General features: G+C 43.7%; 3 protein-coding genes across 8 annotated transcripts; all 3 read left to right on the top strand.

Moving 5' to 3' along the window:
• Nucleotides 1-693: 693 nt before the first annotated feature.
• KLHL12 (kelch like family member 12) lies at nucleotides 694-19,512 on the top strand. Of its 6 annotated transcripts, none has more exons than XM_082227489.1 (13): nucleotides 750-1,072; nucleotides 2,622-2,861; nucleotides 3,464-3,520; nucleotides 4,169-4,322; nucleotides 5,752-5,969; nucleotides 7,691-7,840; nucleotides 9,714-9,828; nucleotides 13,267-13,373; nucleotides 14,744-14,939; nucleotides 15,110-15,268; nucleotides 16,245-16,343; nucleotides 17,127-17,313; nucleotides 17,831-19,512. In XM_082227489.1, the coding sequence occupies exons 2-13, from the start codon at nucleotides 2,679-2,681 to the stop codon at nucleotides 17,955-17,957; spliced, it is 1,752 nt and encodes a 583-aa protein (XP_082083615.1). In that variant the 5' UTR covers nucleotides 750-1,072; nucleotides 2,622-2,678; the 3' UTR covers nucleotides 17,958-19,512. The 6 variants fall into 6 exon arrangements, with proteins under 6 accessions (XP_082083618.1, XP_082083615.1, XP_082083616.1 ...); XM_082227490.1 differs by having other exon boundaries at nucleotides 750-843; XM_082227491.1 differs by lacking the exon at nucleotides 3,464-3,520.
• A 1,444-nt stretch (nucleotides 19,513-20,956) lies between these two features.
• On the top strand, nucleotides 20,957-22,920 carry RABIF (RAB interacting factor). The gene is made up of 2 exons (XM_082228551.1): nucleotides 20,957-21,125; nucleotides 22,355-22,920. The coding sequence occupies exons 1-2, from the start codon at nucleotides 20,973-20,975 to the stop codon at nucleotides 22,598-22,600; spliced, it is 399 nt and encodes a 132-aa protein (XP_082084677.1). The 5' UTR covers nucleotides 20,957-20,972; the 3' UTR covers nucleotides 22,601-22,920.
• Nucleotides 22,921-39,434: 16,514 nt separating this feature from the next.
• LOC309535440 (tubulin alpha-1C chain-like) lies at nucleotides 39,435-48,544 on the top strand. The gene is made up of 5 exons (XM_082228508.1): nucleotides 39,435-39,583; nucleotides 43,776-43,998; nucleotides 45,020-45,168; nucleotides 46,359-47,039; nucleotides 48,028-48,544. Exons 1-5 carry the CDS (start codon nucleotides 39,581-39,583, stop codon nucleotides 48,319-48,321), a joined length of 1,350 nt encoding a protein of 449 aa, XP_082084634.1. The 5' UTR covers nucleotides 39,435-39,580; the 3' UTR covers nucleotides 48,322-48,544.
• Nucleotides 48,545-55,755: the final 7,211 nt, after the last annotated feature.

A 55,755-nucleotide genomic window follows, 5' to 3' on the forward strand; every position in this document is an offset into this window, starting at 1 on the left:
ACAACATTTGGAGGAAAGGGTGAAATCTCTATTATCCGAATCCTAAGTGGAATCCACACGGTTTGTTTTTTTAAAAGTGGTCTGAGAATATTGTTTTTAAACGCACACTTAGTATGCAGGTTAGGCCCTTAGCGGTTCACCAACAATGGCAACTGCACTCCCCATTACCTTCTCTCCTGCATGGTGAGAGTGTATCATACTGGGCTAGATTAATAGTTTCCCCTGCAACACCTGAAAGATTCATTTATTTAAAACAACAACAATAACAGTAATAATAATACAGTAGTCGTGGCTTTTACCATGCCTCTGCATGCAATCTGACCAGCCCGGAAACTGAGGCTGCTTTTTTTTGCAAAATCTCCCCCAAAATTAAGTTTTTTACCTATTTTTAGGAAAATCGCAAAATAATAATAATAAACACTTCTTATTTGGGCTGCCATACGCCCATGGATTTACCGGACATGTTAGTCGCTTTTCCAAAACTCCGCTCGACGATTACCGGTTATGTCCGGGAAATTCAGGCCGTATGGCAGTCCAACGACGGCAAGAAATGAACAGCCTTTTTTCTTTCTTTTTCTTTTGCAGCGTTCGGGCGGAGTTATCCAGCGGGCGGGAGCTGACATCGCGCGGTTCGTTGTGAATCCCTGTTGCCTAGCAACCGAGGTCGAGCAGAATCCATCCGCCGCCGCGCTTCTTCCTATTTAAAAGATGGTTCCCGAAGCCTGCGGCTTGGCGTCCACCATAGTGACGTCATCGTGGCGCGCCAGATGCGAAGGAGGAAGGAGACGTGTGGGCCTGAGGAGCCGAGCCGGGAATCTCTCCCCTCACGGGGAGGGTGCGGCGGTGAGTTTGGACGGGGGAGGAGGCCCCGAGGGCAGAAATGCTGCGCGGCCCGCCCCCTTCCATGTGCTGCTGAGCGGAGCTCCTGAGCCCCCGCTCCCTCCGAGAGCTTCCACGGGCCCAGGGGAAGAGGTCCATGAAGCCCTGGGGAAGAAGGGAGAAGGAGAGCTTCCCTTTTCGCTGAGCCACAGCTCCCTTCCCAGCCGCTGCTGCTGAATAGCCAAATATATAGGTACCAGTATTTCAAAATAGAGGTCTTGCCCTGCTGTGGGTTTTGGCGACTGCAGCGGGAATAGTACCAAATTGGGTAGCTAAATCTCCTCCTAAGCACTGATGGTTGTGGTAGGTCAGGAGTGGGAGCCCTTTGCAGTCGGAGGGCCATATTTATTGCCTTCTGGGCAACCTTCTGGGAGCCGCATGCCTGTGGTGGGTGGGGCCAAAGGGGGCAAAGTAGCAAATTTTAATTTTGCCTTTGTACTCTTAGGCTAGTTTATACACACACTCACACGGCTCTCTAACCTCCACCCGGAAAAGCGTGAGGCATGATCAGAGGTCAGGGATGAGTTCCAACTAGGATAAATACTTGGGTGTGAAGCAAGGGAATTGGCAGGTGGGGCATGGGGAGGCACCTGAAAGTCCAACAGAGAGAGCCCTGGGGAATTGCATTTGGCCTCTGGGCTGAGATTCCCCAATTATGTTCTAGGTAATGGGACCCATTGCTTGAGCTGAGGTCTATGTATCTCATTTAGGAATGCCCAAGAATTGCAATGTTATGAGGGAAGTTCTGTAGGTTCGTTGGAGAATTCAACTCCAGGAGAATATTATTCCCACACTGGAATGCCACTGGTATGGTCAACGAATCTCTTCAGTTAACAACTGTTTGTGGTAGGGAACAGAATTAGCTCTGAAATGGATGTTTTCTGCTCACATTATTTGCAAATGCGTTTGTCTTTGAACCATTACTTCAGTTGCTGCAACTAAACACCAAGTAAAACTTGTGCGTACAGTAAGTTACCTGTCATTACATTGATAAGCTAGGGGTGGCTAGGAGGTATAGCCTTAACAACCTGTGAAACAAGAAAGATTAGGCTACTATTCTGAGTTGTGCACCCTTGTTTTGGAGTGAGTTCCATCAATTCAGTGGTACTTGCTTCTAAGTAATTATTACAGCAGATAATGATTTTGAGTATCTGCTATAGTAAGTTCTTGAAGGTTTATTAACATACATTTATATACTTTATAAAACAAAGGCAGAGGCTTTGATTGTAGAAGTCTTGTTCTATTGATCTACATTAGGAAATATTCATATATTTGTCTCTTTTTAAACTTCCAAATAAAATTGAAGTAATTGACATGGGGGAAAGTTAAATAGGTGGCAATATATGGTTTAACTTTGCCCACACTGTTGTGCTTTCCTGGACAGGTGGTGCTCCACCATTGTCCTTGCACTTAATCTTGTCTTTGTCTTTATTAGTCTGTAGTTCTGAGATGCTTTGATGTTCTACAATTTGCCTAGCACACATCTCATTGCAAATAAATGTGTACTGTTCTGAGATTTTATTGCATTAAAACATAGAATTTCTATGTTTTATGATATGCCTATGCTTCTGTTAGGTAGGGATGGTGGGCATCTGAATGTAGTTGAGTAGCGCAATTAGAAGTGAGTCAAGGTAGATGACAGGCCCATGGGATACAAGAGAGAACCGGCAGAAACCAAGATCCTCATTCTCCACCTCTTTCAAGCTTGATTCCATTAGTGAAGCAGACTCTTCTCTTAACAGGTTACTCAAACTCTGAACCTACCTTCTCAACGCTATTGTTGACTGGAGTAATTCACTATGGCTCCTAAAGATATAATGACTAATTCTCATGCCAAGTCCATTCTCAATGCAATGAACTCTCTACGAAAAAGTAACACACTTTGTGATGTGACCCTTCGTGTGGAGCAGAAAGACTTTCCAGCCCATCGTATTGTGTTAGCTGCTTGCAGTGACTACTTCTGTGCTATGTTCACCAGTGAGGTAGGCAAGATGCAGAGTACACACATTTTTGTTTTTATTCATGCAAATAAGAAAGTAGCTTGTAATACAACTTAAAAGTGCAAAAATGCCATTAAGGTTGCTATTCCGTATGCATTTATAGCTTGCTCTTCACCAAGCAGCCCTAATGCACATTATGCACAAAGCCATGTACTGCTTTTCACTTACTCAGCAATTAAATCCATCTTAAAGTGCAATCAAGGTCAACAACAGCACTGCAGTAGGGAACATCAGGTTTTATCCTGTACCTCTAAAGATCTAGACACCTGCCATCAAAAAGCATACGAAGACACGGCCATTTGCCCCTTGGATGGGGGGCATTCCACAGCCTGGGGGCCACCATAGAATTGGCCCTCTCCTGCACTGCCACAAGAATCATATGGTGGCAGTCTTGTTAGCAGATCTCAACATCCCAGTACAGTATAAGAAAAGTTAAATTGTAGGCTTCCTAATGTTTCAACTTTATATACAATTTAGCTTTCTTGGATAACTAGGCTTAAAAAAATGTTATCTCTGTTGCAAATCACACTTTTAAATTGTTACGAAGCTGGCTGGCAAATGTATTTTGTCTTCTGGTCTATCAGGAAGGAAGCTTTACAAATGTTGGTGGTTCTTTTTTAATTTGGCTGCAAGTGACCCATGTAAGTACATAATGGGTAAACAAGCCATGCAGAATTTTTGTAGGATAGAAAGGCATTACTATGTTCTCCTCTCAACCCTGAACTCAGTGTAATAAGGACATTGCTGTAATTTATGTGTAGAGGTGCATGTTAATTACTTTTGGTGAATTAATTTGCCTGCCCCTTGACAGCATGTTATTAAAGCCTTTGTTTCTCTGATATTTAAAATAACACTTTTCAAAGTCGAAACAAAATATATAAATAAAAATTCCAGGAGCACCTTGGAGACCAGCTAAGTTTGTTATTGATACAAGCTTTCGTGTGCATGCACACTTCTTCAGATACATGCACATGAAAGCTCGTACCAGTAACAAACTTAGTTGGTCTCCAAGGTGCTACTGGAAGGAATTTTTATTTATTTATTTTGTTTCGACTACAGCAGACCAACACGGCTACCTACCTGTAACTAGAACTTTTCAAAGTATTATCCTTGCACCAAAAGGTCTGTAGGGTATTTGTTATATGTTCCATTTCCTAAAATATTCATGTAAGATTATTAATGCTTTGTATCTCTTCCCCATTGCCCCCACTGTAGTTTTCCAGGTTATGTTTTGGAACCCTGTAAAACCCAGGGAATAAAATAGTACTTCCCTTGTTTATAATTCGCAGCTTTCAGAGAAGGATAAACCCTATGTGGATATTCAGGGGCTAACAGCATCAACTATGGAAATATTGCTGGACTTCGTATACACGGAGACCGTTCATGTAACAGTGGAGAATGTTCAGGAGTTGCTTCCAGCAGCCTGTTTGCTTCAGCTGAAAGGTAATGACAAAAACATACAGTGTAGATCAGGAGCTTTTGAGAATCCTTGATCTGTATTGCCCATTTTTTAAGAGATTTATAAAGTGGTGAACACAATTAGAAAACAAATATATTTAGACTAATAAACAAATATAAAACCAGCAGCTTCTAATACAACATGAGCCTAATCTTGTCTAAAAGCCCACATGAACAAAAGCATTGTAGCTTGAGTGAACCTATTCAAATGAGTGTGTCAACCACTTGGGTAATATGATTGAAAATGCCACATTGCAGATACCAGTGGGTGATACTTTAGTGGGCTGGGGTCTGAAGAAATATCTTGAACCATGCTCTCAGCGGGCAGAAGGTGCTCCAAGGATTCACCAGAAGTGTAGCTTGATTAATAAGGAAAGCCAAGAACAATATAAAAGTCAAGGAGGGTTCCTTTTTAAAAGTAGAAATTTTGCCATAATGAATAAAAGGATCACAAACATCTCTGCTTGTTCTTATTCAAGCACAGTAAAACATTCTTCATCAGGTGATGTTGGTGGGGATGTGGTATTTCTGTGGTTTCATGCCTCATGCATTGATTTTGTAATTGGACAGCAAGTAGGAACTGTTCTCTAGTGCCACACTTTTTATAAAGAAACTGAAATTTATAAACTGCCTATCATAATGCATACAGAGGCAATGTACAGAAAATTATACTACCAGCACTACATATAAAATCATATTAAAACCCACATTACACCATAGTAAAAGGTATATACTTTTGCAAATTTTCATACTGGGGCTCTTTAGTGAGAGAGTCTCCCCATTTTAAGATTGTTAAACTTGAAATTATATGCATACTAGGAACTGCATCCCTGCTAGCACTTCTTGCCAGCCCCACTGCTCCTTACCAACCCCCTCCTTTTAAGCCTGGCCAAACCCCCCTCCCTTTTATGTCACAATTTGCATGGCTGCCCATTGGCCACACAGACTTTAGCTTACAATTTTATTATATACTAAGATACTGAACATTCAGTTATCTGAGTTCTGGGAGAAATGCAATCCTGAGAACAAATGAAAATATAAAATTGTAAAACTGTAAAAGCTGTTGATTAGTACAGTAGTTTGGGAGCGTTTTCTGGGTAGTAAAATATTTATGTCTTTGTGAAAGGGTAGATATTTTAGTAATATGGATAAAATACAATAGTTAATTAAGAATGTATTTTACTGATGTCACACCATTTTTAGAATTTATTACCACCAAAAAGAATCTCAATATTACTTACCAAGGAAAATGGCAGGCTGGTTAAGATAAAAAGAGGTGGCTTTTTATTTACCAGATTTAGTGTTTGTTAGGAAAATGGATGGATTTGTTAAGCGCAGTGTCCCCCCCCCCCTTAAACACTTTTCAGAACAGTGACTTAGCCCTCTGAAGTGCAAATCATGTCATTTCTCACAGGAGTGAAGCAGGCTTGCTGTGAGTTCCTGGAAAGCCAGCTGGATCCTTCCAACTGTTTGGGGATTCGAGATTTTGCTGAAACACACAATTGTGTGGACTTAATGCAGGCAGCCGAAGTTTTTAGCCAGAAGCACTTCCCAGATGTAGTTCAACATGAAGAATTTATTCTCCTAAATCAAGAAGAAGTGGAAAAGCTAATAAAATGTGATGAGATTCAGGTAAAATATTCCTTCTTGTTGTCCAAAGCAATGCTATTAAGTTCTAGTATTTGATACAGGAACCAAACACAACCTAGGAATTAACCAGTAAAATACTGTGGAGCTGACCGATGGAATTCATACTTTGGAGGTTAGCAATTTACAATTCATGAGCACTTGTAAGATCTCACTAGAATTCTGAGAATCCTAGTTTTCATTTCAATATAAAAGCAAGTTGGTAGCCTTTACAGTTACCAAGATCTGTTTAAAGAAGCAATGGCAAAAGAGAGAATGTGAACAAAAAGGGGTTAGAATGGATGCAAGGCTAAAATTCAGAATTTATGGCAGAAGGGGGGCAGGGTGTAGGAGGATGTACAAGATGGAAGTCTGGAATAATCAATATAGATTTACAAGGAAAGTCCCTGGAAGACCTAGAGAAGAGCTCTGCACTCAAGAGGAGCCCTTACTTGCTTCTCCAGGAATGCTCCCTGTGACACAATGTGGAGGTGTCTTCACAAGTACAGGAGGTTTCCTGTTGCAAACAGTAGCCCTTGAACTCTCAGAGGAACATGGGAGTGACCAGAGCTCATGCCCTTGTGCCCCTTTTCCCACCATGTATGTGTGTTAAACCAAGATTCTGAATGTCCAAACAAGGCTTTTGAGGCACAAGGTGTGGGGTTTTTTAACAGTTGGTCCATGCTCTTAAAGAGTTACAAATCAATACTTAATTTTGTGCTACAAAATCATTGGCAGTAAATGAATGAAGCCATTGAAGAATGTTAAAGTGTGAAGTGCAGTCTTGCTAGTTACTCTGAAAGATTTTGTAAGGCAGGTACTCTGAAAGCATTTTGTAAGGCACCACCCAGATCTTAAGCACATTTGTGCTTGTAAATATGATCACCCTTTTATCAGTGGGAAAGAGCCCTCTAACCCTATCTTGTTAAATATATGTTTGCCTAGGTTAACATTATGGGAGATATTTGCTTTATGAACAAAACCCAATTGCTCTTAAAAGAGCAAACCCAAAGTTGAGTTGGGTGTGTGTGTTATTGTTTTTTACTTTGATATGGATTTTTGTGTTTTTATGTTGTAAACCGCCACGAGATCCTCAGACGGAGGATTAGTATAGAAATTTAATAAAGAATAAAAATAAAAGGGACTGCACTTTCTTCAGAGAAAATGCTTTTTGAAAGAAAAAATCTTGCATGGTCATGGTGAGGAATATGTGCTGGTCTTGGGTTAGAGTACTGTTTAGGGAGGGTTGCAGGGATGTTTGTTGCTGTTAACTGATTATTATTTTTACCCTTATTTTTAATTTTTGCTGTGATTTGTGTGGAAATTGTTCAATTTGGTTGTGTACTTTTTGATGTGTTTATTGTTTTTGATGCTATGGTTATATTTGTAACTATGTAATTTGTTTCATGCTGTAAGCCACCTTGAGCATGGTTTTAGCTATGGAAAGGCGGCATACAAATAAAAGGAAGCATATCACATCGACATTGCACATTATATGCTTCTCACAGTTACACAACAAGGTTACGCATTTCCCCCTCTAGAGAGCTGCCTGTGCTTGCTTTGCAAGGTGGATCTTGCTTTCCAACCACCATAATTTTCTGTGCAAATGCAGCTTCCCCACACCAGAAGTACAATCTATGCTACACCCCCCTTAAAGTAATCCCTCCTCCCGTGTTGTAGCCAACTATTTTTCAAAAGACTGATTAATTCCATGCCTTTTCTTATAGGTGGATTCTGAAGAGCCTGTCTTTGAGGCTGTTATTAATTGGGTAAAGCATTCAAAGAAGGAACGGGAAGCATCCCTGCCAGACCTTCTGCAGTATGTGCGCATGCCACTACTCACTCCACGCTACATTACCGATGTCATAGACACTGAGGTAGGGCCAGTTGCCCTATTATGCAGCTCATGGAATGGGTCCTGCAGAACAACTGCTGTATTTAGGAAAACCTCACTCATAATAGTAACTTTGTAATGTGTTCTAGCTCAGTGTTTCCCAACCGGTGTTCCGCGGCACACTAGTGTGCCGTGAGACGTTGCTTGGTGTGCCGTGGGAGGGAGGCGGGCGAGTCGGGCGGCAAGAGGCGGGGTGGCGGCGGCGGCGAGGAGAGGCCGCCCAGCGCGGGGCTCTCGCCGTCTGCCTGCCTGGCTGCCTGCGTGGCGCTGACGTCACGGGGCTGTAACGTGCCCCACATAGGCACACGCGGGGCGGCGAGCGAGCTCCCTCCCACATCCCATCGCCGCTCGCTTCGGCCGGCCTACTGGGCTGTCGCAGGCGGAAGGCCTGCGCAGGCGCGAGGTTTCCGCGCCTTCGGGATTCCCTTCACGCCTTCCTCCTCCCGGGTCCTTGAGAGCGCGGGAAGCGGCAGCGCGAGACCGGCGTTGAGCCTGGTGGGTATTGCGCTTGCCAAGGCAGTCATTTGGGAAATGAAAACTTGCAAAGCAAGCAACCAGTTCAATCTGAAGTACGTGTATGCTTAATACCCTGTATCTGAAACCTGTTCTGCCCCCTCCCCCACACTTGGTGCCATTTTCATCTACACATGCAGCAGAGTAAGTTGACCCAGAATAGTACCAATTCAGAGGGCAGATGGGAGAATGACAGTGCTGAATGCTTTCCCATGTAGAACAGTCCCTGCAAATAAAAACCTAGCATATTTGGAAGAGGGATGCTAGCCTAACCATTACCTTCTATGCTGTTACTTTTTTTATTATTTTTTTACATAAGTAAAAAGTGACCTTTCCCCATCTGGCATGGTGGTGTGCCTCGAGATTTCTTTCATGGAACAAGTGTGCCTTTGCCCAAAAAAGGTTGGGAAACTGTTCTAGCTGATCCTTTGCATATATACATGTTAGAATATGGGAGCAAAGATTAGTACCCCTGCAATTCTCCCTTAAGAGGAACCCTAACCACAAACCCATCTACTTTTGTGAATTTTTAATTTCCGCATCCATGTAAAGAAAACCAACCCATAATTTTCAGTTATTTAGCCACAAGCCTTAGCTATTCAGATGGCTTAATATAACAAAATAACATCAGTTCTAATAAATGTAATACACCTAATTTGCAGTCTACTACACAAGTCAAGGTTCCTTGGACAAATATTTGCAGCTGCCATAGAAAAGTTAGGCTGCTTTTAGAGTAGCCTTCTTTTTAGTATTAGCAAGTAGGTAAACAAGATTTTTGCAATTTTGGCCAATGGGTTCTTCCCTCTAATAACTGAGGAAGGAATTTCTGTGCTGTATCCTTGAAAATTAGGACAATAGAAGGAAGCTCACAGAAGGCTACCTGCCACCCTACCCCAGGCAGTCCTTTGCATTGCCTCAAAAAGGGGACCTTCCTGAGTGGTGTGGGATAAGGCATAGGGCTTTGCTAAAGGAAGAAAGAATTGGCCAAAATCAAATTCACAAATCAGTATCCTTAGTATATAATTTTACATTCAAACCAATTAAGTTATTGCAAAGGTCTTCTGGAACCAGTGTTTTAAGTTTTAATCCTGGAAACTATTTGAATAAAGATTTCTGTTGCATGCTCCACCAACATGGTTTTTCCATGTTTTATATTACAGTACTTGAATTAATGTAACTGGACAAATTTTAGATTAATTTCATTAAATATTAGGGGTTTTTTTGCAGTGGGTCATAATGTGCAAGTATTTCCATTCTTCTACTAGCTATAGGGAATTTTGAAGAATTGTAAAAGTGTATAAAGAATTGGATAAAGTGAAAATAATGCCTGTATGTTTCTGCAGCCTTTTATTCGATGTAGTTTGCAATGCAGAGACCTTGTAGATGAAGCAAAGAAGTTTCATCTAAGACCTGAACTTCGGAGTCAGATGCAAGGTCCCAGAACCAGAGCACGTTTGGGTAAGCATCAGAGAAGTGCATATCAAAATGGCTGGGAAAGGGTATGGTTTAATGTCTTCTGCCATTTGGCAGGCTCAGAATGAAGCAATGCTTCATGGTTATAAGGGGTCTGTTCTTTAGTGTACCTGAACTTTGGAACTTCCTGCCTGTTGACATTACACAGGTACTGTCACTGTAATCCTTTAGATGCCTGTTGAAAACTTTTGTTTCAGTGGGCCTATCCAGACATATAATTTTGATATGTAATCTGTTCTTAATTTGTTTTGCTTTTAGATGTTTTAATCATTCTTCAAATGTTTTAAATATGTGTTATTTTATGTTTAATAATGTTTGGACGCGGGTGGCGCTGTGGGTAAAACCTCAGTCCCTAGGACTTGCCGATCGCATGGTCGGCGGTTCGAATCCCCGCGGCGGGGTGAGCTCCCGTCTTTCGGTCCCAGCTCCTGCCCACCTACCAGTTCGAAAGCACCCCTTAGTGCAAGTAGATAAATAGGTACCGCTTTATAGCGGGAAGGTAAACGGCGTTTCCGTGTGCTGCTCTGGTGCCGGTTCGCCAGAGCAGCTTCGTCACGCTGGCCACGTGACCCGGAAGTGTCTGCGGACAGTGCTGGCTCCCGGCCTCTTAAGTGAGATGAGCGCACAACCCTAGAGTCGGACACGACTGGCCCGTACGGGCAGGGATACCTTTACCTAATGTTTTTATTATGGAAATGTTTGCCGCCCAGCACTTTTGGGAGGAAGGGCATGATATAAAAAGTAAATAAAGCTGTGCCTTCAGACCATCCCCGGAGATATAGGGAAGGATGTGGGGAGATGCTGCTCGTTTGCACAGACCTAATAAACATGTGGGTACAAGGACCCAGACAGCAGCTGTATGATACAAAAGAAGCACCTTCACAGCTTTGTCTAAATAACTGCTTTGTAGGAATAACCAGTGCTTTAAAAAAAATGTTTAGGGGTACTCTCATTTTGACTTAAGAAAATCACCATTTTATAGTTAAAATTGGGAAAGATAAACACAGTAAATGGACACAAGTACAAAGATTCACAAAATGTTTAGGAGGTATGTTTATCCTTGCGTATCCCCCCCAAAAAAACACTGGGAATAGCAGCTGTTGCCCCCAAACACACTTTTGGGGAAGTAAAATTGCTGAAAGCTACCTGTAGTTAGCCAACACATTCATTTACATACCTCAGGTCCTGCACAAACATAAGCAATGCTCAGAAAACAAATAATTGTTAGCTAGGTCTTTTAATTGCTTGGATTAGTGTGTCTGTGTGTGTGGTATAGATGGATGTTAACTGCCTTGCAAATACTTCTGCAAACTGTCTAGCCTCAGAAAATTTTGCTAGCCTATCTGTCCATACTTGCCCACATAGCATATGTGACTTAAAAGAGAATGAAATTGGTTAATACTAGCTTGCATGCATGCCTGGAAGCTATTGTTAATCACGAAAGACAGCCATATAAATTGCATCTTACAAACCTGGTATAAATGATAAATATAATTCTTAACGTGTGTTCCAAGCAGGAGAGAATCTCTGTATATAATAAGCAAGCATATTAAAATACTTCTGCTGCAGTATGGTATTTAATATTACTCTCAACTGAAGCATTGTGTAAAGAAGGCTTGTTAGAAGAAAATGGAAGTAAGTTATTCAATAATATTACGGCTCAGTGGTAATTTTCAGATACTCAAACCTTTGCCTGACAGGCATACAGATACTATTCTTAGATTCTGTATAAAGCTGAAAATTCAACCTAAATTTGTTAATGACAAACTGATGATGCTGGGAGAAATTCAAAGCATATTTTTTTAAGACAACATGTTCATGATGTTCTGGAAAGTGAGCTAAAAGACTTCTCATGTGGTATGACAAACATCCTTGAAGCTTCACTATTATCTTCTGGATTGGAGCAATTAATTGGAAATTAATAGAACGGACTTGCCAAGGGCAAATATGGTTGGGAAACAAAGCCCAAGTGCACAGCTGCAAAATGGGCTGTAAGGTTGTCAAGAGAGAGAAATGAAGATTATATGGCACAAGCTAAGCATGAGTCATCTGTGTGGTGGTGGTGTTGAAAAGAACAGAGCAAGGGTTATTGGCTTGGATTCACAGACATAGGATATTAATACAGTTCAGTTTGGCGTTAAACCAAAACTAGATTCTTATTGTCACACTTATCTAGCCTTTAGTAGATTGATGGGCAAAATAGCAATCTCAAGGCTGTTGTTAAAACAGGATTAACTATTCCTCACAATCATGTAAGAAAAAGCAAAATGCAGTGAAATACACCAATTCATAGATAGGTTTGCTTACATGCTATTGAAATTTTTTAAAAATTAAATGCTTAAGCTTCATGATTTGCAAATTGTGTCCTGTGTTTAGGCATAATTCAGGGGTGGCAAGTGGAGTGGGGGACTACTACAAAGTGCAATGAAATCAGTTGCTTAATAAAATAGGTGTCTCTTGCTGGAGAGTTTAAAAACATTAGGCAATCTGTCAAGAGTAGCTTAAGAGTATGTAGCCTTGTATTTAACAACTTACCTAGCAGCCATAGGAATTCTATGTAGATGTGTTAAAGGCCTGACTGAGAGATGGATTACTCCATCCTCCTCAAAATAAAAAAAATTCCTTCCAGTAGCACCTTAAAGACCAACTAAGTTAGTTCTTGGTATGAGCTTTCGTGTGCACGCACACTTCTTCAGATACCTTCTTGCATATTCAGTGGGATACGTGGATTGTAGAGGGTTCTTAATTCTAAGACCCTTGGGTATAATGTCCAGGTTCTTGCATTTAGTAAGAAAGAAGATATCAGTCTGTACCTGTGCAAGTTTCTTGGCGAGGTTGATGGACTTCCATTTCATGTGGCTCAATGTGGTGCCTTCCATGGTTCCAGTTACAGATAGATAGCCGTGTTGGTCTGCCATAGTCAAAATAAAAAAATTCCTTCCAGTAGCACCTTAAAGACCAACTAAGTTAGTTCTTGGTATGAGCTTTCGTGTGCACGCACACTTCTTCAGATACATCCATCCTCCTCAGCCAGCCCACTTGGTTTCCAGTCTAGCAACAGAGGAAGGAAAGTCTCTTCCTCCACAACCATCACAGAAATGCAGTGGCAGAATGAAACACCTATCCTTTCACCAGTCTGCAGTTTTTTAGTAGCCTGCATTTCCATGCCAACCACAGGTGATGGACTTCTGTTCTCCACAGCTGGCATGAAAATGCAGGCCACTAGCTCTTTAGCCAAGTTATCAAAAAATAAAATAAAGGCTAGTAATACTTGTGCTTTTATTTTCAAGGCTGAACTAGTGTGCCACTCAGTTCTACTATTCTTGACCCACTACTTAGAGTTAGAGGATCGGTACACCAATAATGGAAGTAAAAAGTATATACTCTAGGATATTCACCTTAAAGTGGTCCATTTTTATTCAGGTGCCAATGAGGTTCTCTTAGTAATTGGGGGCTTTGGAAGTCAGCAGTCACCTATTGATGTGGTGGAGAAATATGATCCGAAGACACAGGAGTGGAGTTTCCTACCAGTATGTAATTGTTTGCTTTATCACATTTTTTTGCAACAGTAAAATACCAGATATATACTTTAATAACACATGTTTGACCAATCTGATTAAGCTTATTAAGGGGCTAACTGCACTTACTAGCTGATGCATGTAACAGTGCCTCAACACCTTTTTTAAAAAAAGAGATGAGGGAATTTAAAACAGGGAAGCAGCAGCTGGGAGTTCTTTACCATCTCCCTGCCCTCTGTTTTTCCTGTGATTGCTTTTCCTCCGTGGGGTTTGCAATTGGAAATGCTTCTTTTGAACCTTGTGGTTGGAAGAGTTGTTGCAGGGAGGGCTTCACAAAGATGTTTCTAATGCAGGCATCTTCTCCACGTAGGAAAATGGATAAACCCTGTAGTATCACTGTTGTGAAATTGTGGGCTGGATTCGGCCTGCCAAACCAATGCAGGTAGCTCACCACACATTGGCAAAATCTGACCATCCCTTGCAGCCCTGGGCTGAGAGGTGTTTAACTCTCTGCAATGTGTGTATCTCACATGTGTGTCTCAGGGGCATGGAGTTGGCTAACATCTGGCTAAAAAAAGGGTTAGCCAGCTCTGCCGTACAGCATCATCTGTGGGCAATAATACATGTGTTTCTGAATGGTGACTTCACACCAAGTATGTGGGTGGCAACATAGTCTTGCACACATGCTAGGATAATAATTACCAAGAATGAACTGTGAGTCAGAAGTCCCCAGTTTAAATCTCATCTCTTCCTAGAATTTACTGGGTAATCTTGGGCAAGCCACACTCTTCCATTCCCACCAACACCCCCCTAATAATTTCCACCCTCAACTCCTTTGGGAGGAAGAATGGCATAGGCTTTTAATAAAATACTGCCCTTTTTTGCCTTAATAGGGCTATTATAAGGATTGTCCAGAAGACATGTGAAACTATTTGAACCCATGAAAGCATTGTACATATATAAATGTTAGAAAGGCCTCTTGTGTAAAGTAGTCTGAGATGAAGAATTGGGGAGGTTCTGGATGATGCCTCACAGAGCCATCTGAAATTTAAATTAATGTTTTCGAAATCCCCTGGTGAGCTGTTTGCTTTCTGTATGTCAAAACCTTTTGACACTGCATTCCATTGAGGCTCTTCTCGTCTCATGCAGAGAACCTCAAAAGTGTGCCGCATACTGAAGACGTGAGCATGTGAAATTGAATATATTGAACATATTGTTGTAGATAAACAGGATATATAGAAATGATAAGCCCTGACACATTAGTGCAGCATTGTCTGTATTGATCGCACTATCTCTGTATGGAATCAATAGGAAATTGCAGGTGCCCATCATACCTAAAGATACCCAAAAAAAATTGCTTCCATTTTTTTCTTTATGCATAGAGTATCAGCCGTAAAAGACGCTATGTTGCCACAGTTTCCTTGCATGATCGGATATATGTAATAGGTGGTTATGATGGTCGTTCTCGCCTCAGTTCTGTGGAATGCTTAGATTATACATCTGATGAAGACAGTATCTGGTACTCTGTGGCTCCCATGAACGTTCGGCGGGGCCTAGCAGGGGCTACAACCCTAGGAGGTATGTATTGGTAAACGTATTCTAATTCCCCTACTGATAATCATTGCTGGAAACAATCTTAAGTACATTCATTTTGCGGGGAAATTAATTCATTTAGTCAACCAACATAAATGCATATTTGTAAAATACTGATTTCAAATACTGTGATTTGTTTAACTGTTGTGTTACAGACATGATCTATGTTTCTGGAGGTTTTGATGGAAGTCGGCGCCACACCAGTATGGAAAGATATGATCCCAACATTGATCAGTGGAGTATGTTGGGAGATATGCAGACAGCTCGAGAAGGAGCAGGACTGGTGGTTGCTAATAATGTTATCTATTGTCTTGGTAAGTAACTTCAGTGTATTTACAAATTTTTATATGGTAGTGCCTCAGCTGCAGTCTGGTGAAAAGACTATGCAAGAAGCTGTAATTAGGAAGTGATCTTGCAAATTTCACAGCATTTGTAAGTTCTGTTTTGCCCTGGAATGCCCATCAAGTATGAAAGGTTTCTTCCGTGGAAAGCCTTTGAATTCAGAATTCCAATATCTGAAAGCAGTAGGCTCCATATATAAACATAGAAACAGAGCAAAGGCAATGAATTTTGCAGGACAGAGCTCAGAAATTGTTGCATTGCATCGGTCCTGTATCTTTTGGTTTTTAAGAGGTGACTTAATATTTAAGAAACCATCCCAAAGAAATCCTTAGTAGGTGCTTAAGAGTTGTTCAGCACAGTAGATGCAGCAGCCCTCAGCTCCACAGGCTTCTCAGCCTACCAACCCTGAAGCTTCTGCCTTCAGGATCCAGATGCCCAAGCCAGCCACTGCCACTACTGGCCACCTTACTTCGCCAGCCAGCTTGGGGATCTGTTGCTTCTACTGCTGCCAGCTGGCCAGTTAGGAGTCAGTCTGACAGGAGGAGTGTGGGAACAAGGAAAGTTGGTAGAAGCAGTGGACAGCTGGCCTGATAGTCCACTGCTGCAGTCGCCATTGCCAATCTCTAGGCTGGCTTGCTGCTGCCTTCCTCTTCCTGCAGTCCTCCTCCTGCCAGTCTGACTCTTCATCCTAAAATGTTTGGCAACAGCACAAGAATGTCTAAGTCTTTCATGATCCTCCCTGCACTCCTCCTTTGCACCTCTGACATCAGGAGAGGCAAAGGAGAAGTGGTGGCAACGGGGAGATTGTAAAAGGCTTTTGGTGAGCTCTAAAGGGGATGTGGGTGTTTTTGGTGTGGAGGTTGGCTTGGTGAGTCAAGTGAAGTGAGCAGGGGCAATAGCCCCTCATAAAGGTAATACAAGTAATTTAATGGGTTCCTCTGCTTTCAGGTGGTTATGATGGTCTGAACATCTTAAATTCTGTGGAGCGATATGATCCCCACACTGGGCACTGGACAAATGTCACTCCAATGGCCACAAAGCGCTCAGGTGAGAGTCCTAATCAGGGTGGGGAGCTGTTGGCAGTATACCAGCTGTCTTTAACAGTATTGGTGGTTTAATAGGGACCATCTGATTAGAGTGAGAATTTTGTTCTTGCTTCTCCCTGCAACTGTACTCCTACAGTGTAGAGCTCCTGAAGCTTCCAAATAATGAATCTGGAATTTACTAAGGGCACCAGTAACCAGCCCTCTCTTCCCAGCAGCTCTCCAACTACCACAGGGTTGTATCAAACAGTGCATGGAGTTCTGCTCATGCAATGTGACTTCCACTTCTCCTCTCCCTTCATGCTCCCAACATCTGCTCCAGACAGTCCCCCAGCTTCCTGGTGCAGATTTTTTTTGGGGTAGTGGTGGTTAGGATTAGGGTTAGAGAAGATGTCCTATTACACTGCACAAGCCTGTTTTGTGAGGACCGTTAGATACAATTCATAATATCTGCATAGCCTTCACAATATAAAACATCTGTTTTCTCTCACTCCTTTATACAATTAAGACAGTTTGCATACTGTCTTTAAATGTATATAAATGTATACTTTTCTAGGATTATTTAAGCAACTTTGACATCCTGTGCAAACATTACAGTTCCGGGAAGATTACTTTCCCCCTGTCACCTTTGCAGTGGTAGACTGTGACTATTAAAAGAGGCAGGCATTATGATAACTTCACTCACCAAGGGGCTTGTTCATTTTCAGAAGGCAAGAGGCACACTCTTCCATCCAGATATGCCTAATTGTGGGATTTGGTGCCACATTCCATGGTTTTTCTTTTCCAGGAGCTGGAGTAGCCTTGCTGAATGATCATATCTATGTGGTTGGAGGGTTTGATGGAACAGCACATCTCTCCTCTGTAGAGGCGTATAACATTCGCACAGACTCATGGACCACAGTGACCAGCATGACAACCCCCCGCTGTTATGTGGGAGCAACAGTCCTGAGGGGGCGACTTTATGCCATAGCAGGGTAAGGAGGCCAAGCTTCACTCAGAAATACCTTTAAGCCCTAGCATAGCTGGGGAAGTCTGACTATACTTTTCATAAGTGTATTAGATGCCCAGTAACAAGGCAAAAGGCCCATCTGATACAGCATTTGTTTTTGCGCACTGAGGCCCATGGTCAAGATCAAAAATGCAGGAGGGATGAACGCTGTTGCGCTAAGGTCTTGCTTGCAGCCTCCCTATAGGTATCTGTGAGAACAGGATGCCGAAATAGATGAGCTACTGGCATACCAGGCGGGAGTCTTCCTTCTGTGAAATTGTAATCTGTAGATTGGTCCATAGGGTGGGTTTGTTGTAACATGGTCGAAGATGGACATGGCAAGTGTTTCCTTGCACTGACTTCTCACAAAATACAAGAGTTCTGTCATCGTATGACTTAATAGGGATGGGTTTGCCACCGCTCCAAACTATTATCGAGTCATCTCCTTTTTAAGAGTTCCAGGATTCAACATGTTCTCATCAGTAATCTTCTCTCACATGTAGGTACGATGGGAACTCTCTTCTGAGCAGTATTGAGTGCTATGACCCTATCATTGACAGCTGGGAAGTGGTGACATCACTGGGAACCCAACGGTGTGATGCTGGCGTTTGTGTGCTGCGCGAGAAGTGACCTTAGGGGGAAGGCCTTGCGAGAGCACCTCTGTGGAACTAAAAGACTATGGGAGAAAGTACTGGCTCACTTGCAGCTATTGCTCTTGTAGCTGTGGATGCAGTGACCATTGCTATCTGGCCTGCACTGCAGACCTTCAGGCTCATCTTCAAAGCTACTGATTCCATTTAAAAAACAATCCACACACAAGGCACTTTGAACTGAAAACAGAGAAATCACATGCTCGTGTAAAGATAACCCTGTGAAAGTGAGTTGCCTAAAGCAGTAAAGATGTCTATGCTTTCTGGCCTGCTTGCATCTCTAGAACATTGGCACATACAAGGAAGTTTGAGCATGGCACCAACGATTTGTGCCTGAATGTTTCCATGTACCAAATATGCTGCAGTGCAGACATACTGTTAGTGAGCATTGTGTGGGCACACTGTGTTTTGTTTTTGGACGCTTTTTACGTTCTGCACAGACTTGCCCATGGTGCTGGGGAGGAGAGCCAGAGGCTGATGCATGCAACTGATAAAGACTCTGTGTGCTGGTATAAGCAATCTGGCCTTCCACCATAACGGAAAAGGGGGCAGCGGAGACTATAGCCTGCTGGAATATTCAGTCTTATCTGCTGGGAAGAAAGGCAAGCAGACAGGAAGAAAATACTGAATTTCGTGTTTTTACCTGAAGAGAGGGTGTGTGTTCTAGTACTTGTGAACAAAAACCTGTTTACATCTGCTATCTAAGCCAAGTTTTTTTTAGTGTTAGTGGAGCAGTGAAGTAGGAAATCTTGACATATTGGCGGGAAAGAGTATAATGTGCTCTGGAAAGGGTGCATCTGCCCAGGCCACTTAGGCTGCCTTGCGAATGTCCCTTCAATCTCCACAAATCACTGAACATCTCTTCTCAACCCCACACTGGTCTTAAGCCTGATACCCTGTGCAGGCCTTCTGCATGAGCATTGTCAGCACAGGTTGTCTTACACTCAGCTTTTATTGTGCTTCTGCTTTAGCACCAAAGTAGGAGCATGATACATTATATTTTGTTAAGAGCACACTAATGTTTACAGTGCATTGTAGGTTTACCTGGTGTCACTTCTCTCCAGACCCAATTACAACAAGGCATTTCACGTGAACTGGAATATTTGCTCAAGGCATCTCTTTCGTGGCATATTTATGATTCTCCTTGCCTATTTTAATACCCCTCTGGTGTGTTATGCAGCTTGTACTAGATATGTGAATTCACACCACATTGCTGAAATGGACACCTGAGCCTGTGGATAATGCGCCTCCAAACCCTCATGGATGTGCCCTAAACTTTCAGCATGATCCTGGAGCGCTCTCTCTCTCCCATGACCCACTGAGCCTCTTCCTGTCACACAGCTCTATTGGGAGCCAAGGGGTGAATGTATTTATTTGCTGGATGTTATTGACTCCTTGCTTTGGGGATAATGGTAGCATGGGAGAATGATGCACTTTCGAATAACACTGAGTTTATAAGTCCTGTCCTATCACATCAGTGTTTGTGATTCATTTCTTACGTATTTTTTAATAAAAGTATCTCTGGTACATGTGAACATTTGGTTTCTCCAAGTAGGTTGCCTTTATTTTTGCAGTAGCATTTATTATTTAAACCATTTTTAAAAATATAAAGTATTTGTTGGTGAAGTGCTCCTTTTATGTCGGCTTCTTCTGAAGAGGTGCCAAATGGGCATTGGTGGAGTCTACATTTGCCCACTTTTCTCTTAAGTTCATCTCTTTTTTTTACAGCTTATTTCTTAAAGAGAAAGTAAAGTGATGGGGATTAAGAAAATGTTTATAGAATAATAGAATTGTAGAGTTGGAAGGGACCCTGAGGATCATCTAGTCCAACCCCCTGCAATGCAGAAATATGCAGCTGTCCCATATGGGGATCGAACCTGCAACCTTGGCATTATCAGCACCACACTCTTAACCAACTGAAGATTATTTTTACTTTGATGCGCAAACTGCATTAAGAAACTGCTTTCTTAATCTTGCATAGCTTCAGATCTCCTTTTCCACTCTTGCTTACATTATAGTATGACCCCATTGCTCCTTTCAGGGAGGGAGCTGTCATCTATTGAAGCAGGCTCTGAATGAAATGAATAATGCATCTCATCATCTGGTAAAGAAGTTGCCAAGAAATAATTCTGTGTGTTTTCCTACTCTTTTGAGCCCTTCCACTTTTCTCTGTAATACCTTACCATAAAACAGGCAGGGAGCTTTAGCCAGGTATCAATCTCCTTACACAAGAAGCCATCACATTCTTCTTCCTCTTTAGTACTGTATTTTAATCGAACTCAGTGAAATACATTACAGGAGAGAAAACTGAGTAGTAGCCTGAACAGAGAAACCATGGGCACAATGGCCGCATGTGTGAATGGAGTCACGTTTTATTTTGGGACGACTTTCCTTTCGATTACTTACTCTAATTCCACCCGCCTAAACACACACACACACACACACACACACACACATTACGGTATCTATGCCAGCCTTCAATAATTCCCCAGTTAGCATACAGGAACAAAGAAGAATCAGCACTAGCAGGGCGTTCTTCCCAAAACGAAAGTGGGATGTGCGCGCTACCACCTTTCCTGGCATAACGGGAAGCTGTCTTCCATTCACGCAGACGTGTTCCTGGCAACTTGCAAGCTGGCGGTACTGTGAACAAGGGCGCAGAGCCATTTGCTCATCTTTTCCCCCCTACTGGGTTCGTAGCTGATGAATTCAGCCGGCGTCTACTTTTACTATTTCCGTTCGATATTATATTAGTACTAAAAAAAAAAACCCCGAACTGGTGCAACAGCAGGATTGCAATAGGAAGCAAAGAGCTTTAGCATTGAGGAGCGCTGGACTGCGCCGCTCGCTCGGTCTCCTCTCCGCTTTCCCGTTCCAGAGCCGCCGCGTAATTTGCGCGCGCGCCTTGCAGAGCCGGCCGAGGGGAACAAAGCGGGGCGCCTGTCTCGTCCCCGCTGGTGTCGCCCCGCCCTCGCCCTCTTGCGCCTGCGTGGCTATGGCGGCGCCCGGTTCGGAGATGGAGGCGGCGGGCGCGGCGGGGCCGGAGGAGCTGGTGTGCGCGCGGGGCCGGAACCGCAAGGCCGTCCTGTGCCAGCGCTGCAGCTCCCGCGTGCTTCTGCCTGGCACCGCCACCTTCACCCGCCGAGAGGTAGGCAGCGGGCGGGCGGGAGAAGAGCTTGCTGGGACGCCCGTCCTCGGCCCGCCTCCGGGTGCCGCGAGACCGGCTTGCCGAGGCCAGGGCGGGGTTTTCGGAGGAGCTTCCCCGGAAATCTCCCGTTCCTCCGGTGGTGCTTTGCTTAATAAGAGCCAGAGGTAGAAATCTCTGCCTAGCCCTGAAGATCCCTCGGTGATTTGGGGCCAGTCATTCTCTCAGACTCGCCTAACGCTACATTGCAGGGAGGTTGCGAGTTAAAAATGGGATATATTGCGGGTGTGGAGGGGGGTTGATATCTGCAATGTTGAGCTTGTTAAAAGTCCGGGGTATAAGTGAAAATAATGGCTATGAAAGGAAAGACGTTTAGAAAGACGCTTGGCGACTTGTCTGGCTGCAGAATGGGAAGACTGTGAAGACACCCTGCAGACCCTAAGAGGCATATTTCTTATTAACACATGCTTTACAGTTATGGAGATAAGTCTTGCCTAAAATGAAGCCCTGAATCCAAAATCTAGGTGGAGAGCCTACTGTGCAGCCAGAGGCGTACCCAGGCTCCCTTGCACCCTTCGCAGTGAGCTGTCTCGCCCCTGTCTTCCCTTGCACCCTTGGCAAGGAGATCTATTGCTGTGGAGAGGCACAATTTTTGCACCCTGAGCCTGCACCCTTTGCAGGGGCCAACCTAGGCAGCTCCCAGGTACACCCCTGTTTGCAGCTAGTCAACTTGTGTATGCTAGGGGAGGCTAACCAGTGTTATTGGACTCTGATTCCCATCAGCGCCATCCAGCGTGGTCAATAGTCAGGGATGATGGGAGTTGTGGTCCAACAACATCTGGAGGGCCACAAGTTAGCCACTCTTGATGCATATTCAAAGTACAGTGGTACCTCGGGTTACATATGCTTCAGGTTGCAGACTCCGCTAACCCAGAAATAGTGCTTCAGGTTAAGAACTTTGCTTCAGGATGAGAACAGAAATTGTGCGGCAGCGGCAGCAGGAGGCCCCATTAGCTAAAGTTAAGAACAGTTTCAGGTGAAGTACAGACCTCCAGAATGAATTAAATACTTAACCCGAGGTACCACTGTAAGAGTGAAGAGACAGGGAGTTGTGTGTTTGGGAAACTGTAGAAAGCTCTAACTATCCCATAGTAAGTACCAGCATATCATGTCAGCCATGTTGCTTCTTTCACGATAAAAGCAGCTGACTTGCTTGTTTTGTTGCTTGACAGCTTTTCCTCCCTGCTATGAAGAAGAAGACCGCCCTGGTGGGTAACAGTGACTTGGATGGGGATGTCCTACAGGACCACTGGCTGGTTGATGACATGTTCTCTTTTGAAAATGTTGGCTTCACCAAGGATGTTGGAAATATAAAGTTCCTGATCTGTGCAGACTGTGAAATCGGTCCTATTGGCTGGCACTGCTTGGATGACAAAAAGAGTTTTTACGTGGCCTTGGACCGTGTGTCCCATGAATGATGTGCTGGCTGGTGACCAAAAGATCAATGATCTTCCTGTCGGCTGGTTCAGACATGTTACAGCTACTCTTCTCTCTAGCAGACTAATGTCTACTTTGTAATGCCAACATGCAGCCTTGAAAACGGCTCAAGAATGGTGCCCTAACATGTTGCATTGAAAGAAGTGTCTGCTTATATTGCTTGTCAAGTGACTTACGACTCCCTTGAACCCCTTCTTCCCCATTTAATTCTTGCCCTGAGTCCTGTTCTTGTCTAAAATCTTGCAGATTACATTGGTGTAATTTGAAGCAAAGACCTCGCTTTATTTAATTATTGAGTGAATAATTTTATTTTATTTTTCTTTTGCTTTTGGGCAGTATCATATCCAGATTTATGGTTTTCTGCTGTATTTTGGACCAAAGGGTGCATACTTTTGACTTTAATGTTTACAGACATGACTGCTATATCTCTGTCAATTGACATTTTATAATTGACATTTTATAATTTCTATCTTATAACTGTTATTGAAAGCCAAGTCTTGGTTGCGGGACTTTTTAAATGTGGGAAAATAAAACAAAGCTTTTGAGAGTGCAGAAAGAAAAGTACAAGAAAAAATGTCATTGGAGGAGCTAACCGTCTAATCCTTTACAAATATTTGTATTTAATTAAATGTAAACCAAGCTTTTCAATTTGTATGTTGTGATCTTTCTATAAAATGTTGCCAGAGATAATGAACCTAATGAATCTTAGCTAATTAAAAACACAGCAAATCTTGACAAAGAAAGAATGCTTCAGTTGGATTTACTTCCACTTCTCCACATAGTTGAGGGAGTTGAGAGTGTTGAACCTGGAGAAGAGGAGACTGAGAGGAGAGATGATAGCCATCTTTAAATACCTAAAGGGCTGTCACATGGAGGATGGAGCAAGCTTGTTTTCTTCTCCCAAAGCTAGGACCTGAACCAATGGATTCAAGTTACAAGAAATGAGATTCCAACTAAACATCAGGAAGAACTTTCTGAGAGTAAGAGCTGTTTGACAGTGCAAGGACTCCCTCGAGAGGTTGTGGACTCTCCTTCCTTGGAGGTTTCTAAGCAGAGATTGGGTGGCCATCTGTCATGGATGCTTTAGTTGGGATTCCTGCATTTCATGGGGTTGGACTAGATGACCCTCGGGATCCCTTCCAGTGCTACATTTCTATGATTCTGTGATAGATCAAAGGAACTATTTGTAAATTAGAGCTACAAAACATTGCTAAAGGACTTCATGAAGAGAAATGTCCAATGCTTTTGTTAGGCAAAAATATTCTAGACCAGCAATAGCCAATGTGCTGTTTTCTAGCTATTGCTGGACTACAACTCCCATAATCCCTGACTGCTGACCATATTGGCAGGGACTGGTGGCAGTTGGGAGTCCAGCAGCATCTGGATTTTAGGCTACCCCTGTCTAGTGAGTAGATTTCTAGTGCCAACATCCTGCTTAGTTGAGAAAACCCAGCTTTAGAGCACCCCCAACCTCTCCTGAAGCCCTCTAGCCCTCTAAGGAATTAGTTTTATTGTTGACGTGCTCTCAACCATCCATTTCTCCTAATTTAGTTAAAGTCTGTCCTCCTATCATTTAAACCCATTAGATCTTGTCCTGTCCTCTGGGACACCAGAGAAGCCATTGCCCTTCTTGGCAAGCATCTGAAATGACCTGGAAAGTAAAACAGAGGGCATGATGACGTTTCCATTTCAAATGTACACCTCATGGTGGCACCACTGCTTCAGGGCTGTAGTGTGGATTCTTTTGCTTCTGGGATCCAGCACTTGTCTTGCAAATAAGTGAATGTGTCTCTGTTAAAGCAGTGGTTATTTCCAGTGCAGCAGCTTCCTTCATACCTCTTTACTACATTTTCTTAAGTGGCTGATTCTCCTTGACCTCCCAGTGGCTTTTGATACCACTGGCCATGTTATCCTTCTGGACCATCTGTGAGAGGTAGGAAGCACTCCTTTGCAGGTCCTCCATTCATATTCTGTGGCAGCTTCAGACTTCTGCTTGGGCCAGAGCTAGCTTTCTTGTGGAATCGCACATGGTTTAGTCTTAATTGTCCATGCTATGTGTACGAAGCCACTGGAAGCAGCCATCAGGATTGGAGCACCAAGTCATCAGTATGCTGATATCACACACAGTGTTCTCTTTTCCACTTGTACCAAGCAAGGCACTGCAACTGCTCAGTCAGTGCCTGGAGGTGGTAATGAGCTAGATCTGGCCCAATAATTCATCTTCAGTGTAGTGTGGTAGTTACAGTGTTGGATTGGGACCTGGGAGATGGGCTCAAATCCCCAATCAGCCATGAAGTTCACTGGGTAGCCTTGGACCAGTTCACTGTCTCTCAGCCTAACCACAGGGTTGTTGTGAGGATAAAATGGAGAACCAATATATCCGCTGCCTTGATTTCCTTGGAGGAAAGATGGGATAGAAATGTAATGTAAATAAACTGAAGCTGAATCCAAACAAGGCAGAAGTGCTATGGGTGTCCAGGAGGTGGCAGAATTAGCTGTTCTTGATAGGGTGCTCTTCTTTTGAAGTGTGTGTATTTTGGGGACACTCCTGAAATAATCTTTTTTGTCACTCAAGGCCAAGGTGGCCGTGGCTAGGAAAGCCTATGTCCAGCTTCAGCTTATGTACCAATACAGTGGTACCTCGGGTTAAGTACTTAATTCGTTCCGGAGGTCTGTTCTTGACCTGAAACTGTTCTTAACCTGAAGCACCACTTTAGCTAATGGGGCCTCCCGCTACCGCCGGAGCATGATTTCTGTTCTCATCCTGAAGCAAAGTTCTTAACCCGAGGTACTATTTCTGGGTTAGCGGAGTCTGTAACCTGAAGCATATGTAACCCGAGGTACCACTGTATAACCATTTCTGGATAGGAATACCTTGGCTGTAGTTATTCACGATCTGATAAGCTACAACCTGATTTGCTGTGCATGGGGCTGTCTTTGAAAACTGTCTCGAAATCACAACTAATGAAAAATGCTGCAGTACTAATGTTAATTGGAACAGCAGACCGTAAGCACATTACTCCTATCTTAAAAAAACTACAATGGTTGCCAGTTGTTTTCTGGGCCAAAATCAAGGTGTTTACTTTGATGTTTGAATGCCTAAATGGCGTGGGACCCAAATAGCTGCAGGAATGCCTCCTTTCAACTCAACCTACCTGTGTTTTAAGATCAGCAGGTGACACCCTCTTGGTCTTGGTGGTCCCTAAGCAAGACTGTGAGTGGCCCAGGGAAGGGCCTTTTCTATGGTGGTGCCTTGCAAGTGGATCACTTTTCCTACAAAGGTGCACCTGGCCTCACCTCTTTATAGTTTTAGGCACCTGATTAAGATGCGCCTCTTTCAGTAGGCATTTGGAGGATAAATGGATTACAGTGGTACCTCAGGTTAAGTACTTAATTCGTTCCGGAGGTGTATTCTTAACCTGAAACTCTTCTTAACCTGAAGCACCACTTTAGCTAATGGGGCCTCCTGCTGCTGCTGTGCCACCGCCGCCTGATTTCTGTTCTCATCCTGAAGCAAACTTCTTAACCCGAGGTAATATTTCTGGGTTAGCGGAGTCTGTAACCTGAAGCGTATGTAACCTGAAGCATATGTAACCCGAGGTACCACTGTACAGTGGTACCTCTAGTTATGAACTTAATTCATTTCGGAGGCCCATTATTAACCTGAAACTGTTCTTAACTAGAGGCATGCTTTCGCTAATGGGGCCTCTTGCTGCTGCGGCTGCGCCACCAGCACACGATTTCTGTTCTCATCCTGGGGCAAAGTTCTCAACACGAGGTAACTCTTCCAGGTTAGCGGAGTTTGTAACCTGAAGCGTTTGTAACCTGAGGAGTTTGTAACCTGAGGCGTTTGTAACTCGAGGTACCACTGTATTGGCAATATTATTATTATTATCATCATTATCATTATTATTTATTTATTATTTATACTCCACCCATCTGGCTTAATTTCTGCAAGCAAATTGGTTCAGGCCTCTGACAAGAGTGATGTGCCCCTCTTACAGCAGCCTGCTGGACATGCAACAGTGGGAGAGAGAGAGGACAGGGTGGCCTCCCACCAGCTGCTTGTTCAGCCCTACCCATAGTCAACATGTGGCCCCTGACAGACTACCCTCAAGGGAATGTGGCCTTTGAGAGGAAGCTGTTTGGCCGCTCCTGTTTGAACTGACCTGGACTGGTGTACCATAGTGTGTTTGTCCCCCAGCCAAGAGAGCTGCCTCTAAGAACAGTCAGGAAAAGGATGCCACATCAACAGTTTTCAGCCCAGGCACCTGTCAGAGGAGGCTGCTTCAGGCAGCACCGTCCTGCGATGGAACAAAGGGCCCCTAGCTACTGTTTAGTGCTAGCCGGAGAACATTCCTTCGATGTGTGGAGCGCCAGGAAATTCTTGCCTTTCCTTCATTATGGAATGATTCCTTTTTCTCCTTTCTGTGCAGATCATGACTTGGCTCATTCTGCCAGGACATGCTGAAGAAGAGGATGAAGGACTGGCTCTTTAGGCAGTGAGTACCATAGGAAAATTTGGTAGGTGGAGGGTTATTATAAGGGAACTAGATGTGGAGAACATTGCAGTGGGCCAGATTCAACTAAGTAGGTCTGCCAGCTGGAGCCAGTGCCAGGACTCCTGCTAGCACAATGGGACTTTGAGTTCAGTGGGAAGCATGTTTAGAATTGGAGTTTCACTCCCAATCAAACAAGTTCCCCTTGTTTTCAGTGGAACCTAACTCATGACTATGGGACGCGGGTGGCGCTGTGGGTAAAACCTCAGTGCCTAGGACTTGCTGATCGTAAGGTCGGCGGTTCGAATCCCCGCGGCGGGGTGAGCTCCCGCCGTTCGGTCCCAGCTCCTGCCCACCTAGCAGTTCGAAAGCACCCTCGGGTGCAAGTAGATAAATAGGGACTGCTTCCTAGCGGGAAGGTAAACGGCATTTCCGTGTGCGGCGCTGGTACTGGCTCGCCAGAGCAGCTTCGTCACGCTGGCCACGTGACCCGGAAGTGTCTTCGGACAGCGCCGGCTCCCGGCCTCTTGAGCGAGATGAGCACGCAACCCTAGAGTCAGTCACGACTGGCCCTGACGGGCAGGGGTACCTTTATCTTTTTTAACTCACGACTAACGTTTGCTAGACTGGGGACTTCTTCTTTAACAACAACAACAAAAAAGGAATATCAAATATCAAGCAGCTTTCCTTTAAAACAATATCATATTTTTAATCAATACTTTTTATATGCTCATGAACCATTGTATATACATCCATTTATGACAGGCAACAGTCCTAAGTGCTTAAAAGGAAGCCCCACTGACCCCGGCTTAAAGTGGAATTATAAAGTAGCCATGCTAGCCCATTTAAATTTTTTGTCCGAGGGAGGCGTTGGGATTCAACTCACCTTGCTTTGTAGACTGGCATGGGGAGGGTAAATAGGGAGGAACCTCCAGTCTTCCTTTTGCTGATCTATTTATTCAGTATTATACTGATACTCTCAGAGCCCCTGGCCTCATTTCCTACTTCCTTTTCTTCATGCTCATCCTGGGAGATGAGACATCTTCATGAGTCTCTCCAGCAGACATCAGTGAGCAAACATAGCTCTATGTATCTCCACCTGAGTGAGAACTAGGATCTTTCCTACCAAGAACGTGTTTCCTTTAATAAGCCTAGCTTATTAAAGTGTAAAGTGTGCTTCTTCAACAGTGTTTCAGTTAAGCTTCCAAGTTGCATGTTAACACCAAATACCATGAGAAAGTTGCTTATTGACCTTGGAGCAGCAAGGCATAAGAGCAAATTTAAAGCATGCATTATGGTATTGCAATCAGAAACTTTTATTAACTATTAAATTCTACCCCTAGAGACAGAGATCTATTTGTGTACTAGCGCTCTATTTGTGAACTGGCAGAAATCCAAGAACATGTTAACTCCTGGGCTGTCTCCTTTGACAGCCACCTATTACAATACTGAATTTGAAGAAGAAGAGTTGTTAAGCAATAGGTATATGTGGGGAACATCTGGTAGGATTAAATTTAGAAGGGATACTTGAATCATTCTATCAGATAAGAAAAAAGTGGGGTGTTCTATACTGTCTACTGTACAACATAAAAATGCAAAATGCAAATGCAAAATACATAACATTATAACATAAAAATTAAAAACAACATAAAAACCCCTCCTACAAGCACATTTAAAAGCCCATCTTTCTTTGGCAATCACTTCTAGCCAAATAATAATATTTTCCAATAAAATGGTCTTAACAGTGAGTGTGCGTAAGTGACTATGAAGGCCAATTCTGGATCCACATGTCCTTCCACAGTGGGGACCTAGGTTTCCGCTGAGGGTTTGCCAAAAGTGCCTTATTCTTAGCTCCTTTCTCCTTTTTGCCCTGAGTTCATGCTTCTTCAAAGTCCATGGCACCTTTGGTAAAGTCTATTCTCCAATTGGAGCACTTGCAGGCCAGTGTTCCCCAGTTATCAGTGTTTAAACTACCGTACATTTTTTAAGATTTGCCTTGAGAGCATCTTTAAACCTCTTTTGTTGTCCATTTTGCTTTCCATTCTTAAGTTGGGAGTAGAGTAGTTGCTTTAGAAGGCATCTGAACAATGTGACCAGTCCAACGAAGTTGATGTTGAAGAATCATTGCTTCAACACTGGTGATCGTTGCTTCTTCCAGTACATTGTCATTAGTTCTCCAGCCTTCCCAAGTGATGTGTAAAAAATTTTGGAGACACCGTTGATGGAATCTTTCGAGGAATTGGAGATGGAGTTTATAAGTGGTCCATGTTTCGATTGTTTAATCAGGCAAAGACCTAACGGAAGAGGAACAATTTGGCCTGGTGCCTAAAGATATGTAATGAAGGCACCAGGTGATTCCCGCTGGGGAGAGCCTTCCACAAATGGAGAGCCACCACCAAAAAGGCCCTTTTTCGTGTTGGCACATAAAGAATATCAGATTCAGTAAGAAGTAGATTCAGCTAAAGTACCACCACATGGTATTTATTTATTAAAATGTGTTACATGTTGCTTTTTATTACAAAATTATCCCAAAGTGGAAGTGCAATACCATAAAACCATGCAAGCCATCAACAAACAGTAAAACCAGACACCAACTCTATCTGAGGAATAACTAGAGTGCCCTTCCTCAGGTTGCAGCATTTTCAGTCCCTGACAAGTGTGGCACTTAGGCAGGCCCATAAGTTAGAAGGTGCTCCCTCAGGTATCCAAGTTCTAAGCCAGGGTGAAGAATTTTTTTGGCTTGGCAAACCAGAGCTTTATCTTCCCACCCCACCCCTGTGCAGGCCAGCTTTGACTAGTGAACATGGCTACCCACCTGTCAGTCACTGGACATCGTTGCTGGTATGCAGCCCCTAGAGGGCTGCCCAAGGTTAGCCAAATATAGTTAGCCACCCCTAGTTTACTGCATACTTCAATACCTCAAATGTTTATTCATTTTTGCATTGCATTTATTAGCTGGACAATATACCTTAATTTATTGATGTATATATTAGAGATTTTGGGGACAGTGTTTTCTTTTCTGTAATAACAAAAAAAGGAAAAACGTGAGGAAAGATGAAAGACCCGCGGACATCTTATTTACAGCTAGCAGCATTGTGTCCTCTGCTGCTCAGTAATTCTAAGAAACCGAAACATCAGTGCTGGTTTGAAAAGTTCAGTCTGCTATTTTGATCGAAACTGCCATCCCATTGCATCGAAACATATTTGAAAACCACCTCCTTGCTCTCCACAATTCTATGCAAAATTTGGTTATATCTTGAGATGTATCTAAATGCATAGCAAAGCAGGCAACATTGCAAAGTATATAGTAGATTGAGAGGTAAATCTCTGTTCACTCAAAAATCAGGTATTTACTTTACCAATTTAATAAAATATTTATACTATTGTTCAGAATTCTTTGCCATTTGTGAAAATTGTGCATCAGAAACATTAATTACTATGATCAACTTCTTTAGAAGTTCTTTATAAATCTATAATGTCTATACCCTTACCTTATGTAATATTTAAGGGGAAAGTGGGGAATTTTTAAATAATTAAAAATACAGAGGAAGCGCTGATTTGTTATGGAGTAATGTCTGTATCTGTCATAGATTCCTAAAACCCACTGATGAAACTAGACACCATTTTGGCACAATAAATGCAAATCATATGTAAAAATTAGACCCAGGCATATCTCCACTACGATATACGCCAGAGAATTTCACCTCATCTTTCTGCAAACTCAGAACATCTGGTTGAACAGAAAGAGGCCCTTTGCAAGATATCACTATCTTGCAGAAGGAAGTATATAATTATGCATTGCCTGGAGAGAATGGAGAGAGAAAAGCTTTACTCCCTCCTCTTGTAATATTAGAACCTGGAGACATCCCATAATGTTGGAAGATTCGGGATAGACAAACGAAAGCACTTCTTCACACACACATAGCACTTATCCACACTTAACTTTCATCCATGTTTTCAAGGCACAGACTGCACCTTAAAGCTCTGTGCCTAAGCACCCTTTTTCCACTCTAGATCTTTCCCCGTGAAAACCTGCTCTTTAAAGCTCAATCGGAGCAAGCGAAAATCCACAGAAAACCCAAATTTGCTCTGATTAAGCACTAAAGGGCAGATTTTTGTGGGGAAAGCTCCAGGGTAGGGGGACAAGCCAACTTGGACACTGAGCTTTTAAGCGTGGGCCTGTGCCTGGAAAGAGCAGGGCAAAAGCTAAGTGTGGATAATAGTTAAACTATAGAATTCGCTCCCACAAGAAGTAGTGATGGCCACCAGCTTGGATGGCTTAAAAAATGGATTAGGCAAATTTGTGAAGGATAAGGCAAACAATATCTCCTTGCCACCTCCACTGTTGAAGGCAGTATGCCTCTGAATGCCAGTTACTGAACCATGTGGCAGTCCTGAAGTGACAGGTTTGGTGTGGTTACCAGGGGTCAGTGAACTTTTTCATCAGGGGGCCGGTCCACTGTCCCTCAGACCTTGTGGGGGGCAGACTATATTGGGGGGGGGGAATGAACAAATTCCTATGCCCCACAAATAACCCAGAGATGCATTTTAAATAAAAGGACACATTCTACTCATGTAAAAACACGCTGATTCCCAGACCATCCGTGGGCTGGATTTAGAAAGTGATTGGGCCGGATCCAACCCCTGAGCCTTAGTTTGCCTAACCATGGCTTAGATATTGTTTTTAGGTTTGCTCTAGGCATCCAGTTGGCCACTGTGCGAACAGAGACACTGGCCTGGATGTGCCATGAGCCAGAGCCAGCAGGCTTTCCTCATGTTCTTCTGAAAGAGCGGCAATTTCACTCAGAGAGCCCATGCAGCTATTTTGCCACGTATACAGTGCTGCCTCGCAAGACGAAATTAATTCGTTCCGCGAGTTTTTTCGTCTAGCGAATTTTTCGTCTTGCGAAGCACGGTGTCAGAAGTTTTGGAAAAGCTTCAAAAATCGCCAAAAACCTCAAAAAAGGCTACCACACCGCGTTCTACAAGTTGCTCCTCGAAGTCAAGTCACAACTGTATTAACAGTGTTAAGAAAAAGGAAACAAACTTGCAAAAAACACAAGACGTTTTCGTCTTGCAAAGCAAGCCCATAGGGAAATTTGTCTTGCGAAGCAGCTCAAAAACCGCAAAACCCTTTCGTCTAGCGAGTTTTTCGTCTTGCAAGGCATTCGTCTTGCAGGGCACCACTGTATTGCCAATTAATTATGGAATGTGCAAACTTCAGGTGCAAACGTGTTTTAAATTTGCATTGAATGCGCTTGAAATGTATTGTGTAGATCCACGTAACAACGGCGCTTTCCTTCTGCAACAAAGCAGTCATGTGATATATGTTGTACCCTAAATGTTGCAATTCATTCCTAATTATGGTTAACGTTGTAGGGATTAAGACATATTTAAAAGAGCAGGTTTTCTGAAATACATTTGATGGAGTTTTTGTACTGGACGAAAGACTAAAAAGACATTTGGTAATGAATGGATTAAGAAATATTATGATGCAATTACGTAGGCCCGATTCCTTCCTAACAGGTTAAACAAGAAATAAAGGTCTGCAGTCTTTGGTATGCAAAATAATATGGTACGGTTGCAAGTCTCATTTTTAAATATAGTGGAAATCTCATAAAATCATGCATTAAAATTTAAATTAAAGAGAAGCTGTCTGTACTCTTTGATTTTCAGCTGACAAAAAAGATAAAATTAGGTGTTCGATAGTGATATATAAATATTATATATGCAGAGAGGAAATGTCCACATTGAATCATAGCTTAAATACTCCACATCAGAGCCAAAGTTCAATGCTCTCACTTCAGGACTCCAGCCAGGGGGAAAAACTAGCACTCCAAAACACTGCCAGCTCATAAAGTCCAAAAGCTAAGCAGTTCTGTGTCTCTGGGCTTTTCTGAAAACTCTGGTCTCACTCAAAACTGTAGTCAACTGTTCTTCTCACAGACTAAATGCTTCCCTTGACTAAAAGGAATAAAATTTCCCAAGGCTCACTTAGTTTTCTTGGGCTATCTTAGTTAACACAGATACACACCATCTTAATATAGCTATCAATTGTCTTGTCAAATCTAAGAGGCTAGTCAGGTATTTCTTCAAGGCAACTCACATGGACAAAAAACCCATTCATAGTGATCTAGTAGAAAACCCATAACAACCCAGCATTGTTGGTTTACACCTCATAAATCACACATTTATTATATCAACTCTTGCAATGATTAAATTGAGGAAGACTGTCCTGCAAAACCATTTATGGGATCAACCCTAGCAGCTGAAACAGCACTGTCTCTGTGATTCCTTGTGTGGACTTTCCCACCCCAGTTAAAAGTGCCAGCTTTCCTATCCTCTTTTCCTCCAATTTGAGTGACAAATGATGAGTCAAGGACAACACTGCAAACTATCCTTTACTGATACTGTCCCCAGATTCATCTTGTTATTTGCAAAATGAAACCCGTGAGGTTAAATTTCAAGCCTTCTGCAATTCAGTAAAAATACCTGGCATTTAGAATCACAGCAAAGGGGAACAGAGATCGTTCAGCTGGTAGAGCATGAGACTCTTAATTTCAGGGTCAGGGGTTCGAGCCCTGAATTGGGCAAAAGATTACTGCGTTACAGGGGGTTAGACTAGATGGCCCCTATGTTCCCTTCCAACGCTACAATTCTATGAAAACGCATCCCTTTAGAACAGGGTGGGGAACCTTAGGCCCGGGTGCTGAATGTGCCTCCCACAGGCCTTTTCACCTGACCCTAGGAATATGTCCTTGTACTCTTGATATTGCCTCTTGTGTGCCTGGATAAATGACAAGAGAGGGGTGTATGAATGTATGTAGAAAATAGCCTCCTGTACAACCCTAAAACTTACACTGGCATGTGACACCTGGAAGGCTTCCCAGAAGGGCCTGTGACTCTCAGGCCAAAAAAGGTTCCTCACTCCTGCCTAGAAGCAGAGCCCTAGCTAGATTGCAGCCCCTAGACACTGACAAATTAGCTCTTTTTTCCACCTCTCTTCCACCCATTCAATTCACCCTCTATTTAAAACATGTTCTTATGAGGCAATAATCAATATTTTTATTTATAGGCATATTTGTTGACATACTTCTAGCTGATTTTGTGCACTCACCCTCACCTGCACCCCTGGCAAGGGCCTACCTCACCACCCCCTAGTTACAGCCCTGCCTAGAAGTACACACAACATCCAGAGCTCCTTCCAGCTATTCTGCCATATGCATGTGTGATCTTTATACTGCCTGGCTCTGGGTTTCAACTCAAACCCAGTAATATTGGTGAATCATTCAGCACTGATTTCGATAGAAGCCAGATTCAGCCAAGAGTGCCCTGGGGCCCTGTTTTTGCCATGGGACATTTCTCAAGTTTGAGCTGGATACAGCCCAATGTAAGTGTAAAGTGCACATTGCAGAGTATAGTCAAACCTCGCTTTCCGAACGTCTCAGCTGCCGAATGCCAAAAGCCCTGAAGTGAATGCTTCCGTTTTCGAACGCACCTCAGAAGTCAAATGTCTTCTGAGGCACATTTCTCCATTTTTTCAATGGTTTTTGCTGCCAGCCCTCTGATCCTCAGTTTTCGAATGTTTCAAAAGTCGAATGGACTTCCAGAACAGATTACATTCAAAAACTGAGGTTCCACTGTACCAGAGGCTGATCAAGAATGTGAGAAGAGAGCTGGGTCTAGCATCAAGGTAACTCAAACCTCCCGGTCTGCAATAGCAAAAGTAGGAAGAAAAATTAAACAGTTATGCTAGCTGAAGCTGATGGGAGTTGTAGTCTAAAACACACAGAGGGCACCAGGTTGGGAAATTCTGCAGTAAGACATATTCAAATGTATTTCATTGGCCAATATCTACTCCCAGCTGAATCTTCTGTACTACACAAACCCATGTATTGGGAGCTCATGCAGTTCAAAACAGGCACATCAGTTATTCATACATGTGGTGGCAAACCTGCTCACAAAACCAGTTACCATTGCTATAAACGTTTAGGGTGCACACACACAGCAGACACACAGAATATTCCCTTAGAAAAATTACTTTATTTTAGCGACAGAACTATCCCAAAAATCCATCTTGGCTTTCCTAATCATTCCAAATATTTCCTCTGCAGAAGGAAATACACTGGGGAAATATTTCCCAACAGTTCTTTCACTTACAAATCCTTCAACTCCTGTCTTGAGGACATATTTTGTGTATGAATAGGGTATGCCTGTTACCTGGATTCAAGAACTAAAGTATTTGCCATCTCAAAAGTATGGTCAGGCTGTCCAGGTAATGCAATCAGCAAAACATTATAGGGTATCTTGACAGACAGGAGAGAAGGCATGTACTCAAATTTCTGCTATGGACAGCCTCCTGTGATGTATGTATGGTGCTTTTGGGGTGGTCTTTGATTAAGGGGTTGGGCAATTTCAAAAGTCTTTAAAGGGGCTTGCACACCTTTGTTCTTGGTTGCTCACCTCCTTGCAAAGAGTGGGGGGGGGAGGACTCGTTGCAACAGAAAAATAAATATCTTCCTTCTTTCACTGGATTTTGCCTCCATCCATTCTTCTCTGACCGATCATGGACTTAGGGGACTCTAAGTCCCAAGGGAATTTGGGTTGCAAAAGCCAACCCCAATTTTTCTAAAACACCATGCACGGAATCAAGCAGACTCATAAGTAAAATCTACAGCCAAAAAAGTAGCCAAATGCCATCAAAAATTAGATTTATTTGTTCACCCAATGGCTCTGAAACCAAGTGTGTGATGCACCCTAGTACTATGTGGATTGCTGCAAAGCACAAGTATTTAAAGAACATGAAAGGGGAAAAAACCACCGAAATGTATTATGTGGGTGTTTAAAAATCCCTCAGCCTTACCTAACACACTCAAGAATGCAAAATAATCCCTGGTCTATCTTGCCTGGCCTGTCTGACTGGTTAATAAGTAAGTCACATACAGCAATTACAGCAGGCAGGCAACTCCCAGAGCTGTAAATACTCCTCCTGTGTTTCTCTTACCAATACCAGCCCACGTTCCCCTTGCACACACACATACCATGTTAATTCCTGGTCATGTTCCTTCCTTCCAGAAACCATGAAGCAGTAATTAAATTCTCTATAGTAAGAGTCTCCTACTGGGAAAAGGCCAAGGACAAACCAGGTTACATTTGCTGGGCTGCTTTAAACGAGAAAGAGGCTTGCACACACACACACACACACACACACACACACACACACACACACTCAAGAACAGAGTCTTTGGAAGTCTTGCATTCAAATTCTGCTGTGACCTCATTAGGCTATCTTGAACAATCTACTGTATTATTATCTTAGCCTCTTGTACAAATCCCTTCTGCAGTATAGGATTAATAATTCTGATCTCCCTAAAGATGGTTATTGTAAGGAGGGTTTTTGAGATAATGTTTGGGAAGTGCTAAATATCATTGAAAAATGATATTTAAATACTGCTGTTATCATTTACAGTGATTATGGCTCCTCCATAACCATGGTGCAGAAACTGGTGGCATTGTTGCTAAATGCCAGGTCTGTCCAGAATAAAACATCAAGCATCCATGATTTGGTTGTGGATGAAGGGGCAGACTTGGCATATTTAACTGAGACCTGGGTGGATGGGTTGGGTGGCCCTGTGCTAATACAGACATGCCCATTCCAGAATTAGTCGGGAGATAAAAACCCATAACAGGCCCAGCTGCAAGATGTTACTAGTTAGGAATAGGTGGGTGTCCTAGAAACCTGGGTACCAGCCTTGACAGCCTTGAGATAAGGGGCTGTAAATCTCCAGCAGCTGGCAGTTATTTCATGAGATACTCAATACCCAAGAGCCCTTGATCTATCCAGACACCCCTGCTGCCGCTAATGAACCTCAATTCGTCCAAAGTCCAATAATAAAACATAACTCCCCTAACTAATATTTACATATCACAGGATTTTACTAAATGGTGACAGGGAGCTACTACCAAAAAAATCCATTCTCTTATCATTCCTGGAAATAATAGTTTACCTATGATTAGTTAACTATCAGCATAATCCTATACATGTTTACGTAGACAGGTATGTATCCCCAAACTCAGTGGGACAGACTAGTTAGCAAGTGTGCTTGGAATGACAATTCACAGTATGTAACATATTGGCACAACCTCAGTTATATTGTATCTGTTTTCTATCAGATTTCTGTCAGCTGTCTGTGTTGCCCTGAGGCAATAAGTAGACTTGACAAGAGTGCTAGTAATGTGTTGGCATGGGAACTAATAAATAATTAGCCAACTGATTACTGATTTGGACAACTATCAGAGAAGGTACTAGCCCCCTCCTAGCTAAGGATGTGTTAATCTATGTGTAAACATACACTGCAGTTTGAGAAAAAACAGGAAATATACAGAGAACTCAGCTTGGGCTTTATCAGTATTTTAGGATGCTACACCTGCCTCCCTGCTACAGGTGTAGGGAACCTTTGACCCTCGAGATGCCACTGAACTACAATTTCCATCATCCCTGGCCTTTTGCTGTGCTAGCTGGGGCTCATGGAAATCGTAGCTTAGGAACATCTGGAAGGCTGAAGGTTCACCCCACCTGTCTTACTAGATGAAAGAGTGGACAAGACTCCAACACCTTTAATAGTTATGTAGGAGAGAGAATTTTGGCAAGTGTAACTTGCATGACAAGCCCAACCTGCTGAAATCTCTACACAATTATTAACAGTGTGGGAGCCCTGCCTGATATTTCACGCAAGAGCCCAGCTAGATCAGAGTAAATACCTTCTAGTTCAGCATCTTGTTTCCCACGGATGCCCAGAGGAAGCTCACAAGCAGGGGGAAAGCACAATCTTTATCTTCTGCTTGGGCTCCCCAGTGAATGACACTGAAAAGCAGGAAGCCTCAGATTCTAGGGAGAAATACTATAGTCACCATGACTAGTAGCCAATGGCAGCTTTCTTCTCTGGCGGAGTTGTCCACAAGACAACTTGTAGAGAGCTTTAAAATTCTAAGCTGGTTGCCATCACCATAGTTGTGGTAGCTAAATTCCATAGTTTAGCACTGTGCGGAAAAAGTAGCCCCTCTTGTCTGTCCTGAATCTTCCACATTTCAGCTTAATTGATTGACTCCAGCTTCTAGTATCGGGTTGGCGGGGAAAGACTTCCCTCTATCCACTTTCTCTACACTGTGCATACATTTATACACCTTTATCATATACACACACCCCCCAGCACACACACATCTTACTCTTCTCTTCTCCCAACCTAAAAAAAAAGAGCTCCAAATTGTGTTAGGGTATTTACTCCAGTTCCCTGATCATGTTGGTTTCCCCTTCCTTCAACTCTGCAAACTTCTTTTTGAAATGCAGCAATGGGAACTATATGCAGTATTCGAAGTATGGCTCTACCATAGATTTCCATCAAGGGCAGTTTTTCATCTCTTCCCTAATGGTCGCTGATATAGAGTTAAGCCACCCACCCTGCTCTCATTCTTGGAGACCTCACACAGGAGCAGCGGCCTTTCTGTGCCTGCTGGAGTGTTTAAACTGGGCAGCCGGCATATTTGTCCCCAAATGCAAATGTTACAAAGTTCCAGTGAGCCTTTAGTAACCTCCTCCCAAAAGGGACCCAAACCTGGCAACTCTTGGAGAAGTAAGTTCATCACAACCATATAGAGCGCTGGGTTCAACCTAATTTAAAGTGGATTTATTTCCCATCGCATCGATGGTTCGAAGTGTGTCGGGAAGGAATCGATCAGTGCATCTCTTGGCACCCGTCGGATTCACGTCCAACGCACCTCATTCTTCAACATGGTCCGTCTTGCAAGCTGGCGGGATGTCGCCAAGTTGTGCAGAAAAGCGCAGCCAAAACAGGAGCGCAGGGTTCTCCGGCAAGCGGCTCGGCACTAGGTGGGCGGAAGGCTTGCCTGCTCAAGGGACACGTCCAGAAACAACTGACCAACCCCCAGCCTCTGGGGGACACCGCACTTGGAAATTTTCCAAAATCAGGGAAGCAACGCCTTGTGCTGGACTCCGCAAGGCCGCAGTCAAGCCCAGGTATATGAACCTGACATAAAAGCAGGTTCTGCCAGTGGTGGAAATAGCACGAGAGAGAGGGAGATTGCGGGGTTCGCTCCTATTCCGATCATTTTTGGTTTGGCGGGAACTCGTCTCCCAGTTTTGCCTGGTTACGAATTATCCTATGGCTGTCCGCAAATGGGCAAATTCATATCCGCTGCCCAATGGTGGCGGGCCGGGGGCGTCTCCCTTTGGCTCCCTATTCAATGGGGCGCGTGGGGCGGGGCAAGGGGACTCTGGCGCTGTCCAATCGGCTGCGAGGGGAGAAGCGCTCCTTCGGAGCCCCTTATATAAGGGATGCCCGGACCTCAGAGCAGCTGTTTTCGTGGTGCTGATCAGACCCGTAGCGCGTCTGCTGAAGCCAGAGCACCGACAACCTCACAGACTCCTCGTAGCCTGTCGGAGACATGGTGAGGGCTGCTTGGTTTTTTCTTCCCTCCGGTTCCTGCCTCTCCCCCTCGGTGCCTATTAATAAAGGCGCGCGTTATGTGTTTTTTTGCCTTACGTAATGTCATGCCGTCGGGCTTTCCAACATCTCCCTTTCCGTTTTCTGTGCCGCGCGAGCGACGATGGGGCGAGTGGGGGCGTCGAAGGGCTTCTCCGCGTCCTTCGGGGCGGGAAAGAGGGTTGTAGATCGGTGTGTAATGCGCATTTAACAGAGCGGGAAGTCTTTGCTAAGACAACGGTCCTATCCCCGCTTACACAGGAGTAAGCCTTGCTTAATGCAGCGGGACTTACTTCTGAGTAGAAGCGGTTAGGACCGCAGCCCATGCCGTCTGTAGAAAGCAGCTACGACAGAGGTGCAGGACTTTTCAGAGCGGGTGGGGGTCCCCTCGATCTCGGAAGGCCCACAGGTTTCCCTAAGGGTGGCCTCTGTGAAGCAGGATCGGGCCTTTCTTCGTTTCCTGGTTCCCCGCCCGAGTCGCGCGCCCAGCTGGTGTAGGCTGAGTTGGGGGGGGGTGAGCTTCGGGTTTTTGCAAAAGGTCAGTGTCCAAAGTCCTCGCGTGGGAGACCAGCCAACAGCTGCTGCTCTTGGACTCTTTTCTCCGATTCAGTGTCTCGTTGTCCCTCAACCTCGAGTTGCCCCGCTTGTCCTTTCTGCCAGCTCCTCTTGAAACCTCCGCTGCTGAGATTCTCGGTCTTAATCGTCTCAGGGCCTAGACATGCATTTGGGGATACGCAACAAGAGATGCCTGCATGCCCTCAAATCAAATCAAAGGACCAACAAAAAGGAAGCGGAGACTTAAAATGGCTTGGGCATGACTCATTTGTCTGGGAGACTTCGAGTTGACATCTCCGAGCCCCCTTCCTTTGTCTGGAATGGGAAGGAGGGGCAGCAGGGGCGAGAGTTTTTGATCCACCACCCTCTGTCCTGCTTGCCTCCGTTTTAAGTCCTTCAAGACTTAATTGGTTATTTTTGACCAGGTAGTGGTTTTTTTGTGGTTTTTTTAAGAGTGCTGGAAGCTTTCTTGGGTATCAGAACTAGTTTGATGCTGTGTTGGCCACTCACTGCACTCCCCTTTTTACAAGTTTATAAAGCAGCATTGCTGCAAAATGGTGGGAAGTTTTTAAAGAAGATGGCTGCCTCTCTGTCCTTCCCTTCCCTGGTATTTCAACATCCTGGGGTTTTAGGGTTCTTGTTTTTAAGTCTTTCTCTTTGATTTTTAGCCCAAAGTTCACATTGCTATTTTGTGTTATCCCTTAATGTGAATTGCTCCATCCTGTCAAACTGACTGTGGTGTGTGTGTGTGTGTGTACACGTACACACATGCACAAATACACACTTCATTCTTTTAAAATTGGCACCAGGGCTTTCCTGTTACATTCCATCCTTTTTTGCTAGTGAGTTCTCCAAGTACAACTTTGTGAACACACACCAAAAAAAACCAAAAGGCAAGAGAAACATTGCTGTAATAGTGATAGACACTAAATCTTGAAATGACTGCAGAGACCTGAATTCTGTCTTAGAAGGCATTTCTTAACATCTGGCTAAAGTGCTGTATTCTGTCCATCAAAATTATGGCCTTAGTTGAATTTTAGATTACAAATGTCTTGCATCAAGAGTGACTTGCCAACAATTCCGATTGTGCCAGTTAAATAACTGCAGGAAAGAATGTGATTTCCCCCCCTCCAGACATGAAATAGCAGGGAGCAGTGTAACAGGTAGCAGAAATTATTGATCATTCCTCCTCATGATTCCTTAGGCAAAGGAAACTAATCAACAACTGAAGATTTCATCTGCTGTCCTAATATTCGTGAGAGTTTATTCAATTATGAAGCCAGTAAGCCTCATACACAAGCACACACACTCAGGGTTGCAATTTTGATATGCTTTAACTCCCGTGTATGATATTTCGACTGAACTAATGTTTCCAGGTTTCCACTGTAGTTACAGCCACTGCTAGCTAGCTGTGGACCTATTTCCCTTACTTTGTTTAGATCATCTTTCTGTCTGTGCTTCGTATTTTTAATTCTGCCTTAGCTGAGGTGTGCCTGCGTTCCATTAACAGCTGTCCCTGGCTTTGGGGGGGGGGTGTAGTAAAAGACTTGGGGTTGTAAACCAATGTTAGTTCCACTCACGTTAAAACCTAAGTTGGGTACAACCCTTGAATGTGCACAGATGTCTGAGAACTAAATCTCCAAATTTTTTGTTGTACATAGCTGCAAATCCTGACAATACTGCTGGATTGCCCAGTAAGCCCACCACCACTCTCGATGGGTGTCCTATGAAGTGCACTGCTTAATAGATGAAAGGCAGATAGCAGGAACATGAATCAGCCATGAGGCTGTTTTCTCAGTGTTGGCAAGCCAAGGACTGGATGTTCCTGTTCTGTGCCTCCCAGCTTGCTGCTGAAATGAAGTGAGAATCCTGTGGCACTTTTCACACTAAGCAAATACTCAGCTTGAAAGATGGTGGGGGCATTAAACCTCATGCACTATATCCTTGGCCATTTATCCAGGAACCACTAATAAGGTGTCTGAAAGGTGGAAGGTGGAAAGAAAGAGATCTTCTGAAAGGGGAGACAAGTTTTGATGGGAAAAGAGCAGAATGAGATTTAAAGCACTTACTAACATTAAAAATATATACAATTAAGTTATTAACTGCTGCTTAAGCTAAAACTGAAATACCGTTGTGCGCTGTATAATTTAGATCTTTATCCTTCCGTGGTAGAAGAAAATTACCAAGTATGGATAATTGATGACAGAAATATCTAAATGTAAGAACTGGAGGGATATCTCAAAATAGACCTTACAAGAGAGCATCACCTGAGCTTTGAGACACATGGGAGTAAAGTTAACAAATTAGGACAGCTAATTAAAAGTGCACCAATAGCTTGCTAATTGAGTTAGCTTTATCATTATTTCTAGATAAAGAATACTTTGGGGACAAGCTTAACTTCTTCTCTTTTGCATTAAAAATCAATAAACCAAGGAAAAGCAGCATCAGTCAACACGTAGTATGAGAGATGGATATTTAAATTACATTGGGGGGGGAGGACCTTGGGAAAAAACAGTAACTGGAATGGGGAGAACCTTAACTAGGGTAGATTTAGGATTTGTGTTAGCCCAATTGAAACATAATTTCTGTATGGTAACATATCACCATCTGGCTTGATGTTTGCACATGAACATCACAATCCAAACTGACGACAACTTCCTTGGGAAAAGACCATTTTTTTCTTTAAATGGACTAATCTGTGCTTTATTTGGCATATTTGTAAACTGTTCTTTAGTCAAGGCTCCCTGGGTGGCTCACAATAAAAAATTATTAATGCTGTACACAGTGCATTATAGGAATGTATATGGGAATCTAATTACAAAGCTCAAGCATCTTGGGTTTCTAATATTTTTTTTCTTGATTGGTTCTAGAAAAGCAGAGCTGCCAGGGATTCTAGATGGTCAAGAACCTTTTCTACTTCTTGGGCAAGATAGTAACTGGGAAATAATTTGAGTAGTAGATATCCTATACCCTTTTAAAATGTGGCTCTTTGGGGGGGAGTGTTATTGGGTTATTATTTTTATTTTATATACATTGTAATCTTTTATGTGAACCACCCTGAGACCTCTGGGTATAGGGCAGTACTGTATATAAATTCAAAATTAATTAATTGTACAGTTGGAAGAAACCATGAGGCTCATCTAGTCCAACCCCCTGCAATGTAGGAATCTTTTGCCCAACATGGGGCTTGAACCCACAACCCTAAGATTAAGAGTCTCATGATTTACCGACTGAGCTATACAGCAGCTAGAGAGGTGGTTATTGGCAAGCTGAGTTTTCAACCTAAATTAGATGGGTTTATTTGTTTTCAACTGAATAATTCATATATTGTATATGCAATCAATGGTGGGCCATCTGCTATCAGTACTATTTCAGTAGTGGCTGGGTTGGCAGTTATGGGACACAGAGACTATTTAATCCTCTCTCTTTTTTATCCCGCAGGATATTGGTAACTGTAAATTGAATTGTGCTTGGCAGCTTCTCTTTAAGTGCATGTTCCTCTTTTAATGGGTTTGGTGGCAGTTTGCATTTCAGTTTCAGTAAAGAACAAAGGAGGAGGAAACTGGGCATTAACCTTTTCTGTCTGTCTCCCTTCCCCACAGCGTGAGTGCATCTCAATTCACGTTGGCCAAGCTGGTGTGCAAATCGGCAATGGATGCTGGGAACTCTACTGCTTGGAGCATGGGATCCAGCCTAATGGCACCATGCCAAGTGACAAAACAATTGGTGGTGGAGATGACTCATTCAACACCTTCTTCAGTGAAACTGGTGCAGGGAAACATGTCCCTCGTGCTGTATTTGTGGATTTGGAGCCAGCAGTGATAGGTAAAGTAAATACAGCCTGTGCGGTTGGAATGGATGTGAGATGGGATGTGGGACAGTTGTATAATAAAAGGTCTGGAACGTGAGGTTTCAGTTTTTCCCTGTTGTAATTTAGATTCTGTATAAAAGACATTGCATGACCTTAACTGTAGACATAGCCAGAGCAAGGCACAGTGTTTCTAAACATGTGGTTAACATATTTATCATTATTTAAGTTTAGATACAGTAATCCTTGAGAAATTAGGTAGTACTTTGCTGTGACTTGGATGGAAGTGAAGCCTGGGTTAAGATGTCACTTATGAATATCTGTAATGCTTGGTATGTGAAATACTGAATTGCAGGAGTTTTGCCTAAGTTTTTACAAGAAAGTGTTTACAGATGAGGGGACAGGACAATTCTTGTGGCATCTTAAAAGGTGAAAGGTTATATCCAAGTAATTATTACTCAGAGTAGACCAATTTACATTTATGGACTATGTCAGGCCCATTTATTTCAGTGGGTCTACTTTGCGTGTAACGGGTAAAACACTTAACATATTTACTAGTCTTTAAGGCAGGCATGGCCAAACTTGGCCCTCCAGATGTTTCGGGACTACAACTCCCATCATCCTTAGCTAACAGGACCAGTAGTCAGGGATGATGGGAATTGTAGTCTCAAAACATCTGTAGGGCCAAGTTTGGCCATGCCTGCTTTAAGATGTTTGAAGACTCTTTGTTCCACTCTGCTACAACAGACTAGCATGGCTACCCTGTGGAAATTGTAGCGGGAAAAACATTTTAACCCACATACTGGATACTGTTGCCAGCTGTTTATACTTCTATGTATATTGTTTAAAAATCAGTTGTTCTTGTACTAATAAAACCTGTTCTAGGCAATTGCTAGCAGTGCCTGTCAGTAGAAAAAAAAAGTTCTCTTCAAGTTCTATAAACCTGCAAAACTACTTAGGGTGCTTCAAGCATAAGCAAAATTGTAAATTTTATTTGTTTCATTTTTATTGTACAATAACTTGTGGTTTTGTTTTCAGACGAAGTGCGGACTGGGACATATAAACAGCTCTTTCACCCAGAACAGCTGATTTCTGGCAAGGAAGATGCTGCTAATAATTATGCAAGAGGTCACTACACTGTAGGCAAAGAAATAATTGATCTCGTACTGGAGCGCGTCAGGAAACTGGTAAGTTCTGTTGCTTTTGCACAGTCAAACGTGCATTGAAACATTTCGCCCTGTTTAAAAATTAATTCTGTCAACAAGAGTTCACCCGTCAATCTGTGCCTGTCAAAATGTAAATATCCTCGAGCTCTTTTGTAGCTCCATCTATTTTTTGGGGGGGGGATATTTTACTTTTGATGCTACTAGAACACGGACTGTTGTTTCATGTATTTTTTACTCTGGTTAGAACCATGTGGCAGTCCTGAAGTGACAGGTTTGGTGTGGTTACCACTGTCCCTCAGACCTTGTGGGGGGCCAGACTATATGGGGGGGGGAATGAACGAATTCCTATGCCCCACAAATAACCCAGAGATGCATCTTAAATAAAAGGACACATTCTACTCATGTAAAAACACACTAAATCAGCACGCCGGATTTAGAAGGCGATTGGGCTGGATCCTGCCCAGGGCCTTAGTTTGCCTACCCATGGGCAAGACTTGAGCAAACATACCCTCTTCTTTCCCTAGCCACTGTACTACCTCTTTGTCTAGGAGGTCTATGTAAGGCAACTAATACAATGTTTTACATTCGTTTCTGCCATTTTTTAATGGATTTGGTCTCGTCTCACATGGTTTTAGAATTGAGTCAAAGAAGAATGAGGCTATAGATAACTACAGTAAGATAATTCTGGGGGCTATGACTTTCTTACACTCTAAAATATTTAGATTGCAATTTTTGTTGGTCTGGTATAGATTTTAGCTTTCTCAATTTTTATGTATAAAATAGTATTGGGTTAGAGAACTGAAAGGGGGGGGTATTTTGTGAGTTTAAAAAAATCTTTTTAGGCTGTGATTGCCCAGAGAATGTAAGTTATTGGGTGACTGAAATACTCTAAATAAATAAAACTACATATGGCCTGCTTAGTCAATGAACTTGCAAAATTTGCTTGTGACCTCCATGTAATAAGAAATATCTACCTCCAACTGGCAGATCTGTTTGGTTGCTGTGGGAACTGCTCACAGTTCCTGCTGATGAGTTCTATGTTTGGTCTCTGCTTTTTTCTTACAACTGCTTAGTGGTTGAGTTGAATGATAAATGAACTTTTTGCTGCTGGGCAGAATACCACACTAGAAGGTAGAAAAGTGAATGGGCAAAACCCATTCTCAAATGTTAGGACCACTAGCCTGCTATAATGTCCTTTCCCCCCTCCCCAGGCTGACCAGTGTACTGGCTTGCAAGGATTCCTGATCTTCCACAGCTTTGGAGGTGGCACTGGGTCAGGATTCACTTCTCTGCTTATGGAACGCCTCTCAGTCGACTATGGAAAGAAATCAAAATTAGAATTTGCCATATACCCAGCGCCCCAAGTTTCAACTGCTGTTGTTGAGCCATATAACTCCATCCTGACAACCCACACCACCCTCGAACATTCTGACTGTGCCTTCATGGTTGATAATGAAGCAATCTATGACATTTGTCGTAGGAATCTGGACATCGAACGCCCAACCTACACTAACCTCAACCGCCTCATCGGTCAGATTGTTTCTTCAATCACCGCCTCTCTCAGATTTGATGGTGCCTTAAATGTGGATCTGACAGAGTTCCAGACAAACCTGGTGCCTTACCCCAGGATCCACTTCCCTCTGGTAACCTATTCCCCCATTATCTCAGCAGAGAAGGCCTACCATGAGCAGCTCTCTGTCTCTGAGATCACCAATGCCTGCTTTGAGCCATCCAACCAGATGGTGAAATGTGATCCCCGCCATGGCAAGTACATGGCTTGTTGTATGCTGTATCGTGGAGATGTTGTCCCCAAGGATGTCAATGTTGCCATTGCCGCTATCAAAACGAAGCGTACCATTCAGTTTGTTGACTGGTGTCCTACTGGTTTTAAGGTAAGCGCTGCTGATTGCATTCAAAATGGTCTGGTTCATGTCAAGATTTATAGGTGATTGAATAAGCACATCTCAAGTATATAATTTTATAAATGGTGTAGGCAGGCTTAATTCAGTCTTAAGATGACCTAAAGGCATGCAGCCATCCCCTGAACTGGATGGTTGATCACAATCTTGGTGGAAGGGTATCTACCATTTCCTGCTTTTGCAGACCCTACATGAAGGAGGGTGTAAATACTCAGTCAATACTCAGCTTGCCATATATATGAACTAACTAAAGCTGATTCGAACGTTGACGATCAGGACTTTTCAATATAAAAATGCCTTCTAACGTTAGTCATGGTAGATTAATGTACAATTTGTGGGGGCAGTTTAAAATGGGAGCACTAGCTCCTAACAAAATTATAAAGTGATGTAGGCCTGTAGAGAAAAGAGAATTATGTTGATGACTAATGATGTTTCAGCTTCTAATGTACGAGTGGAAAACCTGCATCCCTCGTGAGAGATGCCATGTGAGAGAAGTGGGCGGGAAACAAAGGAAAGCTGAAATGGGAGGAGGTAGAAAATCTCTCTGTTCTGACTTCTGGCAAGAGCTATTTGTCAATCCTTCCCACTGGGTGAGGAGAAAAGGGTGAAAGAAAGAATAGGCAGCTTTTGGAAGAAGAGATTCCCCCCCCCCCTGCTCTAAGTATCTGAAAGTCCCATCCATGTGTCAGTTATAAGAGCTGCCCACTATGCTAGCTGTGAAGAATAGCGGCGCAAAATACTGCACTTTGCAAATGGGTAAAGGAGCCCAGATCAAAAGATTTTTAGAACAAATGTGAAGTTCTACACTCCCAGCGATGGTGTTCTTAACGCAGGGTGATCTAGAGCTTGCTGGCTTGCGTACAGATGCAGCTCCTTTCTGACTTGCAAATGCACACAAATTAGATACTATTGTGATATAGGAAAATTTACATTGTCTGCATTTCTATTTATTGTTTTCTAGGTGGGTATTAATTACCAGCCTCCGACGGTTGTTCCTGGTGGTGACTTGGCCAAAGTCCAGCGTGCGGTCTGTATGCTCAGCAACACCACAGCCATTGCGGAGGCCTGGGCCCGCCTGGACCACAAATTTGACTTGATGTATGCCAAGCGTGCTTTCGTCCATTGGTATGTCGGAGAAGGAATGGAGGAAGGGGAGTTTTCGGAGGCCCGTGAAGACCTGGCTGCACTTGAGAAGGATTATGAAGAAGTGGGCACAGACTCCTTGGATGGTGACGATGAAGGCGAGGAGTATTAGACTTGCACGCATGTCTGTTGTATGGCTGTTACCATTTGCTGCTTTGTAATAGAGTAAATGGGGAGCAAATCTCAAATGTAAACAGAACACCTGGCATTCCATGCCAGAGCGCTTGGAATAAACACTTTTATAACTGAGGTATCTTGCCAGTTGATGATGATGATGCAAGCATTAAAGCATCCAGCTGGATGCAAACAAATAAAACCACCTTGCTATTTACTAACATGGAGTACTTGTCTCATTGCTACATGCCCTAAACACTTGAAGCAGGCAGATTTTAGGGAGAGGAGATAGATCATTGGGAAGAAGTTGGGTTACATTGGTGGCTTAGCCACTAACAAACTTCGGTGGTCAATTTGCTCGCTCTTGCACTAGCAAGTAGTTAACAAACAAAAAGCCAAGATGTTTTCAAACGTGCTTGAAAATGTTAATAATTGTTGTGAGTAGTGCATATAAATTTGACTTGTAGCTAATGAAATACTCTAGTCCTAGACATGCTTATTTGGAATTGCAAAATGCTAAATAACCAAAACTTCTAAATATTGTAATTGGTCTAATTAAAAGTAGAAACAAAACAGTAAATGGCTAGCCCCTCACAACCTGCCTACCCACTGGAGGGAAAATACACCTCCAGAACAAGATACCACATGCAATAGGATGAAAGAGGGTGTTTGTTGTTTAGTCGTGTCCAACTCTTCATGACCCCATGGACCAGAGCACACCAGGCACTTCTGTCTTCCACTGCCTCCCGCAGTTTGGTCAAATTCATGCTGGTAGCTTCGAGAACACTGTCCAACCATCTCGTCCTCTGTCGTCCCCTTCTCCTTGTGCCCTCCATCTTTCCCAGCATCAGGGTCTTTTCCAGGGAGTCTTCTCTTCTCATGAGGTGGCCAAAATATTGGAGTCTCAGCTTCAGGATCTGTCCTTCCAGTGAGCACTCAGGGCTGATTTCCTTCAGAATGGATAGGTTTGATCTTCTTGCAGTCCATGGGACTCTCAAGAGTCTCCTCCAGCACCAATTCAAAAGCATCAATTCTAGAAGATGAGAAAAGGGGAAGAGAAGCTGCAGAGGAATCCAGGTAAGATGGAATTGCTGGATGAAATGAAAATTTGGATATACTGTATCAACTGCTGCTCCCCTAATTATGTGAACCAGTTGATGCCTGTTTGTATTTTATGAAGATGGCATATTTCAGCAGCCTACCTATGTATTTGTAAAAAGTTTTGCTTAGCTACAGGTGGCAATCTAAAGTAATCTGATAGTATCGAAGGTCTGTTTTTGGCAAATGGCTGCTCAAATTCTACTTAGTTATATAAAATGTCTGAGGAGGCGGGAGGTAGGCCTTAAAATCACACATATTTACTAGATCACTTAAATTGTGGAGTTCTGCCACTGGTTACTGTTTGGCGATGTGCCAGAAATCTAATAAATTTGGTCTTTGTTACTATTGCTGACCAATTCCGGATGTTAAAAAATATGGAATATTTTAAAAACTATTTGTTAATGGGGGTTGTGGGAGGAGAAAACTACATTTCTGATCAGATCCACTTTTGTAAACGCATCATGCTATTGGTGTGTATTTATATTTCCATATTTCACAGAGCTATGATGTGATGGTGTGGGGTGTGGGTACAGTCTGAGTTCCCTGTTTATAATTTCCTGTCATTGCCTAAAGCAGGCAAGGCCTTTTTAATATGTCACTTTCCAGTCACATGCTGTTCCTGGCACAAAAAGAAAAAAGCTTAAGACTCCCGAAAATAGGTCATGCTCTTATTTGCCCAAGCTTCAGTGGAGGCATGGAACAGAATAGGTTTGATGTATGTTTAGCCTTGTATGTTTGGCCTTGACTACCTAAATTATTTATATGGCAATACACTTGTCAATGGGGGACGCGGGTGGTGCTGTGGGTAAAACCTCAGCACCTAGGACTTGCCGATCGCATGGTCGGCGCTTCGAATCCCCGCGGCGGGGTGAGCTCCCGTCGTTCGGTCCCAGCTCCTGCCCACCTACCAGTTCGAAAGCACCCCTAAGTGCAAGTAGATAAATAGGTACCGCTTTATAGTGGGAAGGTAAACGGCGTTTCCGTGTGCTGCTCTGGTGCCGGTTCGCCAGAGCAGCTTCGTCACGCTGGCCACGTGACCTGGAAGTGTCTGCGGACAGCGCTGGCTCCCGGCCTCTTAAGTGAGATGAGCGCACAGCCCTGCTTGTGACCTATAGGCATCAAGTTGGCCACGGTAAGGGTGGTCCACTGTTATGTTCCTTCTTGAACAAGGCCTACCAGAGCTCTAGCATGTCCTGCATTTCTCACCATGCTGCTCCAGCAGAGTCCTCCTGTCTTGTGGTTTGATCTCTGATCCTGATTTTTCTTCAGCATTCCTTACTTTGTTTTCCAGCTCAGCCACTTGATCACTTTCGGATCCTGGTAAGTCATCTGACTCTGGACTCTTGTTCCTGGCTTTTGGTATTCTCCAGACTGCTGCCCATTGGCCCATACCTGACAGCATACTCCGACACCCTTGCCTTGGCCCCTGCTCACCACCACTCCAGCCCTATTTGAGGCCAGTGTGGTGTAGTGGTTAAGAGCGGTGGACTCGTAATCAGCTGCTGGGTGACCTTGGGCTAGCCACACTTCTCTGAAGTCTCTCAGCCTCACTCACCTCACAGAGTGTTTGTTGTGGGGGAGGAAGGGAAAGGAGATTGTTAGCCGCTTTGAGACTGCTTAGGGTAGTGATAAAGCAGGATATCAAATACAAACTCTATGAAACTAGGCCACATGTTGCAAGCTGCCCACCCTGTCCTAGGGCCTATGTTTGTAATAATAATAATTGTACCCCGCCCATCTGACTGGGCTTCCCCAGCCACTCTGGGTGGCTTCCAACAAAGATTAAAAACACACTAAAACACCAGTCATTAAAAACCTCCCTAAACAGGGCTGCCTTCAGATGTCTTCTAAACGTCAGATAGTTGTTTATCTCTTTGACATCTGATGAGAGGGCATTCCACAGTGCAGGCACCACTACCAAGAAAGCCCTCTGCCTGGTTCCCTGTAACTTGGCTTCTCACAGTGAGGGAACTACCAGAAGGCCCTCAGCACTGGATATCAGTGTCTGGGCAGAACGATGGGGGTGGAGATGCTCCTTCAGGTATACTGGGCTGAGGCCATTTAGGGCTCTAAGGTCAACACCAACACTATGAATTGTGCTCGGAAATGAACTGGGAGCCAATATAGGTCTTTCAAGACCGGAGTTATGTGGTCTCAGTGGCCGCTCCCAGTCACCAGTCTGGCTGCTGCATTCTGGATTAGCTGTAGATTCCGGGTCACCTTCAAAGGTAGCCCCACGCAGAGCGTGTTGCAGTAGTCCAAGCGGGAGATAACTAGAGCATGCACCACTCTGGTGAGACAGTCTGCGGGCAGGTAGGGTCTCTACCTGCATGCCAGATGGAGCTGGTAGACAGCTGCCCTGGATACATAATTGACCTGTGCCTCCATGGACAGCTGTGAGTCCAAAATGACTCCCAGGCTGCGCACCTGGTCCTTCAGGGGCACAGTTGCCCCATTCAGGAACAGGGAGTCCTCCACACCTGCCTGCCTCCTGTCCCCCCAAAATAGTACTTCTGTCTTGTCAGGATTCAACCTTAATCTGTTAGCCGCCATCCATCCTCCAACCACCTCCAGACACTCACACAGGACCTTCACCGCCTTCACTGGTTCCAATTTGAAAGAGAGGTAGAGCTGGGTATCATCCGCATACTGATAGTAGTATGTAGTAACAGTGTAGATTTCGGCACGTCTACACAGAAGTATGTGCCACCGTGTGGGGTTCCTCCCAGGTAAAGGTGTATAGTGGTGATCCTTACAGCTTCAAAATCTGCTGAAGCAAACCTGAAGCCCAATTATTACTTCCAAAAGGTAATGACTATTGTTTTAGAAATGTTGATACTACTTAAAACACACAAATACTCACACTGGAGGCCTTTTGGGACATTGTTTTGTGTTGGTTTTTATAACTGTTTACAGAGTGCTGCCAAAAGCATGATAGGACTTCCTTCCTGCGTTGATCATTTCCCGTCAAGTCTTCTTTTGCCGCGGTTGCTTCTTGTTCCATGACCCATGTGGTCTGGTTTCTGGTCGCCCACATTAATTCAAGAGAGTTTCGTGCCATGGTGATAAATGGCTGCAACTAGGTTCCTTTGAAGGTCTGGAATCCCAGACCAGCATATTAAACATCAGTCGTCAGAGCTTAACAAAGAAACTGAATTTGAACCTAGAAGAGGGAAAGGAAAGGAAATTGCAAACTTAATCCTTCTTGCCATACAAATGACTAAAGCGGGGTTGGTGAACCTGTGAGCCTCCTTTTTTTATCCTCTTACTCCAAGGAGTGCAGGGATCCAGAATTGGCCTCCACAGTCACTGACGGACTCACTGTTAAAACCGTGTTTATGGAAGACAATCTTACTCGGCTACGAGTGATCGCCAAACAAGAAGGAGATATTTCCTCATTACTCCCCACAACAATGACCCTCTGGAGTCCATTAGCCAGAGTGACTGGCCCAAGGGCACCCCATGAGCTCTGTGACTGAGAAGAAATGTGAAGCTGGGTCACCCTTGCCTAAGTAAATCACTTTAGCCATTACTTCACACTGGCTCTCTTTTTGCATCTCTGCACTTGCTGTCTACCTCCTAATGCATCCAGACCTTTTAATACATTGGGGGGGGGGAATCCAGTACCCAGTTAAGCTCTAGTACAGTGGTTCTTAGTCATGCTGGCCACATGACCTGGAAGCTGTATGCCAGCTTCCTCGGCCAATAAAGCAAGATGAGCGCCGCAACCCCAGAGTCGGTCAGGACTGGACCTAATGGTCAGGGGTCCCTTTACCTTTACAGTGGTTCTCAACCTGTGAGTCCTCAGATGTTGTTGGACTACAACTCCCATCATACCTGGGCTCTGGCCTTGCTAGCTAGGGGTGATGGGAGTTGTAGTTCAACAACATCTGGGGACCCACAGGTTGAGAAAGGCTGCTCTAGTACAAGGCCAGAAGCCAGTTTTGGCTCTTGATCCTCATTCAGTGGGACTACATCAGTTTACAGAGGGGGATGAGAAATTCTCTCATCTTCATGTGCATGTATGCATTGAATTATGAAGCATACATGTTTCATTAATGCACATCTGAAGCTGCAGCAGCCTTAAAGAAAAAAGAGGAGTGGCAAAAAAATAATTTCAGCTGCCTTAAACTGAAGACAGAGTGCTGCCTGTAGAAACTGTTGAATTGGCGCAGTGTGATCAACCTCCTCAGAAAGCAATGCAAAGACAAACTCTGACCACAAGCCGCCTTGTGATCCACAATCAGCTATTAGGGGACCAACTACCAGCTCAGCTGTGATTGGGCCAGAGCACTGGTTTCTGCCAGAGGTTAATATGGGTGTTAACACCAGTGGCAGAGCTTCAAGCTCCAGAGAGGGGAGGAGAGCATGCAGGGGCGTGGCGTGATATGTGTCCTGGGGGCATGGCGTGGCGTGCCACACCGCCTCCGGGGGCATGGCACCCAGCGTGGGGGGGAAGCTGCAATGACACCCCACCGGGATTGTGCCACCGGGGGGGGTGCGCTCCCCCCGCACCCCTGTTCCTCCACCAGTGGTTAACACCAGTCTCAATAGTATATCTTGCCATGGCTCATGGCTCCTTGGTTGGTTGTGAAGTCTCTGGATGCTATCTATTTTTGGGGTTTGCAGACTTTGAAGGTGCCAGGGAGGTATCAGTGCACTGTGCAACAATTACAGATTATGCTTCTAGATAAAACTCATCCAATCCTTTTAGAAGTTAAAAGCTGAGGTCCTGTTGAGGTGCAAAGTCTGAAATGAAAGCTGTTAAGCCATTCCGTATTATAGATGGTGAAAGTACAAGGGAAACTTATGCCACAGCTGATGACTCAGTGCTATGTGGGAAAAGGCATATGTAGGTAGGTTGTGTGCCTAGCAAAACTGGTCTGGCCTGATCAGAAACAGATGCTCTCCATTTCTAAATTCATTTGTTCCCAGGAGGCTATTTGGCAGAATGAGTTTTCTAAAATTCCATGTGCATTGTGGCAATTGAATGCCCTTACTTGCAAATTTATTTAAGCCCCCAAGTGGACAGAGAGAATACCTTTGATGTTTTGTCTTAGATAACTGGGTTCCATTCATACAAACAATCAGCTACTTGGTAGTTGGTTGAAATTCCTGCATGAAGGCTGCTCTGCTTAACAAGTATTTTATTTTCTGATGGTTTTCTGATTTATTTTCTGGATAAATCAGCTACTTGCCATCACATAGCCAATGCAAACAGTCTCTTATGATGTGAAGAGACATGGTGCAGTTGCTGGAACTACTTGGTAATTTAACTGGCTACAAACAAAAGACTTCTCCCATGTAAAGCACCATATACCGTATTTTTCGCTCTATAACACGCACCTGACCATAACACGCACATCATTTTTAGAGGAGGAAAACAAGGGAAAAAACATTCTGAATGAAACAGTGGATGTATCATTTTTGTGCTTCATGCTGTGGCCACAGACATGTGATCTGATGGTGAATTTGGGCTGACCCAATGCAAAGATCCTGAGGATCCATGTGGATCCATGCTTTGTAATCATGTTTTTGCACCATTGCAGCCCCAGACAACAGTGGGTGCGTGATTTGGGGGGGGCAGGCTGTAGCCATGGACATGCTATGTTCTCTGGTGGTGAATTTGGGGGTGACCTAATGCAAAGATCCTGAGGATCCATGTGGATCCATGCTTTTTAGCCACATTTTTGCACCATTGCAGCCCCAAGCAACAGTGGGTGCATGATTTTGGGGGGGGCAGGCTGTAGCCATGGACATGTTATGTGCTCTGATGGTGAATTTTGGGGTGACCCAATGCAAAGATCCATGTGGATCCATGCTTTTTAACCACATTTTTGCACCATTGCAGCCCCAGGCAACAGTGGGTGCATGATTTTTGGGGGGCAGGCTGTAGCCATGGACATGCTATGTGCTCTGATGGTGAATTTGGGGTGACCCAGTGCAAAAATCCTGAGGATCCATGTGGATCCATGCTTTTTAACCACATTTTAAGTGGGGAGGGAAGGAAAAACACAGAAGGGCTAAGAATGCAGGAGTGGGTTATAACGGGAGGGAGGAAAGGAAGGCAAAAGTTTCCCCCACGCACCTACCCAAGCCAGCCAGCTCTCTCTCTCTCTCTCTCTCTCTCTCTCTCTCTCTGTGTGTGTGTGTGTGTGTGTGTGTGTGTGTCTCCCACCTGCATGTTTTCAGCAGCACCGGAGCACAGAGAGGAAGGAACGGCACTCTGCTTTCCCCTCTTCTTGCCTGGAGGGGAGGGGCTTTCCCTGCTCTTTGTTCCGTTTCAGCAAACACAGCAACGAAACAGAGGGGTGGGCAGTAAGACCCTGAG

Source organism: Podarcis vaucheri (assembly GCF_965113315.1).
Source record: "Podarcis vaucheri genome assembly, chromosome: 6".
Lineage (NCBI taxonomy): Eukaryota > Metazoa > Chordata > Lepidosauria > Squamata > Lacertidae > Podarcis > Podarcis vaucheri.

Bases quoted from the DNA above. Each gene is read 5' to 3' on its own strand.
- KLHL12 (XM_082227489.1), top strand. From the start codon at position 2,679: ATGGCTCCTAAAGATATAATGACTAATTCTCATGCCAAGTCCATTCTC. The intron at 4,323-5,751 runs GTAATGACAAAA...CATTTCTCACAG, and splicing joins CTGTTTGCTTCAGCTGAAAG to GAGTGAAGCAGGCTTGCTGT. The intron at 9,829-13,266 runs GTAAGCATCAGA...ATTTTTATTCAG, and splicing joins CAGAACCAGAGCACGTTTGG to GTGCCAATGAGGTTCTCTTA.
- RABIF (XM_082228551.1), top strand. From the start codon at position 20,973: ATGGCGGCGCCCGGTTCGGAGATGGAGGCGGCGGGCGCGGCGGGGCCG. The intron at 21,126-22,354 runs GTAGGCAGCGGG...GTTGCTTGACAG, and splicing joins CCACCTTCACCCGCCGAGAG to CTTTTCCTCCCTGCTATGAA.
- LOC309535440 (XM_082228508.1), top strand. The intron at 43,999-45,019 runs GTAAAGTAAATA...TTTTGTTTTCAG, and splicing joins TTTGGAGCCAGCAGTGATAG to ACGAAGTGCGGACTGGGACA. The intron at 47,040-48,027 runs GTAAGCGCTGCT...ATTGTTTTCTAG, and splicing joins GGTGTCCTACTGGTTTTAAG to GTGGGTATTAATTACCAGCC.